General features: G+C 43.9%; 1 long non-coding RNA gene across 1 annotated transcript; it reads left to right on the plus strand.

The window, feature by feature from the left end:
• Positions 1-32656: 32656 nt before the first annotated feature.
• LOC146894337 (uncharacterized) lies at positions 32657-58914 on the plus strand. Its single transcript, XR_015002068.2, has 3 exons — positions 32657-32783; positions 32959-33015; positions 57559-58914. It is a non-coding gene; the product is annotated as an uncharacterized LOC146894337 (long non-coding RNA).
• Positions 58915-71182: the final 12268 nt, after the last annotated feature.

Here is a 71182-nt window from a genome sequence, read left to right on the forward strand (position 1 = left end):
TCTTGCAGATTACATCCATATACCCACGCTTGTTCTACCCTTTGGTAACAATGAATTAACCAGGCTCCTACTTGGTGCCAATTCCTCCATGGGGTCACAGTATTTCCTTGTCCTCTCATTAATTTAAAATGTGTGGCTCTAATCATTCCCTCTCTTTACTCAATACCTCTCTCTGGACCGGGATCATTTCCAAAGTCACTCAGGTACATCCCTAAGTCCATATGTATCCCTGGTCCACGTCTGTGCTTTGGATGAAGGGGAGTGGAGGAGGAGACAGCAATTATAAAAATGAATCCTCTACATAGTTTCTGTATTTACAGTCACCATCCTTCTTATTCTTCCATGAAACCTTCTCCTCAGGCTGTTGTGTCCTCAACTCTCTCCTACAGCAACTCTTGCCCCAAACACCCACCTCTCACACCCCTAAGCTCAACGGCACTATCTTGGTCTCCAATATTGGACACAGTTGGCCACTATTTCTCTTTGAAACAGTTTCAACCTAGTCACCACCTCTTCTGGCCTTTCCTATCCCAGATAGCAAAGCTTCTCAGAACTTTCACTTCTTATGGTTCCTCTTCCTGTTCCTGGTCTCTGGCTATCAGGATGCCCTAGGTTCCGCCTTGGAAACCTTTTCTCATGCCTTTCCTGTTTTGTTTTTTTTTAATATCATCCTTTTATTTTATTCTTTTTTTTCCAGATACCTTCTATTGTTGGTATGTTTTACTGATCCTTTCAAATTGCAGGTTTATTTTGCTTTCTTTATTATTTGTATTTTTTTTCTTTTGAGACGGGGTCTCCCAGGGTAATTGGGAGATCATGTCTCTCTCCTCCCTATCACCCTTTGCCCCGCTTTCCACTCTCTGTACCCACAGTGATCTGAGCACCCTTCCATTCCGCCTAACTACTGTTCCTCAAATCAACCACATGGCTGACTTCCTCCCTTCCTTCTGGTCTTCCCTCAACTATCCGAAATTCCTCGGAAGACCATCCTATATGAGATGATCCCCACCCTGTTAGTATTTATCATGGATTTTCTTTGACTTTGAAGACAGAGTTTGCTCTCAATAGAACATTAAAAAACAACTTGGGCTTCATTGATTTGAGACTCATGATAATTCAAGTGGTGATTAATGAGCTTAGTATTTTTTTACCACTTACTTTTTTAAAAACCCTTAAATAAGTATAAACAAGATTTGAGGGGCTGTTTTGTGTTTGATGAAGAGGAAAGTGGGGTGTGATTTTGGAAAGCTTTCTTGGTCCACTGTCTAAGACTCTGAGCCATGGGATCCTCATTCTGCCTCCCTGGGGTGAGTTCTCCTCCTGTCCAGTGCCTTCTTTGTAAAATGAGGGCAGTCACCAAGAAATCAATGTGGTAAGGAACGTCTCTGAATTCCCACTGCTTGTAAAACAATGGCCATGACTATGGCAATTTGTTAATGCTAGTGTGCAGCAGAAGACACGCTTTATCCTCGACTCAGGGAGCAGAAGGGAGACTGACTCATGCATGAGAATCTCCCGTGGGAAGGCGGTACAGTTTTGTACCTACACTCGCCTTCAGGTGAAAGAACTGAGCTGAGGTTTAGAAAACGGAGGCAACTTGTCAAGAGCTCCGCTAACAAGCCGTGGGGCGGGGACTTTCTAAGGAGCCCCCAAATTTGACTCACTTCAAAGACAGCATTCACGTCATTTCCTTGCCGATAGCCCCTTCAAAATAATCATAGTATGGATTCCAGAGCCGACTGTTTCTTTTCTGTTTTGATAACCTCTGAGAAGCTGTCTCCCAGCACTCATTGGGCGATGGTTTTCATATTTGGGCAGCTTGATAGTCGATCTCTACTGATACGTGAAAGCGGCCAGGATTTAAATGCTGAAAGATGAATGGTCTGTCCACCTGTGTACACAGTCCGGTGTTTGGACAGGATGAACTATGATTACTTTAAATCAGGGACTGAAGACAGAGCTCACCCATCCCATAAGGACGAAGGCCAGTGGGGTCAGAGAATTAACAAAGGGTAAGGTCACAGCTATTGCCCGGGCCAATACAATCCACCGTTGGTTTAATTCACAGAAATCCTATGAAAGAGAATGCCTTGGTGTATACGTGTGTACGTGTGTGTGTGTGTGTGTGTGTGTAGGGGGTGGGAGTGAAAGTGGGAGGTTGTCTGTCCCAGCACATCATTCTAACTGTGAAGCAATTTCTCCCAGAAGATCAGGGCACCCTTTCTTAGGACTTTGCTTTCCTGAACTTGACCTTGCTCAGTGACTTTGGAGCGAGAAAGAACGTGATTGACAGACTGAACAAGAAGTCTTTTATTGTGTTCTTCGGTCAGACTCTGAGCAGCAGAGGAATGATGCCGTCTGTTGAGTAAATGCTTGGGATGAGTCATCCCCAATTCTAAATAGTAGCAACAAACAAACAAACAAACAAACAAACCAAGCCATGTGGCATCATGGGGCAGCTGGAGGCTTTACGTCATCAAGACTTCACATGTCTTAGCTGGTAAGGATCTACCTGTTACCCGTCCATCACCCCTGCACAAACCTTTCTTCAAGTTTGCAAGGACCAACCCTAGCATTAGTACACAGATGCCCCAGTGGTCTATAGGGAAGAGCAGGCAGCAATATCTCCATTTAGATGAGGAAATGATCTTCAAAGGGGTCCACAGACCCGGCGGTAGTAGCCCATGCCTATAATCCCAGCATTCAGGGGGCAGAGGCAGGAGGATCTCTGAGTTTGAGATCAGCCTGATCTACAGAGCGAGTTCCAGGACAGCCAGGGCTACACAGAGAAACCCTGTCTCGAGATCACAGTGAGTTAGTGTGTCAGGAAGTCGGGGTAAAGCTGTGACAGGCATCTAGAAGCTGCTTTTTCTAGGGAGCACAAACTTCTCTTGGGTTTATGGAAGTAACTAAGGGCAGGATAAGCCCTGGCACCCCTGCTTGTATTTCCTTTTTATCCATCTCCTTCCCTTTGACTCAGACTCCTGCTTGATTCTGCACAGACATGCTGATCACTGAGCAGCGAGGGTCTGCCTAGCTGACTCTCTGGAAGGCTAAGAGCACAGAGGTAAGTCATTGTCCTAAGTGTTTCTTTCCTTATTTTTGAGTCACCATGTCTTATAGGAATAATAGGCCTGAAAATAGACACTTTTGTGAGAAGTGGCTGAAACCACCCCGAAGCAACACTGAGCCTGTGGGGCCAACCATCCTGAAAATGAGAGGGTGAACTGGGAAGGTGAGAACCACGGAGGAGCGGATACACTCTGCAGCAGTTTAGCTTGTAAGAACTGTGCTGGGTCCTTTAGATTACGGCTGTGGTTAATGGATTATCCATTTATGGACCACTCAGGACTGTAGCTGAGATGGTGGGAAGACCACACCTTGACCAAGACTGCTTATTTATGCATGACTCTTACCCCTTGTTACTATTCTTCCCCTGGTTAGATGTAAAGCTCATGTCAATCCCCTGAAAATGGGCTTGAGGGTCACAGGACACCCGTGTCTGTTCTCCCCACAGGGACCATACTGCTGAAAGCTCTCTCCACTGTTCACGATTGCTCTAACTGGCATATTGTTGCGGGTCACCAGGTCTAGCTTGTTGTAGCTGTGAGAGCTTGCGCGTTCGCTGTGGAATTCCAGTTACTGATCCACAATTGTATCCTCTGATTTTGGTAACTGGCCATTGCCAGTCTTACAGAAAAGGACTTGAATCTCAAGGCGAGGCAGCCCTCACTGTGACTAGTGGAATAATCACTGGAGCGAATGTCACTAATTATCTCCCAATGCCAAAGTGGACAGTCAGCGTCCAAGGAAAGGACCTTGTCATTCTGCTTCCTTTCTTCCTGGCCTCAATTCCCCAGGGATTTTCTCACCTGCTCTTCCACTGCTAGCATCAGCAGCTCCACGGAGTCTCCTGTAGAAGCCCAAGAGTCTTTTCAGGTCAGGTGAAGTTGGGAGTTTTGATTCTTGAATCTGCTGCAGAAAAGAATTTCAGGATGAGTCAGTGTGAAATAGTTGGTGTTCACTGAGAAAAGGTTTTTAACGTAGTCAAGCACAGTTGTTATTAGAAATAGGGGTGCTTGGGGAAAGGGTGAGACCCGCCCAAGTGTGGGTATGGGCGTCTCAAGGGAGAGTCACAGTTAAGAGTTGTTATAATAGCCATGTGTGCAATTTTAGTGGCTTCTGAAATCACATCTCCAGAAGTTGCTGAAGAATTTCATGAGCTCATAGGGTGGTTCCTGAGGTACACGGGGGTGGGATTACAGCTAATAAGGTAAAGGTCACAAGAGTGGCAGAGGGAATTATGACGAAAGTATATGATCTTGTCTGTGAGAGTCCCGGAAGCTGTCTGAGAAAGGAGGAGGGCCGTCTTCAAGATTGGGGACACCCGCACCTTAAGCAGGACTCATTGTCATTTTGCTGTTCATGTTGAAACATGTAGAAGGTGTATTGTTTCTATACAAGCTTCATAGCAAATGCTAATTGTGGACTGGACTCTCCGCAAAGGACTTCAAACAGACTCAGAAATGAAGGATTCCTTTCCCTTTCCATGCCCCTTAATTTTTCCTGCTCTTCTGTGCTGCCTTATCATCATTTTTTTTTTAAAATTTGAATCCTATTGAAAAGTATACCACCAAACCCCAACACACATGATCTGAATTCCTCTCTCCTGGAAATCAGGAACACATTTTCAGTTGTATAAAATTTGTTGCTGTGGTTGTTTTTTTTTTCTCTCTGTTTTCAAATTTAATAGCCATGGGAAAATAAGATGATGGGATACCAGTGGTACCAGGAAATTTTTAAATAATGATAATTGTTTTCCTAAGACAGCAATTCTAAGTCCTAAATGCTTAGCATAGGGCTTGGCCTAATGTGTGCCCAGCTGGTGGTAGACAGTTTCATCATCATCACCACCATCATCATCATCACCATCTTCATCACCACCACCTTCATCATTATTGGTCACCCAGCCAATAAGAAGAGCCAGTATTTGAAGACAGGCCTTCCAACTTCCCAGAACTCAAAGAGGGTGGTCTCACCTCATTACTATGCTTGAGTTTAGCAGCATAGAAAACAGACTGGGAGGTGGGGTGTGGGGCATTAACAGAAGCGAGACAAATTTCTACATATCAGTTACAGGGGCAAAGTCATCTAGGGCTGGATCTCGCATGGAGGCCTGGAAATGAAATGCTAAGAGTGAGTGAACATATTGTTTGACTTCTTGGTGAGAATAGAAAAGCCTACGGGTTTGTTTGGGTGGAGAAGAGAAAAGATGAGGGGACAGAACCGACTTACTTACCTGGTTTTGCCAGTAGAGGACCAGTCTTTTTTTCCTTGGAATCAAGAGGAAGAAGTTGAGGTGGGGCTATTTGGAGAATCTGAAAGGGTTGGAGTCTGGACCAAGCAGGAAGGTGCATTCTGTCACTGGGAACTACTTCCAGCCTGCATCAGTTTGATAGATTAGACAAGGAATCCCTTGGCGTCCCCATCTATAAAGCCCAGGATGTTGCCCTGGCCAGCCTTTTTCAGAACGCCCTCCTGAGGAGGCCTCGCCCTCCCCGAGACAGGCCATGTGGATTCTGTCTTCTGCCTCCCACCTCCTTACACTTGCGCATTTGGTCTTTGACACAAAGGCTGACCCCGCTTGTTATATTACAGCGTGCGGAGCACGTTCAGCAGACGGATGACTTACGGCACATGCTCCGTCTTCTGTTCTTTCTATTAGCGGCGTGATTTAGAAGATGGATGTTTATAACATGACCCAAGGAATTTCATCCTCCTCTGGAAAACTGTGTAGGAGAGAATCCTAATGGACAAAGAGTAATGTCTCCTGGGCTCCGGCCAAATGTTTGGACTTAGTTTTTAAAAGCCTCCGCGGCTTCCATCTTCCCCCGTTTATTGTAAGCTCTCCACGTCACCATCGTTCCTTGCCTGTCTGGAAGAGGGTGGTGACAAGTGAGTTGTTCTGTCATTTATTCTCACAGAGGAAGCGGGTTTCAGTGGTGATGGACTGATGCCGTGTAAAATGATCCCTGACTATGCACCTTAAAAGGTCACAGGACTCTCTTCTTCTGCGCTGCATTTTGAGGGGGAGAAGGCGGTGGGGTGGCGTATAACTCTGCGAAGAGAATCTGACTGAAGCGCTTAGGGCACTCAGGCAGAAGAGCCAATTCCTGTCCGTGGACGGCAGCTCAGCATTGTCTGCCTTCCCAATTCCTAGTACGGTGGCTTGGCACAGGAGAAGGGCGCAGGAATTTTCCATGCATCACGGTTCAATACCAAGGAGAAGTAAAACAACCACCATGAACTTCAGTCTCCTCATCTTCAAGAAGCACCACTCAGGGCTATTGCAAAGGTTATGGCATGTATAAAGAAGTTGTCTTAGTCAGTGTTCTATGGCTGTGGAGAGACTCCATGAGCACACCAACTCTTAGAAAGGAAAGCATGTAATTGGGGCTGGCTTCCAGTTTAAAGGCTTAGTGCATTATTGTCATGGCCTGAAGCATGGTAGCATCCAGGGAGACATGGTGTTGGAACAGTAGCTGAGAATTCTACTCCAGATCCACAGGCAGCAGGAAGAGAGCCTCTTGGAACGAGCTTTTGGAAACCTCAAAGCCTATACCCCTGGTGATACACTTCCTTCAACATGGTCATATCTCCCAATCTTTTCCAACAGTGCCCCTCCCTGGTGACCACGTAAGTATTCAAATCTACGAACCTATGGGGGCCATTCTCACTCAGACCACCAGAGGAGACAAAACTATTTTTTTGGCACTGAGCAATAAACACTTGTATTCCGTGGGCTTGCTTGCTTTCCTGGGTTTTGACCGGCCTCTGATAGAACAGCAGCTCCTTCCGCTCTAGTGCACAGCCACTGGCTCTACCCAGCTTTTCTGGTCTTAGTGCAATGCAGGCAAGAAGTTTGCCGCCCTGGAACTGCTAGCGGATTTACAGAGTATTTTTCCTTTCATCATATTTCTCTTGAATTTTCTTTGATCATTTTTATTGAAAATTCTTCTTCCTCAGAAGTCATTTGGACTCCTTGTTATGACCCAGGGGCAGTGCACAGCAGGGTTTGACACTGTTGTCAACGAGCACAGTGCAGGTCTTCGCCTGTTGTCTTGGTGCAGGTCTGGTCATTGTTGGATGCTGTGTAGACAGCATTGGTGGTCCTCCCTTTGACCCCCATGTCTTGTGATGCTTGTGGTAGCATTCATAAGATATATAATGGCTGGAAAGAACAGAAGGCAATAACTTCAAACCACATCTTGCTTTTTTTTTTGGTTAGCAGGTGATGAGCAGAGGCATATGTGTGGGTGTTCTCATGTATGTGGGTATACGTACACAGGAATGTTCAAGTGTATGGAGGTCTATAGTTAATATCAGGTGTCTTCTTTCATTGTAATTTGCTTTATTTATCAAGGCAAGGTCTCTCACTTGAACCCAGATCTCAGTGAGCCAGTTCGCTCCCGGGCTCCCCTGTCTCTGTTTCCTGAGTGCTGGGATTACAGGTGGGGGCCACACCTGTCTGCCTTTCTCATACGGGATCAAGTCCTCATGCGCTCCCTGCAGTTGCTTGAGTCAGCAAGCCACCTCCCCAGTCCCCATTTCCTGCCCTTTGGTTTGACATAGTTCTTGTCATTAACAGGAAGGAAGAGAAAGGAGCAGTTGCTGCCTCAGCGTGATCATTAATCTTCACTGTCAACTTGACAGTTCAGAGTTAGTGTCAACTAGGTGTCAGGCCTTCGGTGTGCCTGTGGAGGGGCATTTTCAGAGTGCTTTAGTTGAGACTTGAAGGTCCACTCCGAATGGGGATGACACCATCCCATGGTCTCAGACTAAAAAGTAATAAAGGAGGAAGTGAGCTTCTCGCTTCCGGAGTCACATTTGCCCTCATGCCTTTCCTCACCACAGTGGGCTGCATGCCAAGTCAACCCTTCATTCCTTAAGTTATTGTTGTCAGGTGTTCTGTCATAGCCCTGAGGCAAGAAAAAAGTCTGTGAAGTTGGTACCAGAGAGTAGGGCTGTCTGTGGTAAACATAACCATGTTGTCTGTTGGCTTTTGGAACTTGTTCTCCAGAGGGCTGTGGTAGAGTTTGGACCTGCAGATTAGAAATCTCTAGGATGCTGTAAGCAGAGCACAATGAATCACTCTGGTGGGACCATAGAGGGCCAGCGTGCTCAGAAGAATGAGGACAGTGGGGGCCCAGCTGGTGAGGTTTCAGCAGGGAGCTTGGTTAGAGTTTGTTCATGTTACATTCTGTCAGCGACTCTGAACGCGTTCTCCTCATGCTTTGTAATCTTGAATGGAACTGAAATAAAAAATTAATAGGCCAAGTTGTATGGCCGAGGACCTTTCAAGACAGCCTAAAAGTCAGGCTGTGGCATGTTTATTGCTCACCTCACTTACTGACATTTACAATGAGCATTCAGTGTAGAGAGAGATATGAAAAATGTAGTCTGGTGAAGCCTGGGGAATGAGCCAGTTAAAGCCCGTGGATAGCAAAAGTGCAGACAAAACTCTTGTAACTATGAAAAAGATTGGCACAATTAAGAAAAAATCTAAGTCTTCTGCTATTCACAGAAAGGGGGCCCGAGGGCCAGACCTTACCATCTGGAAGCTCCAAGTACAACTTAGTGAACCTGAAGGGGGAATGCACTGAAGAGGGCCGCACCCCCAAACTGCAGTCCTGGGAAGTGTTACCTCATGTCCCACTGTGACTGAAGGAGATAGACAACACCTCGAACTGGGAGTAGAGGCTGGCAGCTGTTCACCTGGTCATTCGGGCATGCCAGATGCAAGAGTTAGAGGATCACGGAAGTTTCTGGAAAACTGCTGGGGCAAAGTTGTAACATAATGATCCGGCCAAGGGCCTGGATGTTCATCAAAAGCGAATCAGCATATCAGGATTTTGCAGCTTCATGGAAGATAGAGGAAGTTTACCAGTACCAGATAAAAATTTTCCTCAGAGAACAAGAACTCTCCCAATGATCCCCAACATGAACCCCACTGCCGAGTATGGAGGAGGAGAAGGGCATGCTTGTGGTATCAGGAGTGGGCATTTGCTAGTAGTTGAACCATCAGAGAAGGGCTACATGTAGGAGCCAAAAATTAGACCCAAAACTCAGACCACTGGAGGCCACCAGCAGGTGGAGCTGGCAGCAAACGAACAGATCATGTGATTCACCGATCAAGGAACTTTAACCCTGGACACCAGACCCAAAGGCGCAGACCTGGCTCATCGCACTGGATGGGAAGCTGGGCTGTTGAATCCTTTTTAACATCATAAAGAGGACACATCCCTCTCAGTCAGATGCCATCTTGTTGGGTGTAGGGAGAATCTAAATGATTAACCATTTCCCCAGAAATGCTTAGGATACCCTCAGTAAGCTGATTAAATGTGAAGAAGCAAGTTAAAGTCCAAAGACCCTTGAAAGTGGGAAACTTGTTTCTTTGTTTCTTTGTTATCTTCTGACCAAACAGAATGGGGACTTGTGAAAATGAGTTGCTAAGGTCCAACCAGCTTGAATGCTGCTAAAATCTCTATGGATTTAATCACACCATAGAAGGGAGGCATTACATGTAAATTTCTTTAAGAGTAATTGAAAATACCAAACTGGGTAAAATTCCCAATATGATGAGCTCCCCATTTCTGGTATATTAAGTAATGTTTACAGTTCAGGTTTTAAAACTACATACATATGTACATACATCTATATAATCATATATATACATATATACATACATGCAAACACACACACATATATCTGATTTTATAGCATTGAAGGAAAAGAAACCGGAAATAGTTATCTTTTAATTAAATTTTTATATTAAACTTTGTTAAAATAGTTAAAAATCTTAAGTATAAGTGAAAATAAAACATTTAGCATTGTCTACTTTTTCAGTATGGTGATATTTGTGTCCCCTATGACTTTCCTCCCTAGTGCTCCTGGGCTGGGAATCATCACCTAAGTCAACTGTCAATGTCGTTTGTTACCATCTCTGACCAACTGCATTCGAGGTTGCTCCTGTTTCTCATTCTTTTTTATTGAATTCATGCAAGCATTCTCCACAAAAGTTATCATCTCTCTTCTACAGCAAAGGGGACACTGAACCCATGAATTCAGGAGAAGATATTGCTGAATATGTATTGTGCATTGTAAAAGGTAAGAAACTTGGCTTGGGTGGCGGTCCTTATTTAAAGTATGCCTCTTAGAGTAAGCCCATTCTCACATCTATAATCCAGGCTTCAAAGTCAATGCCAGAACATTCTACCAAGGTTTTACCAACCTCTTTTGTGAACCCCTCTTGATGCAGAAAAAAAATGGCTACTGTTTTTCCTTTAGAAATTTCCCCAAAGAAGACCCAGCATACAGGTCTAGTAAGTGACCCATTTGTGGATATGCATGTTGCTATGAAGGTGATAAAAACACAAGAACTCCTCAGAAGCAAAGTAGATATGTTTTCCCATCATTAAAGCAGAAGATCGGACTCCTCAATGGCTCCCTGAAATCTGAAGAAAACCAAAGACCCATGACACTGGCTAGCTGTCAGTCAAAACCCCAGGCTTCCTTCAGCCCTGAACTTTCCCTCAGTTGTGTGTGTAGGGACTTGACAGGGACAGTGATGGAGGAATTACTTTCCCTTTAACTCTGGGCTACTGAGAATTTGGAACACATTAAAACCAAACTAGCAATTAAACACTTAATTTTGACCCTTCTTTCAAATATACTTCACCTAGAAATATGTCCTGTGAGAAGAACCATGGACATGATCTTGTCCCCTACCAGGCTGACGTGATCAGGAAGTGGCTTAACTGATGACTTCAAGGCTTTCCCCTGAGGATAATATTGGAGGGAAGGGCAGCTCCTACAGTAGCCAAAGGCAGGGAGCTCCGGGTGAATAAGGAGACAGACTGGAGCCCTACTCTCGGTCCCTCTGGCCTTTCTGCTTCTCCCATAGGCACCTGGGGCATTATTTTAGAATCTCAAGCGCTTCACAAGGTATTGTTTGGAAATCACATATATGAAAAATCAGACATGAAGAATATTGCCGAGGGCTCCCACAAGCATCAATCTTGTACTTTGGAGAATTTTAATTCATTAACTAAATAAGAATTTACCACCACTTCCTCCAGGAGGATACTTCATCCCTCAAACAATGTGAACACAGATTCATCGCATGGCCAGAGTGGCTATTTTTAATTCTTAGTAAATAGAGCCCTTTTACTTTGGTTCCACTTAAATATTCAGCTTAAGTGCTGGAGTGATGGGTCAGTGGTTAGGAGAACTTGCTGCTCTTGAAGAGGAACCAGGTTCGGTTCTCAACACCCACATGGCATCTCACAACTGCCTATAACTCTAGTTCCTGGCCATCCTATGCCCTCTTCTGACCTCCACAGCTCCAGGTACACATGTAGTATACCAATATGCAGGCGGGCAAGATACATGATTCAAACCAAAATTTAAAAATAAACCTGAAAAAAAGCCATATGATAAAAAATGAATAAATAAAATCAAATTAGAAACGCTTTTAGTAATTCAGAAGCTATGCAAGAGAACAACAGGAGTCATCAAAATGTCAAAAAAAGCAGATAAATCTCAACAATCTTCAGCTAAGGGGAGCATGGAAGACAGAAATATTTATAGTGAAATAAAAAGAGGTAAAATAACTCTTGTGGGATCAATGCTTGCAGGAGCAAATCAAGTACAAGAGAGGGTTTCCATGGGATTTAGTACCAAGACTGACCTGCATCACAGTGGAATTCTATTTCTGGCATCAAGGAAGATGACTCTTGTCTCTTTGGCCCAAGTGATTTCGCACTCCGAAAGGTAGTTCAGTTTTTAGCACTTTGCTTTAGAAGTAGTGCAGCCCAAGAATAATAATCTTAGATATTATCTTCGTCAGGGTTACTATTGCTGTGATAAAGCACCACGACCAAAAGCAACCTGGGGAGGGTTTATTTGGTTTATATTTTCATGTCACATCTTATTATCAAAAGAAGTCAGGGTAGGAACTTGAGCCGGTTATGAACCTGGAGACAGGAGCTGATGCAGAGGCCATGGAGGAGCGCTGCTTACTGGCTGGTTCCTCATGGCTTGCTCAACCTGCTTACTTTAGAACCTAGGACCACCAGCCTAGGGATCATCACCATCAGTGGGCTGGGTCCTTCTCCATCAATCACTAGTTAGGAAACTGCTGCAGGCTTGCTTACCTACAACCTGATTTTAAAGAGAAACTCAGTTGAGTTTTCTCAGATAAGTTTAACTGTGCCAAGTTTAATTTGTAGCCAGGATACATATTAAGTCCTGTCTGCTGTGTGTTCATAGAATCCTAACTGTTTTGTCAGGTGAAGGTGTGACCTTGGTGTGATCTTTCTCTCTCTGGGGAATCTCCATGAAAAGAATATACCCAGTGTCTCTCTAACCCTTCTTCATCTCCAGTGAGGCTGACCCCAGGGGTGTTCTTGATACAGTGGACAGTACTGCCATTACAGAACCATAATCCAGCGGCTTCCATTTAAGAATTCACCGTTTGAAAGAGGCCATTTGAGGCTAGAGAAATAGTTCAGCAAGCAAAGAGCTTGATCACATCCATAAGGAATGGAACGTAGATGCCTAGAACCACTTAAAAGCTAGGTGACCATGGCAACTCACTGACAGGGCAAGATAATTCCGGTGGTAAGCCCAGCTAAAATGTGGAGCTCCGGGTTCAATAAGAGACCTTGCCTCCTTAGCAATGGAGGAGAACATTTGAGGTCAACCTTATATCTCTGTATGCATATGTACACACCTACACACATATATGTATCAACATGCATGCAAACATACATGCACACACACCACACACACACACACACACACACACAAATAAAGGGAAATTGAGTTTTCCTACGGGACATTAGAAGGTAATAATAATAATAATAATAATTCAGAAAACAAACAAGAGTAGCAGATTTGGGATTAAGATGCAGTTCCGAGAGTGAGAGCAGACCTGGAGATGTTCTGCATGATAGAAAACAGTCGGTTTGTGCTTTTACCATGTGACTGGCCTTTGACTTCGCTTGCTTTCTCTAAGTGTCTGCCTTGTCTATCATTATGGCCAGGTCGGCTCTATAATTATGCTTGTTGGCTTAGATAGAAGAGGCTGAGGCTTACATAACGCATGCTGCTTTCCTTAGGCCTCACAGAAAACAGATAAACTCTGGTATTTGAGCTCATGTTTCTCTTGTTCCAGAATGTAAATAAAGTCCTTAGCCGTGATGACACATTGCTTCTCAACAAAAAGTTACAAAAATCTCGTTTTCCTTAGTATGTTTAATTGCCTTGACTTGTACATCAGAAAGTAAAAGTATTTCTGTCAAGCAAGCATCGGCAGGGTGGGCGGCTCATGTTCTCACTGCTAACTGACAGCTCTATCTGGGATTGAGGGATAAACCTGTGCACCTGGGCTCCAGATGGGAAAAGCTGCCCCCAGAACTGGTTCTACTCTTCACGCACCCAGAGCGTGAAAGATGTGCAAAGGCTTGTTTAGGCTATTTTGATTCTGTCATTTCCCAAATGCCCTCACCCAAACCAAGCCTTTAGGGAGTCAAGATGTGGCCTGGCAGGATACTGCAGAGCTGCTGGTGGGCCTTGAAGGGAACAGAGCCAATCGGAGCACATTTTGTGCCCATCGTCACATTGCAAACACCGAGATGAAAGGGAGATCCATAGCCCTGGACCCTGTGTGCATCCGACAGCTGCAGCTTCCCCATCAGCAAGGCTGTGTCTGAGCAGGGAAGACCACGGTGAGACCTTCACTGCCGCTCTGTTAGTGCTAAAACAGATGTGTCTTCAGCACTTGCGTCTTAGGTGGCCACTTTCATGGGCTGGAAAAGGATAATCTAAACCTTCCTTTTCTTGCCAAAATAACCATGTGCAGGTCTTTGTTCTGCACGTCTCTGGAACACACAGATTTCTAAGCAGTAGGAACCTCCTGTCCTGTTCGGTCTGTGGACCAATTCTTGCTCTGCCCATTTCATCCCAGTTTCCTGAAATCCCAGAAGTTGGGTTCCATGGCTGGAGCCTATGAGAGCCTCCTTTGTGAGGGGAGTTACCACAGGTAAGGCCATCAAGCCAGGCTATGAGAGACATGGGACTTCCAGCCAGGGTGTGTTGAAAGGATGCCACTGTGAAGGTCTGTTTGCCTGCACTGGCTTCATTCCAGGGACGAAGGAGGAGAGGCTCCTGCATGGAGTAGTAAAGAGGACTGAACTATCGCTGGCTCAAAAACTTGAGGCTTCTTTTGTTCTTTAAGCTGTTAGATGAACAAGACAAGGAACAATGACAGCAATTCTCTAAAGCAGTTCAAACACAGGGAAATGAGAAATTTAAACCTAAAACTCACCTCTATTTTCAACATGTAGAGAAAGTCAATGGACTTAAATGGACCTTTGAGAGGCCGGGGTGCGGGGGAGAGAAGGGGAGAGAGAGAGAGAGAGAGAGAGAGAGAGAGAGAGAGAGAGAGAGAGAGAGAGAGAGAGAAAGAAAGAAAAAGAAATTCTCCTTAAAGGATACCCATGCTTCATAGATAGTCCCATGTACGTACAGGCAGCACTAAGTAAATGAAGAGGGTTTTTAAAAAGAGCACATGATGTTGGGAGGGAAAGTGGTGGAGGGACAGGCAAGTAATTGGAGGGAAGGAACTTGGGAAATGGATTTGGGAATGCATGTACGGCATTCTCAAACAATGAAGAAGAATATTAAAAAATAAGATCATTTTACTAAATGTAGCTGTACAGCTTCAGCCTCCAGTATTTCTGCTTATCAACCCAGAAAGGTTACTTCCATTTGGCCTGTCACCCTTTTGTGTCTGTTGCAAATGGCAGTGGGCCCATAGCTCTGCCATGCAGATCCTTGGGCTGTGCCCACGGTCGAAAGATTATGCATGGTTCAGGTGTTTGAACAATCAAAACAGAAGGTAGCATGCGAAAGCCCATAGTTCCAGAGACTTCTGCCACACAAAATCGCAAGCTATGAATGTTTTTGAATGGGGGACTGTTTGAGTTCAAACGTCAGCATTCATAACTCAGCTGACGTTTCAGATCTTACATGCATCGTCACTGGTCCATGTCCCAGTCATCTAGATCATAAGGACCAACATTTCTGGCTCTTAACTTCAGAAAATCACACTCTCTCTCTCTCTCTGGATGGCATTGGTTGCCTTGGGAAGACTAAGGTTGTTCAAGTATATGAACTGATATTCAATAAGGAAAAATCAGGATTCAGGTCCAGGCTGCCTGAATCTAGCTCAAGCGGGCCTAACCACCTCTCTACCTTGCCCACTAAGGAACACTGCCAGCCCATGCAGCTGTGACTGCCACTCCTGGTAGAGGGAGATCGTCACTGGTGGCTCTCAGGCCTGTCTGCAGGCTGGACTGTCCTGAAGTTGTGCACACCTGCTTATCCCTGGCTCTCCCAAAGACCTATCTCGTTTTTTTTTTTCTCAGTAGGGGTCCAAGCAACAGTAGTTTTTAAAATCTCCCAGTGATTTCAAAGGAATTAGAAGGTGAATCAATTATGGAAAATCGTTAGGCTCCAATAAGATGAAGCTCAGCTTTAGGGCTGCCTTCGTGATCGTGTTCATGGCATATTTGAGTTAACTTCTTTTTTTTTTTGGTTTTTCAAGATAGAGTTTTTGCTGTAGTTTTATAGCCTGTCCTGGAACTAGCTCTTGTAGACCAGGCTGGCCTCGAACTCACAGAGATCCACCTGTCTGCCTCCTGAGTGCTGGGATTAATGGCGTGTGCCACCACCGCCTGGCTTCCATGGCTTATTTGAGCTGATTGATTAGCAGTTTGCGGAAATAGGCAAAAGCCTTGGTCATTCTTTGGACCCACGGGGACTCCGGTCCTGGTGAAAACCTTCTGTGTGACATAGACCTCCCCTGGAGAGCCATCCAAAGGAGCATTGCTTGGAATTCAGCCTGGCACCGAGTAATTACACGGACATCTGTTAAAGATGTTTTACTACTCAAATCCCTGTAAATGAACACTTTCTGCTTCCTCCCTGGTTGCCAGGAGCAGGGACTTTGCCCAACCTTTCTCACTTCTTAACTTGCTGGTAAAGTCCTGTGGAATGGGGTAAGTGACCAAAGGGTAAGTAAAGGCCACGAATCTGCAGTGTAAGGCAGACTCTGCCTCCATCCCACCCGTGGGAGACAACACAGCCTTCGGCTCTCCTCCCTCATACTCTCTGGGCCCTCATTGAGAACTCTTTGGTTTTGCTAAGTCTGCTCCTACGGGTGGTGGTGATTCTTCCCAAACCCAGAGCACAGAGCTAGGTCTGCTATCCTTCAAGTTTTCTCATGAACCAAGGTCATTTTTTTTTCCTTTTCAGTTTTTCAAGAGGAAGTGTCTCCACATAGCCCTGGTGGTCCTGGTGGTCTGGATCTTAACTTGTTGTTAAGTTCTAGACTGGCCTTGAACTTAGAGAGATCCACCCGCCTCTTGAGTGCTGGGATTAAAGGTGCCTGCTACTACTGGCTGACCCTAGGCTATCTTTTGACTTCCCTTTATCTTTTGTCTATTCCTTAATCAGTTGGTAACATAGATGTATATGCTGAGATATATCTGTCTGCCTGCCTGCCTGCAGACAGACAGACAGATAGATAGACAGATAGCGGTATATATTGATTCCGTCTGTTCTCTTTAAGATGTCATTTCCTTAGTTAATTCTTCACGTAATGGAAGAAAAGAAAGGGAAAATTTTGCACACTTTCTCCCTACTCACCCCACCCCACCATTGCACAACTTCTATCAAAATGTATTAGCATTTTCTTCTTAAATTCTCTCATAATCTTTTTTTGTTCTCAAAAAAAAACCCCAAAACAATCATCAAACCATTTGCAATCCATATGTTCCTTTTCATGAGTGGCAACCAGAATTTCAGGATTAATTATGAGAGCTGTAAAGAGCTCTTTGGACATTTCCTCCCAAGCTTCCATAAATAGTCAAAGGGTGAGCACTGACTCCAGGCTTCAGCTGTCCCCGCCGCCACGTCAGATCCTGATGCTTGCTTTCCTAAGCAGAAAACCAAAAGAGATGGCTTCTCAGGTCTTTCAGAGTCCTTGAGACATGCAAATCTCATCTAGTAATGGGAACCAGATTCTTGTCGTTTGATACTAATGAGGAGCCCTTCTCTTGGTATATGGGGCTCTGGGGGGGGCGGGAGAAGCAGATAACATTTAGTCTACTTAAGTCATGACATCATGATTCTGGAATGTCTCTGAAGGATGGCTGGTTGCAGCGTGGAATTCCACAGGGGCACGTGCCCCTCTTGGACTCCATCCAAAAGAAGAACTTATCAGAAGGACCTCATTATAATATAGGGTCCAGGGATATTGGCAAGCCTCAAGGCAGCTGGTGGAATACTGATACTTGTCATATTAATTATGATGTGCTTGATCATAGAGTCAAGTCTCAGTTACAGAGATGTCTTCCCTACTTCTTATCTATCTTTTGTTTCTTCATTGATTGGTTGAGCGTCTAACTTGTTCTTCAGACAACTCTAAATGTCAAGCAGAACGATTGTCACTTGTTTAGATGCTAAATCTGGGGGGTTTTCTTATGATCTGCTATACTCTATGAGCATCACCTCTGCTCCACATCATGTTCTTGGCTAATTGGAGTTGCCAAAGACATCAGGATTCTGCTAATGGACTCTGCTTTCTCACAGGTGTCTAACACCAAGACAATTGTCACAACAACAACAACAACAACAACAACAACAACAACAACAACAACAACAGGAAAAGTCCACCTGTCCAGGCTCAGGCCTTAAGGTTTGCAGGATCTGCCTTGAAGCTCTTGCTGTCTTTAGCCTGAGACTCAGCTTGACTCCATCTAGCATGGAAGCCTTTTAATGACAGCTTGTAAGCAGGCAAGCCCAAACAGAAAGCAGAAATGCGTGCAGCGCAGAAGTTGGCCTCCAGAATAGCTGCCTAAGCACAGATTATTTTTCTACGGTATTTGATGAAAACACACCAAGTAAGGATTTCCCTTTTGTCCCTCTGGCCCCTGGCATTGTTTACCATCTTTTCTTTTTATTGTTGTAATTCTGAACCGCACTTGGAGCCCTGACAGCCTTCTGTCTGCGGATCTCATTGGCAGATGTTTATTTCCCAGCTGTTTCGAATCCTATCTGATAGGGGAGCTGCTCTGCCAGAGCTCATCACAATCTCAGAGGAAGTAGAGCTCCCTGCTTTGGTGACAGTGTTGATTGTCCACAGCTTTGCGTCTTAAGTAGCAGGCTTCATTGAAGAATCTTCTTTCCTTCAGCAAAGAATGACCGGGAAAAACCCAGTGCTGCTGGCATCTGAACAAGCACCTGAACGAGGACCTGACGACTGAACTTTGAACTGTCACTGCCTTGTGTTGGGATTTCACAGCGTGGGGAGTAATTCGCCATCAGCGTCGGTATTTGTCAACTGTGACTTTGAGACAGTGAGGTTTTATATTTGCTCATGGAGGTTTGAAAACACACAAGCTTTCAACATTGGTGAGGCTGAACTCGGTCCTCCTTGAAACCCGATTTCCTGTTGTGATTATCCCCCTCTGATTGGGGGAGGTGGGGACAGTGTAGATTGATTTCATGTGTTGCCTTCCTAGAACATGTATAGAAAGAAAGTCAGTACACACACACACACACACACACACACACACACACACAGCCCTCCAGCTCGGTGCTGATTTGTGAAAAACTCATAATTTAGTGGGTTTGTGCTGACACCTGTGAGAAGCCAGGGTGTAAGGGAGGTTTCGGAGGCTTCCAGGCCACACGAATGCCCATGTAATTACTTAATGCATTGGCATTGAGTTGCTTGAGTTAGATCCCACCTACTCAGCCATAAGGAGATATGTATACCTCCTAACTCCTGTCACTTGTGAAGGTGACCTTATTCGGAGAAGGAGTGTAGCTACAAATATTCTCAGTCCCACTGGTCGCCCTGGACTGGGTTTTCTCTGCCTGCCTGTTCCCGAAGCCATTTATGAAATAACCACTCTGAGGTTTACTATTTATTGCATACTCTTCGGTCTATTAGCTCAGGCTTCTTAGTAACTAACTCTTACATCTTAAATTAACCCATTTCTATTATTATATATTTTACCATGAGGCTTGTGGTTTGCTACGTCTTGCTTCTTGAACAGCTACACGGTGTCTGCCTGACTCCACCCTCTTTCTCCCTGCTTTTCAGTTTAGTTTTCCTGCCTAGCGATACTTTACCCTGCCCTAGGCCAAAGAAACTTCTTTGTTAACCGATGGTAATAAAACATATTCACAGCATACAGGGGGAAATCCCACATCAAAAGAGTCTGCGGATGTCATATTTGAGGCCGAGATGATACCATTTTGGATTACCAGGGCAGTTCCGGGATCTGAGGGCCAGTGTGAGAGACAGAAGAGGGGGCATAGACACACGGGTGAAAAGTGTGTGCAGGTGGAGGTGGGGATCAGAGTGATGCTTTTACAGCCCAAAGAACACGTAGGTCCACCAGGCATTAGGCTAGGCAAGGATGGGCCTTCTAAAGGAAGTATAACTGTGTGAGTACCTTGACCTCAAGCTCCTGGATGATGGAACTGTGAGAAACGAAGCTGTTGTTTGAAGCCATAATTTGTTGACAGGCGCTATTAATCACCTGGGTGACCTCGGCTGTTACTTAATCTCTGTGAATCCAAACCTTCAGTGGAAAACTCTCCTCCCAGGACTGTTGTGAAGATGAAATAACTTTACCTAGGAACCGATTAAGAGCAGGACACAGGGCCCATTGTGAGCTATACAAGTGTTTCTCCACGGCATCTACGGAGCTTAGACTTCAGGCTGACGTGTCCTGTTCTGGCTTCTAAAAGACTTTGTTTCCACTGATCTGAGCCATACCACGGCATTTCCCAAACAACTGAAGAATGTGAAGCAGAAGCAGGGACCCCCTCACGAGCCTCTAACATGCCTCTGACATGCACTGCTTTGGGAGGAATAACTCCTTGAAGCTAGTAATGTTGGCACTATAATGGTATTCCTGTTAAAAATCTCTTACATGCCTTTTTATACCTTGTGCCTTGATCTGCCTGCCTTCCAGTAGGAGTCCTGCCTGTTTGCCTGGAGATGCTAACTGATGGGTCGGTAAGGAGCCTATTTGGAAATATGGAGGTGAGTGGTACCTAAGAGGTTGCTCTTCCTAGACTAAAACACAACTCACTGATTTTGAAATTAACAGTTTTGTCATGAATTTTGTAGACACCATTTTGAGAATGAATTGTAGATGTAGGTATAAATACCCCATGTCTTCATCAAGATTTAGCGAGATTTAGGGTACAGACGGGCTCTGCAAACCACCCTTCCAATGAATGTTCCCATTTTATGGACTAGAAGACACACAGTGAGTAACCCCAGAACCCACGAGAAGCCCGTGGCAGAGTCAGCTCTACCCAATGTTCCCACTCAGGGTCGCTTTAGTCACTGGACGTGGGTGTAACAGACATCAGCAACCAGAGCAAATGATAGATCTCATGTGCTGCTGATGGCCCTCTGGCTTAGTCTGAGCATTCTCTAAGGTTGAATTTGACGCTGTGATGGAGCCAGCCAACTATTAATGTGTGTAGATAAGGCAGCATGTAGCGGGGTTATCACCATCATCGCCAAACAACTCAATTGCAATTTGTTTAACAGCTGACGGTTACCGAGCGGGTGCATTTCACATCACGTGCACTTGAAACAACACTGAGCAAGAAGCCAGCTTTCTTAAAACTATTTTATTCTTGACAGGTCCTTCCTGGTACACAATGTATTGTGGTTCTACCTTTGCTCCGGTTGCCTTCTCTTAGCTCCCTCCGATTCCTGCTGACTCCTTTTCCTTCCCAACTATTGCCCCTGCAACTTTCCGTTCTTTTTCATGTATTCGAGTTTTATGCAGATGGTCACAGCTGCTGTGTGTTTACAGTTGCAATGGTGATGCCATATCTAGAAGTTAGCATTCTATGAAACTCCTCCCCCTCCTCTGGCTCTTGCAGTCCTTCTCCCTTTTCTACTAGGATGTTCCCTGGGCCACAGAATGGGTGATGCATACGTTCAGTTTAGGCTCATCACTCAGCACATTAGCAATCCGTTAACCATTGCCCGTTGCCTAAAGAGGTTTTTTTTGTGACTAAGGCTAAGAGCTGTACCAGTTTATGGGTATAAATATACTTCTTTGCAGGGAATTCAACTAAATGCCTATTTATCAAAACATCAGTAGAGATTCCTACACAGGATCCATGACCTCAATAGCCAGAAGGCTTTTGACCAGGCTTATAATACCAAGTACTAATTCCTTCCTAGGAATTCATGCCTTGATCCAAGCAGGAATAAGCTGGTTACTCCTGAGACAGTGGTGTCACCATTATATTTGTAGCCATATCTGAGATTTGGATGGTGGATGGGTATTGAGGCATGCAGAGGCCAGGACTAGACTGGGCTGTTGATGACTTTGTCCCCAACTCAGTTTGCACAGCACCTTCTGTCATGAATTCTAGGAAGCAGAGAGGAAGGGGAGTCAGGGTTTCAAGAAGCTTCTTAGGGAAGCTTCTGAGGTTAAGAATTTAAAGGCAAACCACTGCCCTAGAATGACATGTCTGTGTGAGACCCTAAGTGGAGAGGTTGTGTTGCCCCTATGGCATTTTTTTTTTGCTGGGAATGGGCGAGGGTTGATGTGTGTAGACATAGCCTCTGACTTTAGCTGATTATCTCTGTGTTGAACCCCTTCAATAGCCCTGGGATTTGTCAAACTGGATCTGAAGAAATAGAAGCAGTTCATCCTTGGTGGCATAGAGCGGTCCGGCTTTTTCTGGGAGTCGTGAGCAAATGTGTTTTCACTTCAGACAAGGCACTGATCACAGACCAAAGAAACAATTTTATTGAAGTCTAACTTACTGACTCAGTACATTTATTGGGATTTGTAGGCGTACCTGTGGAGAGGATGATGACTCCCTGACCATTGTTACTGCTTGAATAACCTTGGGGAGGGGCCTTGTGAATCTTGTAAGTTTCAGGAGTTTCCTGAGTCTTTCAAATTTTGTTTACTTCCTGATTCTTTTGAATCTCTTCCTTCTAGTCGGGACTGCTTCAGTTTGGAGGAGCTAGCTAAATAGCCACACCACACATAGACATGTAACACGAGAAGAGAAGTCCTAAGGAAAGATTCTTCCCCCTTAAGGGGAAAAAACAGGAGTGGGCATCAGCTCACATGGAATGCTGTAAGAAGCCACGAGACTCGGGGCTATCCCCATCCATACCAACTAGTGTGAGGAAGTCTATACTATGGTTTGGATAGGAAGTGTATCCCTAAGCACGTGAGCTTTTAAGGCTTGGTTCCCAATGCAAGCAGTATTTGGTGATGAGATTTTGAGAAGAGTCTTTCTGTCTTTATCAATGGTTGAATCTGTTGTTGAATTTAAGAAAGGAGAGGACTCTTGAGAGCCGATAGCTCTGTGGAAGGTAAGGTCTGATTAGAATAAGTTACCACAGGGAACATCCTTCTGAAGAGTATAGTTTGGTCCTGTCCCCCTCCTGTTACTCCTGTCACTTCCGGAATGGCATAAGGTGAGTACCTCTGGTGTCCCACACCCTTCTTCCATGCTGTCTACCTCCCTGTCATCTAGAAACAATGCCTTTAGAAGACCATACGCTAAAACCATGAGCCAAAATAAATCTCTCCTTTAAAATAAGATTTATTTTACTTTATGTGTTTGAATGGTTTTCCTACATGGATATATGTGTACCACATGCATACCTGGTGTACACAGAGGTCAGAAGAGGGTGACAGAGGCCCTGGAACTGGAGTTACTGTAGCCATGAGTTATCATGTAGGTGCTGAGAATCGAACCCAGGAAGTCTTTCCTTCTTTGCACTATTGTTTGGAGGTGTTTTCATGGCTGAGCAGTCTAACAGCCCATACACCTTCAGTCTACTGCCTATTGTACCTAAGTACTTTGAGTTGGTATTTTTGTCACTTACCAGTCACAGAGAGTTGTTTCCTTTGTATAGTCAGACCAAGCATCTCTTGTCCACAGAATTTTTCCATAACATCCCCCCAACCCAGCCTATTTTAAGATCTTACACCTTGTGTTACCTAAGAAACTCCTTGTCTGCTCTGCAGTACCAAGCTTCTTCAGGGCAGAGACGGGGGCTTGCTTGCCCTGGATGTCCATTATTTGATTCAATGTCGCGACTTGATTTTTGAATGAAAATGTGATGGACACAGGGCAGTCAAACAGTTCAAGTTGCCACTGAGATTGTTTCTAAACTGGAGAATCTCTCATACAAATCTGCGTCCTCTGTCGGTGGAGATTCTAAACAGATCCAATGGATGCTTCTAGAATATCATATATTGATAGTCTCAACTTTATGGGGTTGAAATTGAACTTTCTCTTTACATCTTGTCTCTTCCTTGACAAGGTACCACTTGTCAAGAAATATCACTAAAGTCACTTGAGTATGTTGGAGTATTGAATTGCTAGGGTCATTCTTACATTAGTCAGTGAGTAGGGAAAACAAAGGAGGGAGGCAGATTTGCACGTGAAAAAAATGACTTTAAGAAGAGCTAAGGGGATGTTTTGTTCCATGTATGTGAGAAAAAACTATCCAGAAGTGAATTATAAGAATTATGAGCCTTGGAATTCGAAGGGAGATGAGCTGGTTCCTGCAGGTAGATCAGCAGACCAGTCAAACAAGTTGACTCAATTAGTTGCAGCCCTAGGGTGTTAGAATTCTCCATTCCTGCCCTAGGTATTCACTTCCTTCTGGAATAGACTCACCAGGGGAGAAACTGGCCCCACAGGATTGTGGACAATCAAGTCTATTTCCCTCATAGACAAAGACAAGAGACTTTGGAGACTTCTTTGAAGCCCTTCTCCTAGTGCTTGAGGATTTTTCAGTTGAATCTGGTTTTGAAAATCAAATTTCTGGATGCTTACCTTGGACCATCTGTTTTCCATGGAACCTTCCAATGGGACATATCGGGAAAGAAAGATTATTTTTATTCCTTTCTCTTTTGTCTGCTCATGCAAGTTAGCTGTAGAAAAGGAAAGTGGGAGCTTAGACACAAAGTGTCAACAGTGCATGCGGCAGGCTTATCATTTCTTTCCTCTGCTCTCTGACAGGAAGGAAGACACATAGAACACAGTCTTGTGAGCATTTGACCTCTGCACCACTTACAACAGTCATTGTGGGCAGGCACAGGGACTCTGGAATTCGGGCCTGAGATGTAATTCCGCAACAACCCCTTCTTGCTAAATGCTAGGGCAAGTTAGCTCACCTGCAAGATCCAATCTCAGCCTATCACGCGAGACGGCAATAGTGCCTACCTCACCGAGGTATTTCATAGAGTCTCTTTAATCTCCACTGCCCATTGTTCTTTGTTTGCTATGCTCCAATAAATGATAGTTATTAGTTCATATTATTAATATTTCTTGTGATAAATGGCTAGGAAACAATGTTTTGTGCTCTGCACTGGGCAGAGAACTTCATGCAGAGAGCATGTGGTTGAAGCACATCGACCTTTTTATGGGTTCAAACTCAGAGAATTTTGTCTTACTGCAAAGATTTGAAATGGCCAGTTTCAGATTGGTATAGTCCTTTCTGATTTTCTTCTCTACTATGGTTCCTTGCTTTCTGTTTTAAGATGCCAAGGATATTCCAAGGCATTCATCAGTTGGGAAAGCAATGCAAAGCAAAGAACCCAGTCCTGTGCTAATTGAAACTGCAACAACGCTGGTGGTTCCTGGTCTTTGGTGAGCATGTAGGGGCCCTCACTTCCAGAGACTCGGTGAGCCTCATTTCATAATTCTGGTAAAGAGCAAACTACTGTAAAACCCGAGCTCCCCTCAACAAAAAGATCCCAGTCACGGAGAGAGATGCAGGAGCCTACTCTCCTATCCCACCTCCGCGTGTGCCCACTACTCCTCTCATCTGCATGAGCTTGCAGAGGGCCATGATCACTGGCAAGTTTATAGAGACATTGTGATGTCATACAAAAAGAGAAATAATAGCTGGGAAAGACATACCAAAGCAAATTGAAGCCCAAATGTCTAAGTCTGCGGCCCATACTCAGCCCGAATTCTCAGTGAGTTAAGCACAGACAGTATAATTACAGCCTGTACACAAAATGCCTTTAAAGTTCTTCCATAAATTTGAAGAAAGAAGAATGGTCTGTTTCGAGCCACTAAAGCAGCGTTCCTTTGCTGCGGGTTTATGGGCACTAGCGCAAGGGGTCCCCAAATACTTTTAAAAAGATTTTTAATTATAAATAAGAAAGGACAGATTCTACTTTTACCATTTTTATTTCATTGTAGCTGCCAGGCATAAACACACACACACACACACACAGAGAGAGAGAGAGAGAGAGAGAGAGAGAGAGAGAGAGAGAGAGAGAATTCTAGGAAAACAGAAAAAGTTTCATTCATTCCAGGCCTCTGATAGTGCAGTTTTAGTTTGACAGGACATGGATTACACTTAAATCCACCATCTTTTCCCCTTGAAAAACCACACACCATTTAACATCTTGAAGGTTTTACACTGAATTTGCTGAAAGAGTTTCTGCATATTTTTGAACCTATATCATAATTTTTGCTTTTATTTCTTTTCTTTTTCAAATAAAGGAGATGATCATGTTAAGGGGATAATAATATGCAAGCCATTCACTTAATGCAGCAATTCTGGAAACTATGGCTCTCTTATGGTGCCTCCCTCTTTCCTTGTGTTGAAGTCAAATAGTTTCTACATAGACAGACCATTACTAGGGAAAAGATGGCTCCTTAGCCCTTTGTTGTGAGAAAGCTGATGTCTACTGTGCCCCATAATTGAGCAATACCTCAGAAGGATGGGTGGCAAGGGGAGGGAAGTGGCTATTAAATAACTGAACTAAACTTAAACCAAAACATGATCGACCAAATCATATTCCCAACACCCAACATTCCTGAGGGTGACAGTGCGGATATAGCCGTGCAGACTGTCTGGTGCATTTCTCATTTAAGTATTCCTTCGTTCCAGTTCATACTGCTACTGAATTCTATGTAACGTGGAAATGTGTGGGATGAAGGTAGACCAGGACTGCCTTTGCTCCCATAACCCCATGAGAGGTTGACTTAGCTACATATAAAATATCTATTAGCTAAATTACGATCATAAGAGTCATATGGCTAAATATATAATGTGATCGAATCTATAAAAAAGCAATCATAATTGCTTTGTAAGCATTCCCATTGTTCCCACAATAGAGGAAACAGTTAGTCTCATTTTCCATTGAAAAGAGTCTCAGTACTATCATAGGACAAGTGTTCGATCTCACTGGAATGATAAAAAGTCAAGCGAAGAGTGGATTTTGACCTTCAAACTAGAAAGCGAGATCTCAAAAATATAATATAATAATATAATGTAATAAATATCTATCTGTCTATCTATCTATCTATCTATCTATCTATCTATCTATCTATCTATCATGTTGGCAAAATTGCCAAAGTTCTCTTGTAATGGGCAATTTCTTTCTGCTGGTGGGATAACACCGAGTAAGTCTTCCTGAAGAGCGATTTGTGACACACATTAGCTTTAGAAGTTCATAACCTTGGGTGTAATCACTACATTTCTTAGATCTCCTTCTAAGAGTTAATATGAATGTAGGCATATTTTATATACCACTATGATTATTACAAATGTTCTTTATGATGGTGAATACTTGACAATAGCGCTAAGGATTTGACCATAAGAATACAATCACTATATCCTATGTACTAGTATTGTGGAGTCTTTGAAAACAGTGCTGGGGAGAATCTTTAATGATGCAGAAAAGTGTGCAGGGCATAAAGTGAAAAGTCAAGAAAAGAGACTGCATAAGTGTGTAGTCTAGTAACATAAAAGCCCATGTAAATCCAGTCAAACTCAACGGGAAGGAAATAGGATGTATTCAGAAACCTCAAGCTAATGTATCTGCCAAGTAGAGGAAGTAGCGCCCAAGTCCAGTTCCCTTGAGATGAACTCCGAGGTCTCCTTCCCCATACTATGGTGTCTGACAGCATTTGGTTTGAGCAACACATCATTGCTTGTTTAAATATTTAGAAAACAAACCATTCATGGAATTATGCTAGAGTCCCCTTACTATGTTGATATATTTGAGGGTACAAATAAGCCTTTTGAGGTTGCTCAACCTTCCTTGTCATCTAAGTTATTAATGTCCCCTCAACATTTAGTGTAGTTAAAGATGACAAACTCACACTGGGATTCAGTCTCCAGACTGTGCAAATTGTATTACATACCACACGGAACCCCCAAAGAACCCATAAAAAAATACATATAACCTAGAAAGGTTATTTGTTTTTCCAGAAGTTTCTAAATTGAACTAAATGACAAAATTGCCAGGCTGATTTTCTAAAAATTCAGATCCAGATCCACAAGAGGCACTATTTTAGGATGTCTGGGGTGGAGTTCTGACCTCGGCAGTTTTAACAGTAATCTGGCAGGAACATCTTTAAACCCTAAGGAGTGGTGGAAGGGTGTCTGAGGAGTCCCTCCATGCACAATGAGTTACACATGGTGACTCCACCGTTTCAACTTCGAAAAACTCCTCCTCAAAACCAGGGTTTATTTATAACTCGAATCCTGTAACCACTTGGCTCATGCCTTCATTGGTTAGTCTCCCATTGCCCCCGAGGAGGTTGTTTGTTGCTGCCTGATTCACAGAGGAGACAAGATCTCAGTGGCTTCAAATGACAAACACTACCTTCTAATTTCTACAGGTCAAAAAAATCTGAGTGACTGAAGTCCAGATTTGGGGGCGGGGGCTTGGGAGGAAAGCCATTTGCTGTCTCTTTTGTATACTTATTGGCAGGGATGCATATTTCTCCACTGGGCTAGGGCATCTGATGTCTCTGTCATCAGAGGGGGGAAAATAAGAACGAGAGAGTAAGAGCAAGATGATGAAAGAGAGTGAGCGAGGAGCTCTGCGAAAGAATGTCCATGGATGTGAAAGACAATCCTTGAGTAATCTAATTTCAAAACGGTTCTTTTTTTAAAAATGTTTGTTAGAAACAAATCAACTTTAGCATACATCCACGGAGAGAGAACTACACGGAAGTGCAATTATTAGACAGAGGTCACGATGGGATGTCTTAGTAAGAACTTGCCACACTACTGCTAGCAAACAACAGGGAGAACACCCCCACAGGACACCTTTCACCTCCATCTTTCAAACCATACTTGATGATGACCTCTGATTCCTGATGGCAGTTAAATCAGTAGGCCCAAGGAGGAAAGCATTTAGTTAAAGTCAAAACATGAGTTTTTCTAAATGCGGTGAGAAGTATGGTCGTCACCTTGGGAACTGGAGAGACTCAGTCGACAGCTCTTGTTCTGTCTTTTAAAGGAATGCACATATCAAAGGGCTCTGGAATCTACTGTTTGCAACTCTTATCTTTTCTCAACCTAACGTGTGGACCAAGTCTAAAAGAAGACTCGAACTTCTTGTTCTGACCTCAAATGTAGCTTGTTCATGCAAATAAATCTCCTACCGCCCTTTGGATGATAGTCAAGAACTATTGAGTAAAACATTTATTTACATTTTATACAAATAAAATATATGTCTACACATACAAACACATACTTTTTGGGGCCATCTGGGAGATTTCAGTTCCCCTCTCTGGCTCTGCCTTCGTAGTGTAAGACTTCTAGAGAAGTGAACGAGGTTAGGTATCCAGTCCCGGCTGGTTTCGGCACTCGGCCTACCATGCAAAGTTACATCCACTTGCCATCTGGTAGCCAGATGACCCGGGCTACAATCATTTTCCAGCATCTCAACTTGCTGTTGAGCCAGAGTCACAGATTAAAGCAGAACATAGCAGCTGCCCTGTGGCAGCTTTAGAACAGAGTGCTTTCTGTCTCTCCCCATGAAATCATGAGTAAGGAGGGGTTCTTCTTTGTCATCTCAGCTGCCAAGACATCTCAAGCAAAGGAACTGTGAAAAGGAAGTCACTAATAACCTGAAATCCCTTTTTACGGCCAGGGCTGGGCCAAGGCCACCAGAAGGGCAGTGTTTCTCCCCTGAGGGACCATTAGAAGACATCCCAGCAACCAGAGCTAAGCTGTTCATGGAAGGTGAGCGGACAGGCTAATCCAGAGCAGTGTCCCAGGACTCTGAGGACGCTGGCATGTTTCCATAGGCCACTGTCCTCTCTGTCTACGCCATGCAACAGTTTGGCTAAGTCCAAGGAAAAGGAGAAGGTGAAGTCCATTTGACAGACCACCTAGACCACTTAGAAGCAACCCTCAAGGTACCTATTTGACTTGCGGAAAGTCCCATAAAAATGGCTATTCCACTGAAGTTCATGCCAGCCTTAATTCAAGCCAGCTAATGGCCCGAAGACTTGCACAAAAGGGTGATTAGGGAAAGACTTGCAGGATAGTAGGAAGATCTGTGCACTGGGCTCAGGGGGCCTGGCTAGTTGTGTGATATTTTTGCCTAATTTTATGTCAAATGCTAGAAACGTCTGAGTCTCATGCCTCCCTTTGGAAGATAGTTAAGAAGTATTGAGGTTATAATCATAGAAGTGTGTGTTTTAAAAACCATTAAAAGGTGCCATTTAAACTAGTCTGCCCTTGTGATAGAAATTTTGATAGTAGAGGTATAACTCTGGGGATGCAGTTCTTTCCTCTGGAGCCCTTTATTTTTAAGAGCTAGCAGCTCTGAGAAAGGTAAGAGAGAAGATGTGAATATTTAGTCAATAGGGCTCTACAGCATGTAGGAACTAATTAAAGGAATGGGAGGATGGGAGCTTGAGAGAATTCCCAATGCCTCATTGTGATCCTTCTCTCCACCTCTCCCTGGTCACACCCTTGTCATACAGCTACTCTTGTCTTCCTGTCACTAAGGATTCATTTGTATGGTTTCTTCTTCACCTGGCTCCTCCACCCAACCATGATTATTTTAGGACCAACTTATGTTTCTGGACATAATAATACATCACATGTCTCTTACATTTTGCTAACTAGTCAAAGTGTATGGATTCACCTGAGTTTGTTTTGCCACTCCTTGTCGATAATCATTTGACATTTGACTGATTTTCTATTTTACAGTACATTGTAAGAATTATACCTTTTAAAAAAGATTATAATCTTATATATACATCTATATATATATATATGTATATATATAATATCTGCATGAGTGTTGTGTGTACCACATGTATGCAAGTGCTCAAGGAGGCCAGAAGATAGAACTGGACCCCTTGAAACTAAACTTGCAAGAGGTTTTAAGTCACATCCCATGGTTTCTGGGAACTTAACCTGGGACTCTGTAAAAAGCAGTTTTCTTCAGGCCTAAGTAAGGCAACTTATATAACAGTTCATCTCCATTAGTCTACAGAACAGTGGTTCTTAACCTTGCTAATACTGAGACCATTTAATACCGTTCTTCATGTTGTGGTGACCCCCAACCATAAAATTATTTTCATTGCTACATAGTTTTGTAACTGCTATGAATCGTAATGCAAATACCTGATATGCAGATGATCTTAGGCAACCTCTGTGAAAGGGTCATTCAACCACCCAAAGGGGCGACAACCCAGAGGTTGAGAACTACTGCCATAGAATAAGATCCAGAAAGTGAACTTTCTGGAAACAACCAGAAGTCAAGAGTGCTCTTCCCTTGTGTGTGCACAGCCCAATCCTATCTCACAGTAATTATAACAGAAGAGTTCCTTGGACTGAATGGACAGATTCTACCACAGGCTGAACCTGGTGCTTTGATATGGGACAGTTTCCCAGTGGGCCTAGATATCAGGGCACCATTTTGCCTTGGTGGATAAATGTTTCAGGATGTATTTGTCACTGGGCGGTGGTGGCACATGGTTTTAATTCCAGTGCTCGGGATGCAGAGGCAGGGAGATCTCTGAGTTCAAGCCCAGCCTGGTATACAGAGGGAGTTCAGGGACATCCAGGGCTACTCAGAGAAACCCTGTCTCACCACGAAACCAAACCAAACCAAAGCCAAAACATAACTCACTTGGTGCATTCCCAATGTGAAGTTTGGTGGAAGTAACTCCCAGGAGAGCTGGCTAGGACACTTCTCACTGAAGCTTTGCTGGTCTCTTTCCCCCGTCCCCAGCACAAGGCGTGAGGCTACCCTGGGGCCATAGAAGTGTGAGAGGCAGCCACCACACAGGAAAGGGCAATGGAGGGACAGTGCTGGGGACAGTGAGCCACAGAGGCAAAGCTCTGCTTAGGCATCCCTGTCCCAGAACAAGATGGGGCAAACATTTCCTTTAGTGGCTTTCATAGGTGCTGGTGGGACAGAGTACTTAGCAGATCAAGGGACAGGGAGCCTCTGATGTGCTCAGTGTAGAGAACTCTGCACTCTCACTGTGTAACCTGACTCCATGAAGACCAACGAGTGACTTCTCACTCATTACATAGAGACCCTGAGGGTGAGCTAGCTCTGCATTAGTTGCCTTAGACACTAACGATGACACCTAAACACTCACTGTTTGTCTTCAGCTTACAGGCCCAGCGCTACATCTTCCCCACATTGCATCTCAATGTTGAAGCCAGAGCTGCTCCTAATAGATCTTGAACTCAAGATCAATGTCAGTGAGCCAGGATTGATCTCCAGAAGTAGCTTGATGGTGTGTGTGTGTCTTGTTACTACCAAATAGCAGACTCAGAAAGTAATGTTCCTGGCTATGTCACTTGGGTTGCACATGCTTATCTAGGGAGGAGAGAGGGTGATAAGCAAAAGAAACACGCGTTCATAATATAAGGGTCAGAATATCTTGTCATGGATGTATGTTGCAAGTACACATGGGAGTAATAGCATGAAGAAGGAAGGGTCTTGTCAGGTCTAAGCAATTTCTGACATACCTTTTGCAGTGTCTTTACAATACAGTCCTTCCTAAAGACTTCAGTCACTCTGTTCATGAGCTGCAAATTAGTCAGACCCCATACACATATGCACATGCAGAATGCAGACAACTACATGCTTAAGAATAAGGACTCAGTAGCAAATAACCTCAGGCAAGTTTTTCCAGTTTCAGTTTTCTCATATACAACACATGGGCACAAATTGGCTCTTCCTCCCTGTTTGCTGTGAAGGCCTGGTGTGACCGTCGGTGTGAAGGGGTTGACCCAGCGCCTGAAATGGTAGCATTCCTGCTCTCGTTCCAACAGAGATGTTCTGCTCCAGACAGAAGTGCTGCTCTCCAGGGAGCACGGAGGCTGGAAAGGAAACCTTAGTGACTGGCTGGAGTACTCCCAGAGAAAGGGAGCAACTGACTGCCTCTTTGCTCAGGCTGCTCCAGCGGCCTGTAGCTAAAGCTTTGTTTGCGTGTCTCCATGGAGACCGATATGAAGGGAAAGCCAGAACACCAGGAACTTTTCTTCATAGGAATATTTATACTACACCAGAACAAGGTCTGGTTTTGCCCTTGTGACTAGAGATTACCACAACACGGAGGATGCATAAGGCACGCTGGATATAAAGCAAGTACTTCTGTGTTCTGAAAGTACATCTCCTCAAGATCAGGCGTAATGCCCCGGGATGTTTACATTAGAGACACACCCTCCCTGTGCCATGCACACACGCACACGCAAACCACAGAAGCTCTCTACAACACTGTTGAGATATTCTCTAGAGACAAGAGACTCGGATCTGAGACTTAGGGAGTGAACTCCTCTCTCCTTTGTTATATTTTGAATGTTCTTTCTTTACTCTCTCCGTATGTGTGGGGAGGTGTGTATCTGTCTATGCCTGTGTTGCTTAAATATCTTACGGAGTCCCTCAAATCTTAGACCGTAATAAAAACGGCTGTCCTCGACAAGACACTCAGATACATCTGCATTCATTTTCCATCTGTTAGAGGACATCTTTATTGTTTATGATAATCGCTTTCTGTGCCGTCTTCCAGGTTGGCAACCTGTCTGGGAGCAAGTTCCGTTACCGGTATGTGGGCGTGTGCACGTAGGTGAGTACTCCATTTCTGGTTAATAACACAGAGAGCGCATCTTACCTGGGTCTCTAGTTTCACTGCCAAACAGAGTAGAGAGCTCTTACTGATTTCTTGTGACCTGAAGTTGGATTTTCCTCAGAGGAAACAAAACATATCCAGGTCAATTGCAGGAAGCATGGGACAGGTGAAGAAATGCGTCAATGAATCCAGTTGTGCCCACGTAGACCGTAGACAGGTCCTGATTTTGCTTTGGGAGCAGGCCGAGTCGTGTAGTGGAGCTGAACTGCCTGGACAAGACAGTTTTAGAACTTCTAACTACGAAATATAATTTCTGTTATTTACTTTACTCACAAGTTCCAGCGGAAGAAATTGGCACTGTAGACTGACTAGAACGCCACCTAACAGAATGCAAGTTCTGAAGTGAAGAAACTTGAAGCGAGAGACGTGCTATACTCTGCTCCCTTGTATTTCTCACTGTTGGGCACGGATGTTCTAGGGAAAGAGGAAATGTCCTTATTCCTTATCCAAGTCACATATGGAGTTATTGTTCTATGGATGAATAAGGTTTTATTTTTTTAAAATCAATGAAAGTTAGCAACTTGGGGAAAGAGTCGGGCAGTATCTATTCTGGTTAGGTTTCTGCCACTGGGATGGGGCCAAAAGCAACTTAAGGAAGGAAAAAAAGGGTTATTTCATCTTAAAGTTACAGACCTTCATGGAGGGAAGCCATGGAACTCAACTCAGGAGCTTGGAGCAGAAGCCATGGAGGAGCTCATTCTGCTGGCTTGTTCGCAGGCTGAAGTTAAGCTGCTTTCCTTACGCAGTCTAGGCCCCCATACCCAAGAATGCTACTGCCCGCGGTGGCCTGGCTTCTTCTTTTTCAATTATCAATTAAGAAAACACCCCATAGACACACCCACAGGCCAATCTGATGGAGGCAATTCTTCAACTGAGGTACCCTCTGCTTGGCTGTGTCAAGTTGACAACCAGAATTAGCCATCCCAGAGTGTCCCTGATGTTTCTGTTGGGGACATGGCAGAATGACTTCTAAACGCTTGAAGTATAGGGTGTGATATTGCTTCTGCATTAAACCATCCAGTGGAGTTTCCACGTTCATAAAAAGTAATGTGTCACTTTTATTTTAAAAGAGAGACCATTCAGAGTTCATCCTCTCTCTTGATATCCCAAAAGAAGGCTGATTGACAGCAGAAAGTAGAGGCCATGAAGCAACATTGAACCCCAACTTCACACCAGGAGAGAAGACTACACCCTATCCTGTAGTATCCAATGCTCTACATTTACAAAAAAAACAAAAAAAAACAAAAAAAACAAAAAAACCAAAAAACTTCTCTTGTAACAAACACAGAAATGATCCCTGAAGTCTGGTTTTTCTTATCTGGAAAGAGACACTTAGCCATTGTTTCTCCAAGGGTAGTCAGCCTGGCTTTTGCCCTCCTCTTCATTTCCAGAAACTAAATCCCACAGAGCTTTCTATCTCGGACCTCTGCGTATTGGAAAGAAGAGAGCCTGCAGAGGCCGTTCATTTCGAGTATGCTCTTTTTAATTATTTTCTAGACGTTTAAAGACACGGCTGGCTATTTGTTTGTTGTTTCTAAGTGACATTTTGTGAAGAGGGTCAAGGTAGAAGTTCCTCTCTGCGTATTGTTTGCTTCCTTGCTTCCCACTTCTCTTTGCTCAGCTTGCCAAAACCAACGTTTCCCTGAGGCTTTAGTATGTTTTATCCACTGGCAGGACTTTCGTTATACAAAGATTTAAAGTTTGGAATGAGCATTGGTGGCCTCGAGTTTGAGGAAAAGAGAAGAAGAAGAATCTTTGTAATCTCCTCAGTGGCTTGTGGCTTAAAGCATGCCATTTCTCGGGGAACTTAGTTGCTCTTCTTATGAAAGGATTAACTAATCAAGTCAAAATAATGTTGGAGAAATACCTGGTGGATTTGGAAGTAAGTGTTTGAGAAGTCCTTCAGAACCCTCAGAACTGCATTCGACTTAACACTCTAGGGGGACTCTGACCCAGGGAGAGAACAACTCTCCTGTCCTTAACTCCAGCTGCTGCTGGTCTAGCAATTCTTACAGAGTTATGATAAATTTTATTTTTCTTTAATCTGTTGCTCATTCTTCATTTGAGGAAAAAGAGGTCTAATTTCCTGGTTATTGTACAGCATCTTGAGCATGGGACCAGTAAGGCCAGCGTTCATGGGTAATAGATGCGTGGACAGCAATTTTATTCAGTACCATCCTTGCACTTGCTTTGAGAACGAAGTGAGCCAAGAGTGTGGATAAACTGAACAAACTTCACAGACTCGTGTGCCTTCCATAAATGCACATTAAAGGACAATTACACCGCTCGAGCATCTTTATCACTGACTTGAAAGTTGCCATAAGAAATGTGACTGAAAAATGAGTTGTAGGGAAACCGGGCCTATTTCATAACCTGTAAGAGTTAGTTATTTTTTATTTTAAAGATAAGCAAGTGTTTACTTTTTCTGCAGTAACAAGGCCTAGAGTTCCTGAAACTCAAGGTTCCTGTTTCCAATAGGATTAGGTATTTATTGGTCAAGAGCTCTAAGTTGCCAACACAGAACCCATTCTGGTCAATCTAAGCAGGAAAGGGTTTATTCAAGTATGGCAGTGTTTCCCCAAAAGGCAAAGAGGGCTAGAGCTTCCAGGAACCATGTGTGGTCATACCACAGTGGATAGAAATGGTTTAGCTGGTTCACGGGTTGACCTCTGTCACCCAAGGGAGCCAGGGCAAGAGTTCAAGGCAGGAACCTGGAGAAACTGTCTTTGTCACTTGTGACAAAGAAAATTGTGGTGGATTCCAGCAGCTCTGCCATGTTGGTCTCAAAGTTTGGTATGTCTCTGCCATCAATTCCTCTCCTGGGGGACAGTTTCTCTGATTGCTTATTTTCAGAACCCAGACGCCTGTTGAATGAACATCATGGTTAGAATCTAGGTTTAGGTGGCCAACAAGTGATGAATGTTTATTACTGAAAATGAACACCACCTTCAACTGAGAAATTAAGAACGAGTCAGGAAAACAGAACTTCTGGCATCGCTGCTAGATTGCTAATTGGTTTGCAGTGTATTTAATATTTTCTCTGTTGCTTAGGTTTTGTCAGTTTGACACAAACTTTGTTACCTGGTGGTAGGTGTGATGGGGAAATGAGTCCATGGACAGAGCTGAAGTGCTCCTCACTCAGCTGAATTCTAGGCGACCTTGATGTGCAGAATGGTAGCATGGCTTCACTCTATTGTCCATAATGCCACTGTCCTCCTGGAGGGAGCAAAAGTGAACTTGTTATAAAGGATGTCATCCCTTGATGTCCAGGATGAATTGACTGCTCTCTTGAGTATCTTTTGCCTTAACCAAAGCTTTGATTGAACCCTCAAGTGTCAGTGCAGTATATAGGTGGATCATCTTCTGGGTCCTGGAGTGTGTTTATATCCCAGGTAAATGTAATCAAGGAACAAAGTTTGTACTTAGAAGGGCACCTCTGCCAAATTGTAACAAGTCTACCCTGGTTCCTAATTTTGACTTTTGGTAGTATCATCTCCTAATTCCTATTTGACCCTTTGATTGCAGAACCTCCAACTGTTCATTCATACATGGGACCTTTCTCATATGCTGCTCGTCTAACATGTTTGTTTGGCTTGTAGTGTATTTCTTATTTTCTCTACTTATGGATTTTTTTGAAGTTGCTCTAAGGAGCTGCATACAAAAGAATATAGCTGGTAATAGGTGTGTGGGGTTGTCAATGGGACTTTCTTCAAGTATGATGTTTTAAGTTTGGCGTTTCAAAGGCTAATAGGAGAAAGGAAGGGAAGTAGGGAGTGAAGAGAAAGGAAGGAGCCTGGAGGCAGAATGAGCCACATGAGCAAAGTCACGGGATGCTGGAAAGACCCAGCAGACCCAGGGCAGCTGTGTGTCTTTTGATTTGGCTTCCATGCAGATATCAGGGAGGAGGAGGATGACAAGAGCTGAGCCTGGCTGGGTAGACTGGGCTAAGTAAATTCAAATGGAACCAGGGGCAAGAGAGAGATTGTCTAGGCCAAATCTGCCACAACAGGCCTCTAAGGTAAAAATTGTTAAGAAAATACAAAGCTACTAAATGTTTCTCATAGACTAGCCTCTATTGATTCATATCAGAGTTGCCATAATTAGTTAAGGAAATAGAATCTTGGTTAAAAAAATTGTGTGTGAAGAAATGCAAGGAGTACTGATTTAAAATGATAACAGAGAAGAAAACTAAGTGGCAATGGTACTGTGTGAAAGGGAAGTCGTCTTTTGATATCCCAAGCATAAGTCACCCCAGTCCTTAGGGGTTTCAAGGAAACACAATCTAGAAGATAAATCAAAGAAGATGCAAATGACTGCCGCAGAAGTGTCACATGATGCTCCCCCAAATCCAGTGGCTTCATGCTCCCTTCCTTCTGGTTGCAGACAGAGATCTCAGAGCTAGAGTTTCCAGTCAGGACAAGTCATTCTTGTGTTCATGACCTATACAACCGTCTACCCCTTCACCCACCATTCCGCCACACCCACCTACCCCTTGGACTGTGAATCCTGTACAACAAATAATAAGCTCACTTATGGACACTTATTTTATGTCAAGTCAGTGAATTCCTAAGAATGAAAAATTAAACTTTCTCCAAAAGTGCCAGGACAGTACTTACTGATCTCTGAATGTCTTACCTTTTGATTTGGATCACCCCTCCCTTCCTCTTCTGTTTATTGATTTGGATATTTAATGACCCCCGAAGTTCCACATTATAAAGGCTTTGTGCCCATGTATGGTGCTACTGGGAAGCAGTGGAAAAGTTCAGAGGGCCCTGGAAGGGAGTTAGGTCATTAGGGGTGTGTTCTCAAGGGGATTTGGGGACCAAGTCCCTTGTTGATCTCTCCTCCACTCGTGCCTTGATTATCTGTGTTGCTATAGGCTCAGAGCAGCCTTATCAACTGTGGGCCGAAACTTCTGAAATTAGGAGTCTAAATAAAAATGTCCGTTTTATAAGTTGTTTATCTCAAGAGCAAAAAAAGTGATTGGCCCACTAATTTTGCAGCGAATAAGTGGATGCCTAACAATGAAAACCAACCTCCTACAAAAGCGCCCAGGGAGTGTTTTCCTATCAGGAAAATTGTTAATGGCAAGGACATTATTGCCTCCTCTGAGCATCTTGCTTATAAGCACTCATACTTTTAAATTGACTTTATTAAGCTAGAAGAAGCCTTCTTTCCTAACGGTTCGCTACATCAATGTTTTGACTGTCTGGAATCATTTCTGATGATAAGCTGGTTATTTTCTTCAGAATTATTTTCAGTCTAAGTGATAGCAGGCACACAGTTTGATTCTGCGATATACACTGTTTGATTCTGCTGATGCCCACCCCATTTCCAGCTCAGACTGTGGTCAGGAAGCCCCATACCTGGGTGTTTGCTCGATGGCTCGGCTCTCCCCAGCGTCTTTCATTTCTGATGAAGCTGTTTTACTTCCATTTGCGATTACAAATGGAATCTAAATAATGCACTTATGCATTTATTACTGCAGCCCCTCCTTTAGGGGTATGGGGCAGCAGAGCTGTTTTTCCAGTCCAATTCGACAATGGTACAAACTGGGTAAGGTTTACGTGGACCAGTCAGGGAACAGGGCAGCATCACCTTGGCCACACATTTACCCCAATCATTGCTCTGCCGCCTTTGGAATCCTGAGATGGAAAAATTACAGAGAATAGGAAAGGGATTTCTTTTCACTGATTAATAACACTTTTTAAAAATTCTCTGTGTGTTTTTGACTTCATCTACCCTGGTCTACTTGTCCAGAACCCCACAGTCTGTATGTACATCATCTACAGGACTCCTAGCATGCACTAAGCCGGATCTAGAAAAGCAAGAAAATGGATTTCCTGTAAAGCTTTTAGAAAAAGACAGCCCTAATGACACCTTGACTATAGCCCAGTGAAACGAATTTGAGATTTCCAATTTCTAGAACTTTCCAAGAATAAATTTGGGTTAATTTGCCACAGTCGTCCTAGGACTTGACCTTGCTACTTACAATCTATCTCTTTAGAGATCACATGTACACTTTTCTGCCCCATCACTGGGCACACCAGCACACTGTCTGTTAGAACCTTTTAGGATGCAAGAAACAGAGATACATTTTCATGAACTCTAATAGAAGATGCTCATCACAGTAGTATACGGGCTTAAAAAACACAGGTAAAGCTGTCCCAGCGGTTGTCTTGCTGAACCTCATGTCTACTGGAAGATCTTTTTTTTTCTTTGTTTTGTTGTTATCTGCATTTATTTATTGTGTGTGTGCTCACACATGTGGAGGTCAGAGGACAATTTGTGGGAGTTTATTCTCGCCTGCCATCTTGTGGGCCTCGGGTATCAAACTTGGGTCCTTAGGCTTGACAGCAAGAACTTTTCCCTGCCAAGACATCTTGTTGGCTCACTTGAATATCTTTTTAACAAAGTGTTAGTTTTGGTCACCGAGGGTCAGTAAATCAACATTAGTGATGACTTCCTCTGCTATTTAAGTGACTCAAGCTCTCTCTCTCTCTCTCTCTCTCTCTCTCTCTCTCTCTCTCTCTCTCTCTCTCCTGCTACTATCCTTTGTTTCTAATCTCTCATTCCAGCTGGTTCGAGGGAAAGTCCCGGGACAACACTCAGTGTTCCTGGGGACAAATTTGTCTCGCTGGTATGGCTTCTGTGACACTGGCAACCAAAATGTCACTGTTTTGGGGTTGGTGCTCACCCCTTAGTTTGACCAGCTGTGGTCAGGGTGACGGGGTTAGAAGTTACAAAAACTGGAAACTGATTGGTGGGATGCTGAGTGCAAAGTGGCCGTGGATTTGGCAGCTCAGAGATCATCTTCAATCCGCAGCTAACTCTCAGCAAATGCTTCTTGAGCAGAAACATGTATGTATGTACATGTATGTACAAAGGAAAGTACAGTCTCAATAAGGTCTCTGTGTCTACAAAGACACTGTCATGGAAGAGAAAAAAGGACATGTTCATGGGATTATCCATGACAAGACAAGAGCACATTCAATAGCTTTTTGTCCTGGTATAATAAAGTGATTGCTATATTAGCAATGACATCCCCCTCTCCTAATGAGAAATTCTATTAGGTTATTTTTATTTTTTTTTCTGGGGCCATTTGTAGGCCTACCTTTCAATAGATGTAGGAATTAGTAAAGCTATGAACTTGGAGCAGAAAAACTGAGGTTTGCTTGTAGTTGTATGCGTGTCTGTGTTGGGGGATGTAGTATTTAGGACAAGCAATTTAAACTTTATACTTCATCTGTTCAGGTGTAATAAGAAACAAATAATAATCGTATGATAAGGTTAGGGCTCCAAATGCTCACGAGAAGAGTCACACCCTGTGACAAGAGGAGCTACTAATGGAGCCTAGCTAGGAGTTGTTAGAGGAAAAAGGGCCATAGTGAAGTGTGCTCAGTTTTAGAAAATTGAGAGAAGACATCTCAGTGCAAAGTGTATGTCCCCTCTCTTTCCCCCATTGAAAGGACTGAAATGGCCCCTCCCTCTCTTCCTGGAGCCTGCAGTCTCTCACTGAGGAGGAGGTTAGAGGCATTCAGAGAATGCCTGACACAGCCCAGCTGCCCAGCCCTGCAAATCTTGGGGCCCAAAGCCAAATTATTCCTGTAGGAAAGAAGAGGCTCTGAGAGATAAAATGGGGGAAGAAGAAACATGGCAGGGACCAAGAGTAAAAAATGATACAAGCCTGAAAGAGGGAGAGGAAAGGAGAGGTAAGTTTGGAAAATAGGCAGCCTCTCTGCAGGGTCGTGAGTCCCACCAGGGCAGTTTCAGAGAGGACCTGGCTCATGGAACTAATTTTCTCTTCTTGGAACGGGATGGGGGGTGGGCTGGGGGGTGGGGCGGGTGTAGTATCAAGAACAAGACAGTGTTTCAGTTATGACAGGGTGAACACTTCACACAGGTCCAGGGGGATCTTAGTTTGGGGAAACAGAGGTGAACAAAGGCAGGACAGTGATAACTGGTCACCTGTGGTCAACAGGCAAGTACAGGTCACTTCCTTCAAGGGTTCCTGGGAAGGGAAGCCCGTAGCTCAAGTCACCACGTCCAAGTGCAGAAGGAGTCAGGCTAGCTCTCTTTGTTTTCAGTCATGTCTCCATCCTGCCTCGAATTATCCTCTGCTCCTTCCCGTAGTCGATTCTCACTCATTTCCCAGTGGCCATCCCAAGTCCTCCCTACTGCCCCACTTCCACCAGCAGGAACCCCTATGAGATTTGGACACAGAGGGGACTCTGTTACTTATTGGTTATGAAACAGATGGCTCACTCACACTCATTCCACATCCGAAAAGTGGGGAAAACAGATCTCCATGTTTTGGGGAGCATTAAATGAGATGAAATATAGAGGCTGGTAGTTTGCAAGTGGTCATCGTTCAGCAGACGGTGGCCATTATTAACTCCTCTCATCATTATCCGTTCATCTGTCATTCATTGCTGGAGGTCAAAGCTGCAAAGGAGAGAAAGAGGGATTTTGATCTTGGTCTGTTCTCTCTCTCTCTCCTTCCCTTTTTCTTTCTTCCTTTCCTTTTTTGTCCTCATTACCTCCGCCCACCCCAACCCCCCTCCTTTTATCTAGGGTCTCATATAGCCCAGGGCTGCCCTTGAACTCTCTATGTAGCCAAGGCTGGTTTTGAACTCTCAATCTTCCTGTCTCAGTCTCCCAAATACTAGGATTATAGATGTGTGCTTCCATGCCTTGCAAACTCTGGAAATCAAAGCCAGAGTCTTGTAGCCAAGCAATCGCTCTACCACTGCGCTCTAACCCCAACTTGAACTTGGTTCTTCCTAACCCTACGTCTAATGCTCTATCTCGTCCTGGTTAAAACTAATAAACAAACAAAAAAGAGCCAAAGATTGGGAGGGAAAAGAAGTAATATGATGAGATTATAAGGGAATTCTAAAAATCCCAGTCATTTCCCTTGCTTTGATGTAAGCTATACTTTGAATCTATAGTTTGAGGTCTGTAGGGGACTGGTCCACTCTGAGCTGGATATGGTGAAAGTGTGATTCTTCCCTAGCACTGGGTTTATGAAAAGAAACCCACTCTCTCTCCCTCTCCCTCAGAAGAGAGGATTCTGAGGGAGTAGTCTTTGATGCAAGCATGCTGGCTTGCTGAAATGGCCTTAATCCTGGAAAATTTATGTGGCTGACTTCACTATAAAAACAAACCAATTTTACCTGAATTTCAAGAGGCAACAATTAGAAGAAGAATACAAAGTTCACTTTTGACAAATCACGTGACTCTTAACAGAGCCTTTTTTACCAGTGGAATGATTTGTGGCTAAAATATAAAGACTACGGATGAAAGAGAAAAGGGGAGGGAAAACAAGTTTTCTGTTAGTCCACTTTTGAACGGGGAAAGGGGTAAGCTTTGGGATAAAGTATGGCACACTTGATACATTTTTTATGCTGTTTAATGAAGGTCAACTTGCCTGTGCAAGTTGGTTTTATATTTATATAGGGTGGGTCTATTTCCCGCAATCTTTATAAAAACATCTTAAGATACATATGACAGGAAACGCCACCAGTCTTTGAGTCACTGCAGATGACTTCACAGTGATGTGGCATGTGTGTGTACTGGTTACGATACCAGTCTAGGCCTGCGATGCTAATGGAACTTCCGTGATCCTTTAGCTTAAGCTGGTAAACAGCTTGAGGCAGGTTTAAGGCCATACGCCATGAGGATAGTGGGGACAGGAGCCATGCTGTCTGCTGAGCAGTGAGGTAGGTAGTTTGGACCTGCTAGCGCTCAGAGTTGTAATCAGGTGTATGGAAGACTCTGACTTGAATACTCTGAATTGTAATGATTAGAGCTCTCGGAAGTGGCCATAGATAACTGTAGAACAAAGAACAGTGTTGACAAAGGGGTAGTAGAATTGCCAAGACCTGCTACTGCCTGCCTTAACAGGGGACCATGTTTTCTACATAATCCTATCCCCCAAACCCTATCTCAGATTCTCATTCTAGAGCACTGCACGCCAAAGATTTCTTTGACCATCATTTAAATTTCCAGACTCTGGGTGTATATGATCAAAAGGAAACCCATGGGAAACATGGCATCCCAGAAGTCTAAGTTGGCATTCTTGTCTATGAATCTATGAGCTTCTACTTCCAAAGCTGAAATCTGCCTGGCTTTCTCCACTTGGAGTAGAAATACGGATTGGCTGGAGTGGATTGGGTGTTTCATTATCTTTAAATGGACTTGTTGTATCCCAGGGTAGTCTAAGGTTGGTAACTGAGAAACGGACTTCTCCAGCAGAGAACTCTCTCCGGTGATGGTCACCACTCATCAGTCGCTCGACAATCTCAATCCATCTGGAAAGCTCAGTTGTATAAACACTAGAGCTGGCGTTGTTGGAAGTAGATTGGCACGGCTCCTATTTAAGGCAAAAACAAATGTCTCAAGCACTTCATATTTTTGCCCTTCCTTCCCTTCGGCTCCTGCACTAATTACGTATTTCCATCAGCCCTTATCGTGCACTGTTTTAATGGCTTAGCTCTTTTACCAGGAACTCCATGTGATTAGAGGCCATGTGTAGTACTGAACACACGGTGGGGCATCAGCATGCATCATGATGAATTTAGAAGTAATGAGTTGGTGAGCTTATGTTGTGAAACTGGGTAGACAGCTAAGCCATTGCGATTCCATCAGCTTGGTGGACTGTCCTTCAGACAGTCAGCGCCTTGCAGTTCTCACTCTGTGTCTAGCCCATCTTGGCTTAAGGCGTGGATTCCGAGGATCTCTGCATCATATTATCTTACTAAGTTCTTCCTAATTGTGAGGTTCACACTGTTCACAGTCTCCCTCAAGAAAGGTTTTGATGCTCATCTGCCTGAGGGGTAGTTGGGAGACAGTGTCCATCTGCAGTGCTCTCACGCACCACCCTCAGCAATAGAACTAATTTGTTAGTTTAATTTACTTCACTGAAGCCCCCAGACGATGAACGCGTTTGATGGTGACCCTCAGCTGTGGTCATGTCTGACTGACATAGGACGTCCCAGTTGGACGATCTTTGTTCCTAATGGGGCAGAGGCCCTCTGTCCCGTTTTTCCTCCTCCCTCCCCTTCAGTGTCAGAGATTTATCAGGGTCTCAAGACTCACTATCCAACGATGCTTCCCGTATCATGTTTCCACTGTCTTTACTTCACAATAAATCTCTCGTATATCAGTCTCCCAGCTCCGAATCTGCTCCTCCAGGCATCTGAGCCAGCAAATCTACACAATACCTCATCAGATATGGTTTCCTTCTTAAAACACGATGGAGACATTTTATTAACATGATTACACAGCATCTCATACCACAGCCTTTGCCTTATTGACATGCCTGTCCCATCCCCCAGAAAACTATTTATCACATCAACAAAGTCTATTCAAAATCAAATTTTGGATCTTCATGTTGATTGTGATAAAATGCCATCTCCTGGGGATGGCTTAAGGAGAGAATGGGCCATTTTAAGTCAACACCCCACACACTAGGGCTTTTCCAAGGCTTTGCAAGTTGGATGGGAGCCTGAGGAGAACATGCACTGGGTGAGGGGAGGGCCGCGGAGCATGTTTGGAGGCGATAATAAGAGCAGCCGTGTTTCAGAGTGCTTTATGAGGTTCGTGGATGGAGCCCTTGAGAAGTCTACCACTTTTATGCCGCTTGGCATCTTGTAGTTTTTGGCACAAGCTGTGTTAGAACTTGGAATGAGATTATCACAGTCTACTCCTTCTGCCAAATAGCTGACTACTGCTTCGAGTCCTGTGTTCCTCTCATCTTGTTCGCTTCTGTCTTGCCAGCCCGTGGTTCCTGGTAGCCTCCCTGTTAGCCGATAGCGTGACTGGTAGAAGTTGAGTGAAAGACAGAGCCAAGAAAATCAAGCAATCGGCACTATATTATTTATCCTCTTGGCGTTTAACGTTCTTGGTGACTGTTGGAGCCTCCCTCCTTACTAGAAGGCGCTATCAGCTAGACAGCAGACACATACCTCTCCTATTATATAATGCCTCTGCACTAGGTGTTGAAAGCGTCGACTCCGTCAGCCATGTTTTGATGTGCCCAACTACATGGAAGCAAGGAAAACATTACAATGTGTCGACTCCAACATGATTTAATTTAAGGTAGCCATCACATGACTAGCAAGTACTTTGAAGGAAGCAGAAGTACAAGACATCAACACAGATGACAGCCAACTCCGGAGAGTCTTCCACAACTACATCTTGGCATCAGCCTTACATCAGTCCCGTAGGGCCTTTCGGTGTCTGTGAAACTCTGGTTGATTTTGTTTGTTTTTGTGCCTTCTTTGGAAGCTGGAAGATACTGATGTCGATATTGAATAACCGCTGTCTGAAGGCAAAAATTCCTTTCGTATGGAATGGGCCATATCTCAAGCAGGCATTAGATCCCAGAGAGAAGAAGTCTTCATGGGAGCCGTGTGGTCCCAAACCTGCGGGTGCAGGGACGACGGCCCCACCCACATCCCAGTCTCACTCTCACATCTAAGCCTGAACAGATGCGAGGAGGGTGGCAGGAAGATGCACAAACGTGATTTGATCATCTTTATTTGATTTTTATCAAAACTATACATACTGCGTTTTGTTAATTGAGCTATTTTACCGGGTTTCTCATTGAAATGGTCAATTTTCTCACTTTCCTTTTCTCTTCCCCAGAGGCAGAAACGGCTGACCCTTCCTCCATCAAATGTATGCTTTCACTCCTTGGGCTTTTATTTTTAAGCGTTGTCTATTGACTTCCTACCATGAAAACCAGAGATTCCTTCTCCTTCCTTTGGACCCCTCCCGTAGTTTCCACTGCTTCATGTGCTCTTAGTCTCGTCTCTTTATTGCAGTCTAATATAATTTTGGCTAAGTCAGTGCTCAGTATTTGCATTTTTATAACCATGTAACAATTCGCAGTGGGTCTTCCGCTATTCTTTTTTAGTGCTCTTATATCAAAGTGACAGTAAACTCGTTAGTACTTGTTCAAATCTTTTGGTAACTTTCACCCCTAGAGCAATCTCTCAGAGCCTTCTCAATTGTGTTGACGAAGCTTTGTAATCTTTCCTATCTGAACGGTTGCTGTTGTCTGTCCATAGCACCCTGGGGTATCTTTGGCCTTTCTCCTTTCTGCATTTCTCTTTCCCATATCCTGTCTTCTTTGACCTCATCTCACCTTTGGTGGGAGACTTACTTCCTATAGCAGTTTCTTGAGACAGAGTGGGCCGGGACTGTTAAGGTTCACATGTCTGAAAGTGTCCTTACTCTGTCCTACTTTGGTGGTGTGTAGTGTAAATTCTAGGATGTAGATCATTTCCATTCGGATCACTGAAGTGTTGTTATTTCATGGTTTCATTATTCTGACTTTCAATACCATATCTGAAAAGAACAATGCCATTCTGATTCTTGTCCTTTGTATTTTCTGGCTGAAAAGCTTATGTGATCTGGTTGTATTCCTAGCATTCTGAAATTTCACATCCCATTTACATGGAGACAAGTTTAAATATGGAAACTCATGATTTTCAAGACTGAAACATTTTCTTAAATTATTTCCTTGTTAGTTTCTTCCCTTGTTTGTCCAGTCTCTTTCTCTTTTACTGGGCTATCTACTATTTCCAAAGTAACCTTTGAATTGTTTTTTAAATTTCTATTTTCATGGTGTGTGTGTGTGTGTGTGTGTGTGTGTGTGTGTGTGTGTTCATGTGTGAAGGTGGGCATCTGTGTTATGGTACATGTGTGGAAGTCAGATGACAACTTTCAGGAGTGGGGTCTCTCCTATATTTTCATGGGTTCCAGGGAACTCAGGTTGGCAGACTTGGGAAAACATACTGGACATCCCAGGTTGGCGGGTTTGGGCAGATGCAGCAGGCTACCTCGCCTATCATGTTTGCACCCTTTGACACCAGTCTGCTTTCCATAACTTCCCCTCCTGTTGCCTGCCTGCTTTGCTTTTACTCTACTTTCTAGAAGATCTCTTCAACCCCTCTGTTGATTTTCATTTGTGATATTATATTTTTAATTCCTAGGTTCTCATTTTTCTCTGTAAATGTTTCCTTTTAATTTATAACATTACAATTTTATTTGTTCTATTCCATCTCCTTAAAAATGTTGACATAGAATTGAGATTCCCACATATATATTTATTACATATATTTACACACACATACACACACGCGCGTGCACACACACACACACACACACACATATTCTTCCTTACAAAGGCCCTACTGTCTCTAAAGTGCTTTGAATTTTTGCTTCTATACAACAGTAGCAAAATACATATTTTATAAAGTCACACAGTCTATTAATAACAGTAAATCATATATTAAAAAGCAAAATACATATTAGCCAAGGTATGTTGGGGAGATTATCATAGACAGATATTAAGATATTAATCTTAGGGAGATTAAGAGCACTATCAATTATCTGTTCAAAACACAATGGTATGAAAGCAGAAAGAAATAGCAGGAGAAATTTTGGGAAATTCCCAAAAGAATGGGAAGAAAGCAGACTGTTTCTAACCATCCAATGGGTAGAAGGATGAATAAAAACTGATGCATTTTCACCGAGAGACTGCTTGGTACATTGCACATAGAAACATATGCATCCAAAGCAGTTGTCATGGGCAGATTCATAGTAATCACACCTATACTTAAAAAGAATGGGCTCAGATAAGTACTAGTACCTAGCATTGAACTTTATAGAACAAGAGGCTTAAACTAAGCCCAGAGTTCTTAGAAAGACAGGAATAAGCAAAAACAAGTGAAAAATATCAATGTAAAAACAAAGTATAAAAGAGCAACAAAGCTAAGTAAAATTTAGGAATACAGGCACACACATAAGCACATACACATGCACATATATGTATGTAACAATAATAAATGACAAAAGAGGCCACAAATTTGACAAAGAGCAGGAATGGGTATATAGAAGGATTTGAAGGGGAGATTGGTGTAATTATAATAAAAAATATATATACCTAACAATATAACCTAACTTAGGTTAAAGCTGTAGCTTGTGGTTCATTATTTTTCTAGCATATTTAATGCCCTTGGTTCAATCTGTGAAAATGATAATAATGATGTCTGTTTATCTTAGTTGCTTTTCAATTTCTGTGAAGAGGCACCATAACCAATGCAAATTATAGAAGAAAAAGTTTATTGGGAGTTTGTTTACAGTTTCATAGGGCTAGAGTCCATGCCCATTGTGGTAGGGAGCATAGAGCTAGGAGTGGTGTTGGAACATTAACTGAGTGCTTATATCCTGATCTACATGAAGTGGGGGTGGGGTGGGGGGAGCTAGCTGTGAATGACATGGGCCTTTGAAACCTCAAAGGTCATTCTCAGTGATGTCACACCTGAAAAAAGACCATACCTCCTAATCTTTCTCAAATAGTTCCACCAACTGAGTACAAGTGTTCAAACATAAAAGCCTATGGGAGTCATTCTCAATAAAACTATCACACTCACAATATTGTTTTAAAAATTGCACACACACACACACACACACACACACACACACACACACATATTTTCCAAAAAATCAACAAGAATTTAACTGTCTAACCAAGGAGAATGGAAGAAAATTCAAATTAAAACAGAGGTAAAAGTGGAGAAACTGCTAAGAACAATTCTACAATGATTAAATAACTTAAAAGAATTGGATGTAGTGATTGACTTATACAACTTAGCAAAGCTGATTGGTGAAGAAATAAAAATTCAAACAAATTGATAGCAAGTGTGGAAACCGAATTAAAGAAATGAATCTCTCTTTAAAGAAAAGCTCAAGCGTGGTGGTATCAAGACGAAATTCAATACAGCTTTTAAAGGAAAGGTAGCACGAGTCTTTCTCAAGGTCTTCCAAGCAATTAAAGATGAAGGACTACTTCCAGACTTGTTTCCTAAAGCTAGAATTTCTAATACCAAGCCCAGCAAGATCCTAAGAGCAAAACAAGATACAGAGCATTGTCCTTGACGAACATAGATGTAAAATTCATTCACAAAATACTTGCAAACGGATGCAGCTTCAAGGCAGAAGCCTCACTCACTCTCCTAACTGGGACTTACCCTGGGAATATAGTTAGAGTGTGCAGCCAAGCCATGTGATGCATCGTGTTAGCAGAACGGAGACTGAAAACCGTGGGATTATCTGGGTAAACACAGGAGCATTTGACAAAAACCTAACAGCCTTTCATGATGAAGCCTCCCTGCACGTTAGGTCTTGACTGAATGTACTGAATCCAATAGCTGCTTGTCGTAAGCCGGCAGCTGAAAGTTTGGAAGCGTTTCCTCTAAGACCAGAAACAAGTCTAGGATGCGTGCTCTTGTCACTTGTATTTCAGGGAGTTCTGGGGGCACCAGCCAGCAATCAGACAAGAAAAGGCATCTAGATGAGGAGTTACTGTGACTGTCATTGCGCTCTTGCTTATCATTGCTAGTTACAGTCTTTAAAAGATCCAAAAATTTGGGAGGGGGTGGAAGAATGTGCCTTCATCCTGCTCCACAATGCTAGGGCTTGTTCTTTCCTTGTCTTCACTCTTCATTTTGGCTTACAACCAAGACCGGATTTATATAAGTTATATATTTTGTCTTACAGGGATTATATGATGTTTGCTGTATATCCCAAAGCTTACAGCTCTCGATACTATTTGTTTTCCCCCCCCTATGACCTAATGTGATAAAAACTACCATTCTTCATTCCTAAAAAGTTTGCAGACATTAACTTCCATCAGATTTCATTTGTTGCTAAGGAGGAGAAACAAAAACTTAACTAGACTCCCAAATTCAATATGAATTGTCTTTTGTCAATTGCACCAGATTGTTTTATGACTGCATTTTATAATAAAAATTAATTAACCTGTAAGGCAGCCTGTCTCACTGAACGATGAGTCTGCTGAGAAATTCTCTTGAAGCAACTGAAGCCCACTTGCTTTGCTTCTGGTTCTGCTTCTGCCTCCTCCAACTGAAGGATGCGTCTGTTTCCCTTTTTGCATTGCAGGTCTTTTGTTCAATCAGCTGTCATGGGATATGAATGAAGAATAAAGGGCATTCTGAGTGACTTTCAACCTGTGGGCCATGACCCCTTTGTGGTAGAATGATCCTTTTCTAGGGGTCTCCTAAGACCATTGGAAAACACAGATATTTTCATTACGATTTATAACTGCAGCAAAATTACAGTTATGAAACAACAAAATAATGCTATGGTTGGGATCACCACAACATGGAGAACTAAGGGGTCACAGCACTAGGAAGGTTGAGAAGCGCTGATCTAGAAGATTGGAGAAGTTGTCCTTGGTGATGGCAGGTATTTGTTGGGAGGAAAGGAGTCTCTAGGATATAGTGACCAATGGGCAAATGAACTAGGACAGACAGATTATGATGTGGCTGTGTTGCACGCCCCTGGGATGAAGCAAATACTTTATCTTTGAGCAGATGGCTGATGTGAATCGATACAATTAGGGAAGGCTGACCCTACTTTCTGGCTTCCAAGAGAACAAGGTCTGTCACAAAACTGGAGCATAAGAAATCCAGCTGGCAGAAAACAGTGATCTGAGACTGACTGCCATTCCATAAAGCATTACCTCTGTCTAAGACATTCACTCACAGCCAAGAAAGAAGAGCAGGAGCAATGGAGAAATGGTGGCTCACTCACAGTCTTAGGCTTAGCTAGATTTTTATTTAGCCTAGGACCACCTGCCTAGAGATGATGGCATTCATAGTGGGACGGACCCTTCTATATCAAATAGCAACCAATCCAATTCACCGTAGACATGTCAATCAATCACATAGACAGGACAATGTGATCTAAGAAATTCTCTACTGAGACTTCCTTCTCAGGTGACTCCAGGCTGTGTCAAGTCTAGCAGAGGGTTTCAATTAGATCCTATGGAAAGAAAGAGGATGTAGAGTTAGTGAAAGAAAAGTAAGCCTGGAGCAATTCAATGTTGTGTGTGTGTGTGTGTGTGTGTGTGTGTGTGTGTGTGTGTGTGAGAGAGAGAGAAAGAGAGAGAGAGAGAAAGAGAGAGAGAGAGAGAGAGAGAGATCCTGCAACTAAAACCCTGTGTTTCTTCTCCCGTCCTCAACTGTACTGAGGCTATTGGAGGTAAAAGCAAGGCATTTGCTTCCTAACTTCAGTCTTGCCTTCCAGTGGAAGCAGGCCTGGAGGGAATGGCTACAGCATGCTGGTCCTAACCTACAGCCTGCCCTGACTTGTCCACCTGCTTCATGGGGCTCTCTTGTCTATAATCACCGAGACATTTGCGGAAGAATTTATCTGAGGCCAAATCAAATAGCAGCCGAGAGACTTAACAACAGCTGATGTCTGGCTCTGGCTCAGATGGGCTCCAGCACCTTCCTAGGCCACCCCCTTTCCCACAAAAGTCCCAGTGAACACAACTGACTCGTGTGCAGTGCTTCAGTGTTTGCCAGCCCCCTTCCCCATACAGCTCTCACCCCTCACAGCGACGCTGCTGGTCAAGTTTTCTGTTTACCATGCTATAAACACAGATACTCCTGACTGCATCCTATACACCGAAGTGACACTGTCTTTATTCTCCACTGCCACAGCTTCCTTAACAAGGAAATAGAAATCAGGCCAACTGTGAAGTTGTTTGGAGACTTAAATAGGATTTTGTAATACAGTGCTTGGACAGTTGGTGTCATGGAAATGTACATTCTCACTTAAATGACTTATTCCATTTGGAATCATCTTCTGACCCTTTCTAAATGTGAGCAGGGTAAAATGTAAGTTCACAACTTGAGAATCTATGACAGATTAAATTTCTCCCACACTTCAATGTTTATAGACATCCTTGTGTTATTATCTTTAATCCTTTCCAGTTAAAGGCGGGTCTTATCTTCTGTCCTTGAGTCCTAGATGATTCTCCAACTTTCTTTGGTAAAGAAAATATGGCAGAAATGACAATTAGCCTTGAGATCTCCACTCAACTTCCGGTGTTCTGTGACTGGCAGATAGGAAACCCAAGCTGATCTGATTGGGTGTGAGTGACACAGATGACAAGGCCAACTGGTCCTGACCAGACCCTCTTCTATTCTCCACGTGCTTATCCGCCAAGTACAAGTGTACGTAATTCCAGGTAACACCACTAGAATTACCTAGGTGAATAAGATCCAATTTGCAGAATTATGAACAAACATGGTTGTTAGTCTAGACCACAAGATTTGGGAGTATATTGTTGTATGCAAGCAGGAAAATGAGACATGACTAATGTGAAAAAGTTAGAATATTTGGTTTGTATAACTACCAAAAGGAGGCATGAAGTCAGCTCATAATGACAAACTGTGGTTAATTCAACAGCATTTGGTGGTTGCTTTAACTAAACACAGAACTTTGAATCTGATGAATTTGTGAAGACATGTTCCTGTCATACATGTAATTCTTTAGATAAGCAGCTATGATACAACCTCAGATTGAGTGAACTCCAACCTCAGGGACTCATTAATTCCTGCCTTGTCTTTATGGCTGATGGAGGGTTTGAACATATGTGTCTGACCAAAGGTTGAGAATGTTTCTAATACCATGTCAGGAGTTCATTGGCAGGCTTAGGACCAAACTCCTGAGTCCTGACCCACCCCAATTCCTTTGGCTTTATGGTAAGAACACACATCCATTATCAAACACATATCCATTATCATCCTCTCCTCGGCTCCTTGGAGGTTCCTAAATTATTATGTAATATAGAAGGCTTTACACAATATTTCATCACAACTTGACTACTCTAGACTCAGACTTCAGTCTGCATCTACTTGAACATGTTGGAAGAATTTTGTCCAGAAAAGTTGAGACAGTCCCTGAAGTCCTCCACAGCCAAGACAAAACGTCCAGAGCAGGGATGTCCGTGGTTGCTCTTCTCAGTAGACGTACTAGTTACTACAGTGTGCTTTCCCATGCACAGGAGAGAGGTGGGAGTAAGTCTGTGGAGTCGTCAGACTACACTCTCCCTAAAGTCTGGAAGGAGAATGACTTGAAAGAAATTAATCCATAGGCCAATAGGGGACAGGTGGCTGCATAGTCTAAGATTCCTCCCTTCGCCCTTACGCTCAGTCCTGGTGCCACTGTCCCTGTTACAGTGGATCTGTTTCTATTCAGTCACTTTGCTCACTTAGTCTATAGTAGAGATGAGATGAGGCAAAGGGTCACAGCAACGATGGCTCTAGTTTCTAATCTTGACTTCATCTACATAACTCCAGTGAGTTGGAGAAGAGAAAGGGGTACATGTCTTATCTAATCTTTTGTTACTATGGTAAAACACCATGACCAAGGTAACTTATAGAAGAAAGGAATTTAGTTTCACCTTATCCAAAGGGCTAAGAGCCATTGTGGCAGGGAAACATGGTAGCAAGCCATGGGTGTGGTGACAGGAACTGGAGCAGAGAGCTCACATCTGATGTGGGATTCCCCTCTGTGTGCTGTAATTACCATTAATGAATAAAAAATTGATTTGAGCCTATAGCAGAGCAGGGCGGGGTGGAGCAGAGCTAGGTGGGGAGAACTGGACTGAATGTTGGGAGAAAGAAGGGCAGTGTCAGAGAGAAGCCATGAAATCCCTTGAGACAGATGCTGGGAACTTTACCTGGTAAGCCACAGCCATGTGGTGATATACAGATGAATAGAAATGGGTTAAATTAATATAAGAGTTAGCCAATAAGAAGCTAGAGCTAACAGACAGTGATTTAATTAATACAGTTTCTGTGTGATTATTTCTGGTCTAAGCTACCCGGGTGGCCAGGAACCAACAAGCGGCCTCCTCCAGCACACATCTTTGACTGCAAACATGAAAGAAAAAGAGCAAACTGAAAGTTGAATAGGCCTTTGAACTCCCCAAACCATTTCCAGTGACGCTCTTCCTCCGTGAAGCCCACAATGGCCCACAGCCTCTTCAAACAGTGGTACAAACTAGGGGACAGATGTTCAAATGTCTGAGCCTATGGGGTACATTTCTGCTTTAAATCAACACCAAGAGAGGCCCCCAACTGGGGCCACCATCACTGCTCATTCCTTGGCCAATGGAACAATAATACACAGTACTCAAGTGTTCCATCCCATTAGTCTGTTGGCAGTACCAGAGTCCCAGGCAGAAAGCATGGCATGCTGGAAGGAAGTCAGGAGAACAAAAACATAGTTCTAGGACTGATGTGATCTATGTATTCGGCATTCAGACAAGTTAGCTAACATTTTGAGGCATGCCACAATGTATGACATGCTTTCGAAAGTGCTTCTGAAGAAATCTACACACACTGCTAGTGGGAGTGTAAATTAGTTCAGCCACCATGCATATCACCATGGAGGTCCTCAGAACACTAAAAACAGACAGAGCCTACGATCAGGGTGTACCATTCCTGAGTATGCATCCAAAGGAATTAAAGTCACCCTACACTAGACATGCCTTCACATCCATGTTTATGGACAAAAGCCAAGTTGCAAGATCAGCCTCAGTGCCCATCAATGGATACTGAATGAGTAAATGTGATTTATATACACAATGGATTAATTCAAGAAGATTGAAATCATGTCAATTGTAGTACATTGGGTAGAACTGGAGATTATCACATTAAGAAAAGTTAGCCAGACTCTGAAAGATCAATAGCACATGTTTTCTTTCATACATGAAATCTAGGGGCGAAGAGAGGCCACATGAAAGTATAAAGGGTCTGATAGCGACAGGACAGGGACCAGGGGAAGAGAAAAAGTGGGGAAAGATTAAGGAATGTAACATGTTGGGCCTGCTTGTTTGTGTTTTCTGTCCCTGCCTGGTACCCCATAGCCGGCAGGCCCCAGAGAAAATCAACCACACAAGAGATCTCTATAAGTTATAATGCTGATTGGCCCATTAGGTCAGGCTTCTTACTGGCTAACTCTCACATCTTGATTAACCCATTTTTCTGATCTATGTTAGCCAAGTGGCTCAGTACCTTTTTCAGTGGGGCAGCTCACATCCTGCGGCTTCGGTGATCTGGGCAGGAGTGGGAGGAATCAACTTCCTCCTCCCCAGAATTCTCCTGCTCTCCTTGCATCATTTCCACTTCCTGTATGGTTTTCCCACCTACACCTCCTGCCTGACCAATCAGCGTTTATTTAAAAAATGATTGACAGAATACAGACAATTCTCCCGCACCACTTCCCCCTCTTTTTTTAAAAAAAAGAAAAACAAAGGAAAATATTCATAGTCCATTTTTGGGAATGTGGGCGTAATATTCCAGGCTACTTCCAGCTGGTTGGGGGCGCTGATAATCTTATGGGAACCTAAAGGAAATTTAGAGTTATGATCAAGTCCTGACTGAAGTATCCTGTGAGTCTTGATCATCTTGGGCAGCGGTCTTGAACCTGTTCTGGATGAACTCAGACATCTGGGCCATCTATTCCTGTTGGAGATTTTTCAGGTGGCCTCCCTTGATTAAAGATGATTTTTCTTAACTCTGAATAAATCCAGAGCCTCTCATTTTCTGTGGAAACAAAAGTAAAATCTCTTCTCCAAAGTAACATACCTTTTGACTTCAATTTTGAAGCCAAGGTATTTTCAAAATACCTATCTTGGATTAATTCTGCAGCATTTATAAACAAATATCTTTTAGCAGCTGTTGCTCCTTCCTCAGCATTTAAACAATTAATGTCACAATGTAACCTGTTATTGTGTTTAATTAAATATACTAATAATAAATAATTGAATTAAACATTTCAACATACTATATGTGATAAGTGATACAATTATTACCATTTAAATCATGAAGAAATTGAAACCAAGAGAGGCAAAGTGGTTTTCCCACAGAGCCAATGCAACCAGAATCTGCTGTTTACAAACTGTTAGCTTTGCCCCAGGCTCTTGTTCTTCTGTTACCTGCTCTGAGTCTAAGTTCTGCCATTTTTAAAGTAATGACAACCTTCCAGGGCCTCTCCTCAGAATGAGGTAGACACATTTCTTGTATTGTCTTGCTGAATTCCTAAAATAACCCATGGGCAGGAGGAGCTATCTCCATCCCTGTTTTATAGATGAGAGAAACCAAGGCTTCCAGAGATTGGGAAACTGCCTGAGCCAAGGTCCGGCTTTTGGTCACTTAACCCGATCAGTTGTCCAGTCCTTCAGGATGACTCCCATCTCTACATACATTACTAGGTGATGCTGAAGATAAAGCAGACTGTACATGCTTCTGTGATAACGTAGATGATAGTTGTGTGAGCATTTGGGGGAAGTTGGGCATGCCCATTTGACATCAATATGAGGAAAAATTGGCCCCGACTCCTGAAGACAACAGACCATGAATGGCTCCCCTGTCTGATGACACAGATATACACATCTTGACTGACAAACAGAGCAGAGACAGTTGTAGAAAAAAAGTTATGAAGAAAGAATGCTAGAGACAGAAGACCCAGTCCGGGAAGTTTTCCTGAAAGACACGAATTTTGCCTCAGCTTTGCCACAATGATGCTGGCACAGAACATAAGAGTTAGGAGCCTGAAACTCTGGTACCAGGACCACAACCCTTTCCAGAGGAATATGGGCAGGTGTCCAGACATAGATGAAAAAAAACTGTTATAAAGAGTAAGTGGGAAGGGAACATTCTCTTAATGCCATAGGAATGGCTCTGTGATGGGCAGGACCACCCATCTCACCCTCTGTAAGTGCTCTATACACAGCGGATCCCACACCATTCTCAGTTCAGCTTCAAATTTATCGGAGTTCTTTTAGCTTACGCAGTTCTGAAAACCCATGTGGAGTCACAGTATTCTTTCTGATCTTGGCGCAGACTCTTGCTCAACTTGTGGGCCCTTTTTATGCACTTTTATGTCTCTGTTTATTTTGTGCTTCATGAGTGGCCCGTGCCTTTAAAGGAAATGCCCCAGCTTTAGCCTGTCATTACGCTTCTGCACTAGGCCCGCTCCTTGGATGGACGAGCCTCGGTTTTTAATTTGCTGTGACAGGACATAATTGTTGCTTCACTTTCCACCCCTGGAAATAAATCCGGGTGGTGCTTCCCGGTTGGGAATCCACAGAGGCCACCTCCCCTGAGGGCTTGTGCCGGGGGAAGCTTAAGCCATGGGCTGGAGCAATTGTCTCTGTGTACCTTACCCCTTTCTTTTTTGTGGATTTCAAAACATGCAATTAGTGTTTTCTTTACTAGTTCAGGATGACAGAGTAAAGGAAGTTCAAACAAACTTTTTGATAATGCATGCAATAATTCCTGAAGTGGGGGTCTACAAAGTTTGACTCTGTGGATACTAAATCCTCCCTTCTGGACTAATTCTCTATACAGCTGCATTCAAGTTCAAGGACACTATGCCCTGCACATCATGGCTGTGCTCCACTGTCTTTTCTTTTTCCCTTTTGAATATGCTATCTCCTATAGAAATAATCTGGAAAAGTCTCATCAATCAGAAAGCATTTCATATTGCAAATCAGAGCATGGGTTCTTTGTGGACAATGGACGATACCCTTTTCTTCATAGACTGAGGTAGCTAAAGATGACCTTCTACCATTTCTGTCTACAGACGTGTCCTGGACATCATTCAGACACTTGTCTCATCATAGCCGACTTCAGTGCAAATGACTGTGAGGTCAGAGACAGTCATAGAAGCTTTGATGGCACCAAGATGTCTGGAAGCTTCACATTGTTAACCGTGGCTTGAGATGAAGAGTCAGAGAAGCTGACTGAGGTGGAAGAGAGGAACAGAACCACAATACAGTTCCTTGATGCTTCTGAGATGCGTAGGTCACTCCTGTGCCTCAGGTGATATCTGCATTCAAGTTTCAATCTTTGTGATCTTGGAGAAGTTACCTTTCTTATTCCCCATCTATGCCGTGGGACAGGTAACAAACCTGTCTCAGTGAGCTGTTCTGAGGTTGAAGAAACACAGTGCAGAGGTGATACGGCCTTCCTTTAGGGCACATAGCAAGATTGCATTACTGTCCTTGCTTGCTTGTCTGTTATTTCCTGGCGAAAAGCAACTTGGGGAGGAAAACGTGTATTTGTCTTACACTTCCAGATCACAGTTCATAAAAGAGGAAAACCAAGGCAGAAACTCAAGTCAGGAATATGAAGGCAAGACCACAGAGGAGTGGAGCTTGCTGACTTGTTCTCTGGCTCACTCACAGATGCTTTCTCAGGTCACTTTCACACACAGTCCAGCCCCATCTGCCTAGGGGTGGTGCAACCCAAGGTGGGCTGGGGGCTATCAGTCGTCAATCAAGACAATCTCTTACAGACATGGCTATTCCAATCTGGTCAATCCCTCAACTGAGACTTCCTCAGGTGACTCTATATCATGCCAAGATGACAGTTGAGGCTAACTAGAACAATTGTCCTAGGTCTTGATGTTACACTTAGTCTTGTAATGTGCTTTGACAGCAGAAATAATCTAGATTGCTCTGTTGGAATAGCCAGTTGTCAACTTTGCAGTAGCTAGAATCACCAAGGAGATAAGAAGCCTCTGGACATGTCTGTGAAAGGTTATCTAGATGAGGCTAATTGTGATTTTAGTTATTTGTTTATTAAAAATGATCATATTCCTCAAATTTTCTTGGTGCCATTCCCTTATTTGATTGTCCTAACCACTCTGAGATTGATAATACTGTCTCATTTTATAAGTAACTGAATTCAGATACAGAAGCAATAAGGAGTTCAAGACTGCAGCCAAGTTGAGTGATAAAATCGTACTTTTAACCTTAAAGTCCCTTGTGGCTCCTGTGATGCGATTCCAATCTTCACAAGTCCCACTAAGGGGGCAGTGATAGTTTTAACACCTCCTAGCTCACTCTGAAGTCGGGTGGGTTTGAACTTGGTATGGATATTGAATGATGAAAGGAATGTTGACAGGAGCATGCATCATCTCCTTCCTGAAGATAACTCCCATCTGAGCTGTGAACCTGTGGTTGATAAGGGAACAGCATGCCAGTAAACAGTGTGTCTCCCATGAAATCATGCAGACCTTATCTGGTAGCTACAGATCAGCACTCTTCTCCTCTTTGTTAAAGGAAGTCTCTCAAAGGAAACTTGGGCCTCCACGCTAGTCAACCAACACAATGGTGCAGGAGAATTGTCTGTATTCTGTCAATCATGTTTTAAATAAATGCTGATTGGTCAGGCAGGAAGTATAGGTGGGTCAACCAGACAGGAAGTAGAGGCAGGATGATGAGAACAGGAGTATTCTGGGAAGAAGGAAGCCCATTCCCCCCCCTCCTGTCCAGACACAGAAGAAGCAGGATGTGACCTGCCTTACTGGAAAAGGTACTGAGCCATGTGGCTAACATAGATAAGAACAATGGGTTAATATAAGCTACAAGAGTTAATAAGTAGCCTGAGCTAATGGGCCAATCAGTTTTATAATCTTATGGAGACCTCTGTGTGATTTTTCTTTGGGGCTTGCCGGCTGTGGGGAACTGGGCAGAACATAAACCCCAACAAGAAGGCCCCTTCATGTTACAACACAAGAATAAAACTTTCCCACTACATTCTTCGAACATTTTCATATTTTCATTGCAATGAAAACTGATTCAGTCTCAGAAAAAGTCACATGTAAAGGAGATTTGACACAAGAACAGGATACACACACACACCACATTTTTATAGTTATTCATCTATTGATAGATTCCCAAGGTGATTTTATATTTTGGCTATTTTTAATAATAATGACTAAATAGCAGGCTGTAATCTATCGTCCACATACTGATTTGCTTTCCTTTGAATTCTTACGCAGTGGTGGGATTGCTGGATCACATAGTTGTGAGTTTTTCATGAAACCCTACAGGGCATTGTGCTAAGTAAAACAGGCCAGGAACAGAAAGACAAACACAGCATGTTCTCTGTCATTTATACAGGATGTTAGCTGATTTCATGAATGTAGAGAGAATCATTATTAGAGTCTGGGACGGGGATGGGATGTTGGGATAGAGGGACTGTTTACTAGGTACACAAATACAGTTAGATGTAATGAATCAGTTGTAGTTTCTGTGGCACGGTAGAATGATTGTCATTATAAGAATTCATTGTGACTTTCAAAATACTAAAAAAAAGGGATTTTGGATGTTGGTGATAGGCTAGCTATCTTGATTCGAACATGTATTATGTGTGCATCAAACCTCATTGGGCCTTATAAATATGCATGATTATGCGTTGACTAAAAATAATTTTTAAAGCAATTGCGTTTTTAGAATTTAGCCATTAGGATCGCACACAAAGAGTCACGGAGAGAGGCGGTGCTTTGGGGGCTAACAGGAGACTTGAAAGACCGGAGCATTTTACGAATTAGCCCATTTCCTTGATAACTTTGGCTTTGAAGCTTAGCCAGCTGCTGCCAAGCTGGAGGATTAGGCCCACAGGATCTCATTATTAGTCATCGGTCATCCAGCCAGCCACTCATTTATTCACGAATATTGCTTGGTCTCTGCTATGGTTTGACAGTGAAATGCTCTTCAAGCTTGAACACTCGGCCTCACCTGGCGGTGGTTTGGTTGTAAAACCTGCAGGAAATGGAGCCTAGCTAGAGGACGTGGGTCACTTGAGGGGATGCGTATTAACTGTTACTGCCACCCCCCACTTTCTGGTCCTAGCTGGCTACTTCCTGATCTGCTGAGGTTTGAGAAGTTCTGGCCTCTGGGTTCCCCTGCCTCCATACCTTCCCGTCATGGTGGACTGTACTCTCAGATGGAAGCAAAATTAATGCTTCCTTCTTCAGATCATGTCTGTTAAGTATTTGGCCATAGCAGTGAGGAAGGGTAACAAAGAGAGGCACCCTCTATACAAAGTGAGGCTGTGCTCCATAAAGGAGGTATAGAGTTCCCTGCCCCAGTACAGCCTCAGGCCGCCATGAAGAAGCACTTCAGGAGGTTACTCAGTAAACACTTCTCATCCAGAACTGGGTGGATTGGGCTGAAAGATGGCCATTGTCTTTAAACCAGGTCCTTCCAAAGTCTCTATTTTGCTGTGGACTGTGTGCTTAGACTATTCCCACGAGGGTTCTATGCAGAGGGCATACCAACACTGTTTCTTTGGCTTTTGGCCTTTTCATGCATAGCTTCAGGCTTTTGACACCATAGCTAAATGCTTTCTTGAGGATCCCGAGGCTATCTTGAATACATTGAGGAACAAAAGAGTATAGTTTCTTGCTGAACTGGATGAAGGATCTCCTGTGGTCAAAGCTGCTCCACAGCCACTGGGTTTCAGCGGCCTTCTGGTCTTTGTCAGATGTTACTTTCTCTGTATTTAGCACAGAAGCAGGAAGTGCCCTTATCCTGAGAGCTCAGTAGGGCTTCTGCAGCCTTTGATTCACCAATTCCAGGGCTCAAGCTGTGGTATCTGAAGGGAGAAAAGACGGAGGATGGAGCCTTTTCCCTTGGTGCTTTTCCACGCTCAACTCTATCTGCGCAGATTCTTCTTTTATTTGAAACAAAGGGCCCGGGTGTATCCATTCCTGAAAATGCTTGCCTGCAGTTGGGATAGTGCTCTCTTTCAGAGTGAGCATCATCCCGTGACTGCTGTTCTTCATTCAGATTGGGGAACTGTGCAGACCCCAAATGCAAACCCGCTCAAATCTAAAAGATCACACGATGTGCCAGGGCTGTCCCCAAATACCTGGGACTCACGATAACTTTTCCTGCTCATCAGAACCAGTTCCACCCACTCTGCTACACACTCTGGAAGCACACCACCATAACACGGCAATGTATTTACATTTATTAACCAAAGGTACATCAGAAAACTTTGGCTACATTTCAATCTCCCGTTTTGAAATAGAGAGCATGTACCTAGGGGTTTAATAAGAAACAAAGGCACTGGTTTAAGGATTTCAGCTTCCACCGAATTGCCTTAACAACCATGGAAGCCAGAGGCCCTAATGTAAGAGACAGCTGTCCAGAGCCTGGTTGATCTCATTTTGTGGGCAGAACATGAAAATCCTTTCCGCTGAGAATCATTTGTTTTTATTTGCCCTGATTTGCTGCTGCCCATCAAAAGGACTCTTTATTATTCAGGATGAAGAATTTATTCCCTGTGAGGCTTTGAGTGGCATACCTCCCTCAGCTTCAGAGCAGCCTTTGCAGACACTTGGGCTAGCATTGCAACCTTCCCTTGTGCAACTGGGTTTTCTTTGAAAAGATGCTTCCCTCCGACCTGCCCAGCACTTCCTGGATTCATTGTGCTTCCCTCTTCCGCAAAGCCACAGTCACAAGTGTGAGTTGGCTAATCAGGTCCTGTGCATCGGTGTCTGCACTCACAGGGGCTACTTTTGCAGAGGTCAAAGCTGTGTGGCTGGGGAGACAGATTGTTCAGCTGCTTTTCTGGCACCCATTTTGATCAGAGAGATTTACTGCTCCAATGTCACAACCCGGCTAAGGCCCTTGCTTCCTCTAGTGAATGCCAGACGTGACTATTGGGTGATTTAATGGTTTGAATTTGTTCTTAATCTACTTTGTAGAAACCCACTTTCTCTATGGGATGCTATGTGGTGGGAGGAGGGGTCGCTTACAAACCCCAAATGCCTCATTTAATCTCGTTCTCCTTCAGCCCCACAGAGAGGTGAGCAGGCTGTGACCCGGAGGCGGGGGTCTACGGTGACAGGGTTCTGTGAGAAGGCTGGGCTATTTGTTGGAGCAGTGAGGGACCCCAGTGTGCAGAGGAGAAGTCCCTGTGTCACTCGCTCTTTTTGTTTGTTCACTTTGCCCTTGAAGAGCAGCTACAAGTACTCCATAGCAACCCTCAGGACAGGTTCCTGCCAGGAACAATTAGACTAACTGCAGCAAAAGAGGTCTTTGTAGATGGACGAATGAAGAAAGGCCTAGGAGAAACGAGACTCCCTGATCTTTTCCAGGACAGGGTCTGGAGTCTGATTCAGACCATGAGCAGGTACCAGGGGTGGTCTGAACCCACACTCAACCCCTCCAGGTTAAAGGCCAGGGATGAGAGAGTAAGAGCAAGAAAACAAGAGGGACTCTTGCTCAGAATGTTTCTTAGTGCTGCTGCCTGGTCAAGGAGGAAGGGAGAGACCTGGCCAAGGAAGAAACCTCAGCCTGTAGCTGAGAACATAAGCAGCAATGCTACCCTGTAAGAGGAGGCCACTTGTTCATCCCGGCTGCCCAGAACCAAAATAATCACACATAAACTATATTAATTAAAACACCGCTTGGTCATTAGCTTTAACTTCTTTTTGACTAACTCTTACATTAATTTAACCCATCTCTATTAATCTGTGTGTCGCCACATAGCAGTGGCTTACCCACAAAGTTTCGGCATGTCTGACTCTGGCGGCTCCATGGCATCTCTCTCTGACTTCACTTCTTCTTCCCAGCATGTAACTTAGCTTTCCCAACCTAGTTCTGTTCTTCCCTGTCATAGGCTCAAAGTAGTTTTTTATTCATTAACCAATAAAAGCAACACATATTCAGACGGACATTCCATACCACCACCCTGACTCCCTGGTCTTCCAGCATGGGAACAAGTGATGTGGTGATCCTCCCAACTCAAGGATCCCAACAGGTTCAGAAGAAAAGAGCTATCTCAAAGCTAGGCCTCTTCTGCTAGGTCAATCGTGCTGGGCACACAACACTCAGAGATCAGAGATGAGGCTGGTGGTGTGCCACAGCCTCCTGGTGAGTCACCCTGGGCCACCCACCTGAAAACAGAATTGACAGGAACTAGGGTGGGGTCTAGTTATATACAACCAGGCATCTTGAGAATTCCCCCAGAAAATTCTATAACCAGACTCACTATGCTGAGTCAAATAAACTCCAGAGATGTTAAAGGGGCCGGGAATAGGGGTATTACCACAGTCAGTCATAACGATACAGCTTGAACTCAATGTTCTGGATTTTCTTTATAATTAACCTGCAAAGCAAAAAGTCCAAGGGAATGCCTGGTAAAGTAGGGGCTCAGGAAATCGTTATAGACTGGTTGAGGGAACTTTGTCCCCAACTGTCTTGATACACTGCCACACAGAGCCATCTTTCCAGCCCAGCCCAGGGTTTAACCCACTCAGATGGTGCAACAACAGTCTTCCCTGTCCTGTGATGGCCAAGAGAACAGCCTTGAACAGCTGGCCCCTCAGCTGTGTTCTCCTGTGAAAAGTGGCGATCCTCTGGGCACTAGCTCAGAAGTGTTTCTTTCTTTGTAGACACACGGTTGCTGCACAAGGAAAGGAGTAAAACCCCTCTCTTGCTAGAGCAGTGCCTCTCAACCTGAGGGTCGCGACCCCTTTGGGAGCCGAACAAGGCTTTCAGAGGGATTACATATCAGATATCTTGCGTATCAGGTATTTACATTATGATTCATAACAGTAGCAAAATTTACAGTTATGAAGCAACAGTGAAATAATTTCAGAGTTGGGGGTCTCCACAGCACGATGAGCTGTATTAAAGGGTCGCAGCACCACAATTCTAGGGTAAACACAGTTCCGATCATCTCTGGAACTCAGTAAATGATCTAAAGGGAGGGGGCTTGCTCTTGCCTGTTGGCTCGCCACATTCATGGAGGTGTGAGCACAGGGTGACTCAAGAAGCCTTTGGTGGCAGGTGCGTGCACAGCTGATGCTAAGGTGCACAGCTTGTCGCCCCTGAAGACTATGGTGGGGCGAATTTGGCTCCCAGTGTAATGGTGCTGACAAGTAAAAAGGCCTGTAAGAGGTTGGAGAAGATGAATGCTTTTTCCTTTTTTATTGTAGAAATGAGTCCCCATATTGGTGGAACTGGATGGATTACCACCAGATTGAATGTCTATAAAACATGTTCACCTTCCTTGATTCTCTTTTTTTTTTTTTTTTTGCTTCTGTTAGCACATGCAAGCATGTGTTGAGCATGCATGCATCTCTTCCACACTTGCCTGATCACTGCATTTGCCTCCCTGGACCTCAAAAGCCTTGAGCTAAGATGGCCATCTTTCCTTTATAAACAAACCAACCTCAGGCAGACTACTGCCACTACAGAGACTAACCTGCTAAGATCTGAAGCCAGAGTAAGACTATGTGGCTGCAGGCTGCATTCGGAAACAGCTGCTTCTTGTTCATAGCCAGGGAGGGGCCCACTGATGCCGAGAGCTTCTCCTGAGAACTAAGTTGATCTCCAAGGTGGCATTTCCCATATGCCTCCCTCTGCTGACTGCATCACTAGGGGATGCTGGAGTTCCCTGACCAAGCTACTGAAGATACGAACTAACAAGTGGGTAACCTAAGAAGCAGTTTTGGATTGGCTCTGGCTTGAAGGCCTCTTGCACCCTACCTTATCAAACTCTAGGTTTAACTGTCTTGAGAAAGACAAGAGTTCCTTCAGGGTGTCTCAGGCTTAAGTCTTACCACACCCTCATTCCACAACCCATGGGGTAGAAACTGGGCAGTAGGGAAGAACCAACAGTAATGAAACACTTTGACCAGGGATTTCTTAGACATTTCTAGAACTGGGGAGCCCTGGAAGTTCAGGAGTGTTCAAAGTGCACTGGAGACTTTACTTTGTTTGTTAAGAGCTTGTTTTGACTCCAGAGAGCATTTCTGCTTCCTGCAGCCTTTCAAGAACCAGATCCCATCCTTAAACACAGCTACCCTCTTGCTTCTTTGTACATGATCATCTGTAGAGAGTCAGCGAGTGACCTCCATACAAAACGGGCTGCGAGTAGCCTTCCTGCACATTCCAGACTCCCACTGATCCCAGACGCAACACACAGCATGTTCAGAACTGCTGGAGATGGGTGAAGCTGTGAGATCTCACCCAGAACTCACCAGATCGCAACCTTCTAGAAGGGGATTTCCTGAGCCAGCATGCACTTACCCTCTGGGGGGAAGAGAAAATGATGCACACTGAGGGCCGGTCCCTGGAAACTACTAGTGTTCCCATGTTGTGTGAAAGGTCGAAAATTTGCCTTAAAAAAAATGCAAATCAGAGTTGAGGCCAGAATGAATGCTGCCAGCAAGACTGAATTAGGCAATGGGAAAGACGGTGTTTGGTGCCAGGGCTGAGGCAGGAAGCCATTCATTATCCTCTAAGTTAATCTCTTTGTTTACATTGTTCCCTTCCCGCCTCCATACTGCTCCAAAGAAGCTCTGTTTGTTACATTATGCTTTATGTGATGTTCTATTTGTTTCAATCCTCGGTCAAGGGCCAGGAATGGTGACACAGGCCTTTTCATCTCAGCACTGAGGGAGACAGAGGCAGTCGGATCTCTGTGAGTTAAAGGCCAGCCTAGTCTACAATTCCAGGACAGTCAGAGTTGCGTAGAAAGCACCTGTCTCAAACAAACAAGCTCAGTCCTTGGCCAGTGGCATTAGGTCTCATTGAGGTTTAGCTTAAGAAGTCCCATGGCTGAAACTTCTTCTCTGAGTCACAGCAGACTTGGAATGAAGAGCAAGATCACCTGACGTCCCCAACTGGGATGTACCTGCTCATTCCATAGGGCTGCCCTGTGTGTGTTGTGGTCAGTGGGGGAGGGGGGGACCTCTTTTCTGATTTTGGCCTCTTACATTTGTATCCCCAGCTCTTAGCACCATGTTTAATGAGCACTCAATACAGTAATGCTAGGACAAGTGATACGTGATCTTCAAGGTGATGGTGGGGGGCTGTGGGGGCGGGGCAATGGGAGAAGGAAGACTAGTGTTCTAGACTTCCTGAGTCAAAGTCATACAACGTTGATCAGAGATAAGGGATACCCTGTCTTCTTGTCACCACATCTCAGAACTTTTCGCCCTGTCAGGTACCCATTTCATCCATTCCTAACACACAGAATCAAGAGGGATAAGTGGACCTGGGAGTTCTGTACCTGGAGAACCAGGTGTACCCATTTTGATTCTTCCATGTGGCTCCCAGGGCCCTAGCTCCCCACTGAGGGGACACATGATGCTCTTTCCATGGGTCATTTCCTTCTCTTACTCATGATCCCAATGGTTCGTTCTCTGGTTTCTATGCCTTGTACCATTACTGGGTATGGATAGCTCCACCCCTTTGCATTATCTGCCAGATCCTTACCAGAGAGAGGGGAGAGGGAGAGGGAGGGAGGGAGAGAGAGAGAGAGAGAGAGAGAGAGAGAGAGAGAGAGAGAGAGAGAGAGAGAGAGAGAGAGCGCTCCAGAGTCATTGTTTACAGGCCAACTAGGGTCATGGCCACAATATGAAACCTGCCTTCTTCTGGACAAGGACTGTCTGGAGGCTCTCAGAGCGCTGTCCTCCTAGAATCCAGGGATCTGCAGCACAGCACACACCCCTGGGAAGAAAATGGACCATCTCGTGTGAAATATGGGCGTCCCACCTGACATACATAATTTTCTGCCTTTACATAACAGAAACAAACATCTGTTCTCGGGGGTCAAACAAAAATAAAACCAGGGTTTTTGTTTGTTTGCTTTTTGTTGTTTTTGACAGCCTTATTTCAAGGATTCATTGTCTCCCAGGCCGCTAACTAGACACTCTGTACCACACTCGCTAAACAGTTCCTATAACTGCCTTTGAAATTCCCAGCCATCTCTTGTGCTTTCCAAGTCATTTGAGAAGCTGGCATGGTGTGGAGGCTGTAAACTTCGCACACTGGTGATTAGTCAATGGGACCGTATCCCACCCAGTTCCCCAGTGCTCATAACAAAACGCTCCTTGTGACCCAAGTGGCAGTTTTCCTTTCTCCTCTGTTCACTGACTCCATTCAGCTGCTCCATAGCAAGCAGTTTGATTCCCATCAATGCCTGCAATTTGCTGGAGCCTGCCAAGGGGACCTAAGTAGAGGCCGATATCATGCAGGAAGGTCTGAGGTCCCTTAAAACACTTTAAACAATAACCTATTGTGATAGTGGTCCCAGTCCTATGTGTGGCGGGTTTGCCTGCACCATGGAGCCTGAAATACTTCGCTTATTTGCTATTAAAATTTTGAGGTGAGAACAGCTTTTATCACTGAAGAAGCTTCGGACCAGGGACATTGGGGCCAAGTTTATTGTAGGAGATTTCCAGGCAAGGATGTGGGAAGTAAATGGATTAGGTGGTATTGGGAGGAAAAGAGGTGGGGAAGGGCTCACGGACCATTCTGCTCCAGGTAAGAGTCATTCCTAACCAGTTAGGGACCTTTGCCACTAGAAGGGATAAGGAGAGGGTGAGAGCAGGTGTCTGGGAGGGTGGAGAAGTCCCACTGTGCCACTTTGGGCCTGGGATAATTGTATGATAGCTGAATAATTCATATGAGTGAGAACCAGGCTAGATGTCCGGAAGGCACAAAGCATTATTACTGCATAGTTTCTGCAGCATTAGATGAAGAGGCTGTTTAACTGATATCACACATTGTTGGGGCCGAACATGCCACATACCACCAGAGCTCTGGGCTCCCGGAGGAATGAAGCCCAGAAGATTCGTCCTGTCCACCCGCTCTCCTCCCAGTTTCTTCCTGTTCTCACCTTGTATCTCCCAGCCCTGCTGCACATATTCCCCTCCAGGCACCAGATCCTAGTAGAATAGCAGTTAACATAAGCTGGGTCAGATTGTGGGGTTAGAGACAAATTCCTAGTTAGTGCTCCCCAGACTCAAAAAAAAAAAAAAAAAAAAAAAACCTGTGTCCAAACTCATGTGGGAGGAAAGGAGTCTTGGATTGGAAGTTCTAAGACCCAGATTTCTGACTGGGGGGCTTTTTTCCCCCACATCCTTGGATGCTTTCTGATGATCAAGTCACCTGACCCATCGTACACATCATTTTGCACTTTGAGAATGTGCTTTTCCCATGAGCATCTCATCTGCTGTCGCATCTCCTCCTCATCCCAAGATGGGAGGTAGAGGGACCACACAGAAGCACCACAGGTAGAGAGCGAGCAGAGCAGGGAGCTGTGAGTCCAAGGTCATGTGTTCTCGGGTGGGGTTGAACTAGGGTTGAACTAGGCCGTCATTTCCTTTGCTCTTAGTTAGGTTTCCATTGCGGTAACAAGCTCCGTGACCAAAAGCAACGTAGGAAGAAAAGAGTTTGTTCTCAGCCTGCAGCTCTTATACCACCCTCCATCGCTAAAGGAAGTCAGGGAGGAACTTTAGACGCTAAGCTGGAGCCAGGAACAGAGGCAGAAGTTGTGGAGGATCACTACTTACTACTCCGCTCCTTTTTTCTTCCTCAGTTTGCTTTCTTATACAACTCCGGAGCACCTGACTAGGGCTGGTGCCACCATAGTAGGCTGGGCCCTTCCACAACAATCATAATCAAGAAAATAATGGACAGACACATCTGCAGACGTGTCTAAAAGGCCACTCTTATGGAGGCATTTGCTCAGTTGGGAGTTCCTTTTCCTAAATAAAGACAAGTTGACACAAACTAACACAGGCTCCTTGGAATCCTCAGAGGCAGAGACATTCTAACTTACACTCCAACAGCAGCTGGTGCCCAGCCGTATAAGCTGGAAAATGCCGTCCCCTCCATCCCTTCCTCCTAGATGTTTCAACTTTCCTATCATAAGTTTAAAAAATGGTAAGTTAATTTATCACTAAGATCTCTCCTAACTGCAGAATATAACAAATATACATACATGCATGCATGCACACATACTTACAGAGAGACACAGAGAAAAATAATAAGACTAAACCTCAAAGAATTAAAACTCATGGACCTGTATCCCAGGCCTTGGAATTATATTTGGCCACGTGAGAGATGGGTCCTGGCCTCCGGTCTTCAAATAACCCTCCAGGAAGATTTTAAATGCAGCAAGTGTCCTAGCTGAGAAATCCATCCCAACTTTAGAATTAGATCCTTTCACACGGCAGTGAAAATGAGGAAGTGCTAAGCAGGCTTGTCACGCGATTTCTCCTCCTTATGGAAGTTGGACTGTGATGACATGGTTTGAGAACATGGCTAGAAATCAGCAATTTCGGATGTAATGAAACAATTTGCCTTGTTTTGCTCTGTTTTGTTTTGAATCTCAGACTGACACACCAACCACATCCAAATGCAAACAGCTTGCAGCTTAATTGATAGGTCACCACCAGCCTTAGTCGTTCCCTGGAGCCAGAAGGAGAGCAATGCTGGTTGGCCACTTTCCTCTGGGGCCTATAGCCCCTGGCTGCAAGCAGAGCTGACCCCGCTTCTCCACGCTGAGGGTCTGAGAGTCAGAACAAATAGGGTAGATGGGGACAGAGGACAGCGAAGGCAGGAGGTCACAGAGGAGGTCAAACCAATAACCCAAGCCAAGAAGGAGTTAGTTCTCACAAGCCAGGCTGAATTTATGGAGAGCAAACCACTGGGCAGCCAGTGTCCTGTCCTCCCAGACACAAACATAGGACAGCATCTTATGATCCTCAGGCAAGTGCTTCCTGTTGTCTGTGAAGTCTGGTCATACTCAAGAGCACGTGCCAAAAGTGACAAATCTTACCTACGACTGAAGTTCAAGGTCAAGTGCTAGGCAAGGACTTAAGTCACGTCCCTACAACTCCCTCTCACAGAGTCTGCAACCCAGATACGCAAATGACTCACCGCTACTTAGAAAAACCCTCTTCTTCTCTTTCCTGTATTTGCTCCTGTTTTTCCCTCTCTTTCTGTGTCTGCAGGGCTCCGACAAGAACTGCAAAGCCTATCTCAAATACCACCTTCGCCAACCTCCCCTTATCACAGTGGTAGTGTTCCCACAGGGAGCCATCAGAATGTATTACTCACATCTATCATTTGACATTTTTCTTACCATAGTGTCTCTTATCCAGTCTATTGTGAGCACACGGAAGATAGAGCCTGGGTCTTTCGTTTCTCATTAGCCCAAGCATGTTTCGGCATTCTGCTTTGTTTGGAGGAAGTACCCAGTAAATGTGAGAGAATGGGACTTGTCTAGGGCTGAGAGTAATTGTGAGACATTACAACTCTCTCTACCTATGTTGGACAGTCCTTGGTACACTTCTTCTCTTCTGCCACCCAACAATGAATGAGCAGAGCCGGGGCCTAGAGGCCTTCCTGTGAAAAATGACCTCTCTGTGGGGTTGAAAGACACTTGAGTCTGTGTTGCAATTGGGAGTACTCTTCAGGGATTCCACTAGAAACAACACTTGGGAGAAGACACATGACTCATATTTTATAGTATGTGAGTAAATAAATTCATTAATACAATTATTGTTACCACATAACACATTATTTCTCATCTTTAGGAGAGGGAGATTTTGTGTTTATGCCACACTGCATCTGTAGTTCAGAAGCAGAGACGGGTGAATGCTG

This window comes from Myodes glareolus, chromosome 6, assembly GCF_982192425.1.
Source record: "Myodes glareolus chromosome 6, mMyoGla1.1, whole genome shotgun sequence".
NCBI classification, from domain to species: Eukaryota; Metazoa; Chordata; class Mammalia; order Rodentia; family Cricetidae; genus Myodes; species Myodes glareolus.